The 69,898-nt window shown below is 33.9% G+C and overlaps 8 protein-coding genes and 1 long non-coding RNA gene across 20 annotated transcripts in view; 4 read left to right on the top strand and 5 right to left on the bottom strand.

Annotated features, from left to right (window-relative positions):
- The window catches only part of LOC118056640 (uncharacterized), a 3,374-nt gene extending 1,609 nt beyond the window's left edge, over positions 1-1,765 (top strand). Inside the window, exons 4-7 of the mRNA XM_035068907.2 lie at positions 492-675; positions 788-869; positions 1,056-1,125; positions 1,223-1,765. Of these exons, the coding sequence (XP_034924798.1) occupies positions 492-675; positions 788-869; positions 1,056-1,125; positions 1,223-1,294 (408 nt within the window). The 3' untranslated portion in view covers positions 1,295-1,765. The remainder of the gene's footprint in view (positions 1-491; positions 676-787; positions 870-1,055; positions 1,126-1,222) is intronic.
- Positions 1,766-7,011: 5,246 nt separating this feature from the next.
- On the top strand, positions 7,012-8,175 carry LOC118056639 (signaling peptide TAXIMIN 1). The gene is made up of 2 exons (XM_035068906.2): positions 7,012-7,357; positions 7,884-8,175. The coding sequence occupies exons 1-2, from the start codon at positions 7,248-7,250 to the stop codon at positions 8,005-8,007; spliced, it is 234 nt and encodes a 77-aa protein (XP_034924797.1). The 5' UTR covers positions 7,012-7,247; the 3' UTR covers positions 8,008-8,175.
- Positions 8,176-10,619: 2,444 nt separating this feature from the next.
- On the bottom strand, positions 10,620-12,923 carry LOC118056638 (uncharacterized). 2 transcript variants are annotated; one of them, XM_035068904.2, is made up of 2 exons: positions 11,400-12,923; positions 10,620-11,174 (listed from the first exon to the last, which is right to left on the bottom strand). In XM_035068904.2, exons 1-2 carry the CDS (start codon positions 12,819-12,821, stop codon positions 10,857-10,859), a joined length of 1,740 nt encoding a protein of 579 aa, XP_034924795.1. In that variant the 5' UTR covers positions 12,822-12,923; the 3' UTR covers positions 10,620-10,856. The 2 variants fall into 2 exon arrangements, with proteins under 2 accessions (XP_034924795.1, XP_034924796.1); XM_035068905.2 differs by having other exon boundaries at positions 10,620-11,162.
- A 1,276-nt stretch (positions 12,924-14,199) lies between these two features.
- Positions 14,200-17,759, bottom strand: LOC118056637 (protein trichome birefringence-like 39). The gene is made up of 5 exons (XM_035068903.2): positions 17,255-17,759; positions 16,993-17,164; positions 15,490-15,665; positions 15,263-15,421; positions 14,200-14,727 (listed from the first exon to the last, which is right to left on the bottom strand). The coding sequence occupies exons 1-5, from the start codon at positions 17,569-17,571 to the stop codon at positions 14,436-14,438; spliced, it is 1,116 nt and encodes a 371-aa protein (XP_034924794.1). The 5' UTR covers positions 17,572-17,759; the 3' UTR covers positions 14,200-14,435.
- A 13,368-nt stretch (positions 17,760-31,127) lies between these two features.
- On the top strand, positions 31,128-33,210 carry LOC118056634 (protein trichome birefringence-like 42). The gene is made up of 5 exons (XM_035068895.2): positions 31,128-31,687; positions 31,874-32,048; positions 32,162-32,340; positions 32,429-32,936; positions 33,080-33,210. Exons 1-4 carry the CDS (start codon positions 31,215-31,217, stop codon positions 32,928-32,930), a joined length of 1,329 nt encoding a protein of 442 aa, XP_034924786.1. The 5' UTR covers positions 31,128-31,214; the 3' UTR covers positions 32,931-32,936; positions 33,080-33,210.
- Positions 32,403-38,206, bottom strand: LOC118056636 (uncharacterized). Of its 10 annotated transcripts, none has more exons than XM_073407006.1 (9): positions 38,044-38,206; positions 37,089-37,269; positions 35,977-36,665; positions 35,786-35,890; positions 34,145-34,302; positions 33,823-34,049; positions 33,077-33,185; positions 32,712-32,918; positions 32,403-32,576 (listed from the first exon to the last, which is right to left on the bottom strand). In XM_073407006.1, the coding sequence occupies exons 2-4, from the start codon at positions 37,182-37,184 to the stop codon at positions 35,872-35,874; spliced, it is 804 nt and encodes a 267-aa protein (XP_073263107.1). In that variant the 5' UTR covers positions 37,185-37,269; positions 38,044-38,206; the 3' UTR covers positions 32,403-32,576; positions 32,712-32,918; positions 33,077-33,185; positions 33,823-34,049; positions 34,145-34,302; positions 35,786-35,871. The 10 variants fall into 10 exon arrangements, with proteins under 10 accessions (XP_073263107.1, XP_073263108.1, XP_073263105.1 ...); XM_073407007.1 differs by having other exon boundaries at positions 33,077-33,181; XM_073407004.1 differs by having other exon boundaries at positions 32,712-33,195.
- A 1,843-nt stretch (positions 38,207-40,049) lies between these two features.
- On the bottom strand, positions 40,050-55,913 carry LOC118056633 (uncharacterized). The gene is made up of 15 exons (XM_035068893.2): positions 55,501-55,913; positions 55,185-55,297; positions 54,756-54,805; positions 54,188-54,421; positions 53,896-54,048; positions 53,440-53,535; positions 53,325-53,345; positions 48,128-48,229; positions 46,556-46,587; positions 45,861-45,961; positions 45,699-45,771; positions 45,483-45,514; positions 40,918-41,008; positions 40,636-40,747; positions 40,050-40,541 (listed from the first exon to the last, which is right to left on the bottom strand). The coding sequence occupies exons 1-15, from the start codon at positions 55,896-55,898 to the stop codon at positions 40,227-40,229; spliced, it is 1,923 nt and encodes a 640-aa protein (XP_034924784.1). The 5' UTR covers positions 55,899-55,913; the 3' UTR covers positions 40,050-40,226.
- Positions 55,914-58,232: 2,319 nt separating this feature from the next.
- On the bottom strand, positions 58,233-61,058 carry LOC118056596 (uncharacterized). 2 transcript variants are annotated; one of them, XR_012168825.1, is made up of 2 exons: positions 60,473-61,058; positions 58,233-59,859 (listed from the first exon to the last, which is right to left on the bottom strand). It is a non-coding gene; the product is annotated as an uncharacterized lncRNA (long non-coding RNA). The 2 variants fall into 2 exon arrangements; XR_004688825.2 differs by having other exon boundaries at positions 58,233-59,235.
- A 309-nt stretch (positions 61,059-61,367) lies between these two features.
- On the top strand, positions 61,368-64,372 carry LOC118056563 (ketol-acid reductoisomerase, chloroplastic). Its single transcript, XM_035068804.2, has 6 exons — positions 61,368-62,198; positions 62,417-62,509; positions 62,801-62,866; positions 62,949-63,089; positions 63,777-64,004; positions 64,107-64,372. Exons 1-6 carry the CDS (start codon positions 61,368-61,370, stop codon positions 64,191-64,193), a joined length of 1,446 nt encoding a protein of 481 aa, XP_034924695.1. The 3' UTR covers positions 64,194-64,372.
- The last annotated feature ends 5,526 nt before the right edge of the window (positions 64,373-69,898 follow it).

The raw sequence follows: 69,898 nt of genomic DNA, 5'->3' as shown, positions 1-69,898 counted from the left end.
TTCAATTTTCCTTTGGTTTCTCATTCAAGGTTTGCTATCCAAGAAGCTACTAACATGTTCATGACAAGCAAACATGCATACTGGCATATGAGTAGTAAGATAATATGTTCAATGAAATAAGAATATGAAATCTTTGTGTTTAGATGAATGGTAGAGATTTCTGCAGTCACCTCACTATATATTTCAATTTTCCATAAAATATATTTAGATATTTGTTGCCAGATAGGTAAGTTATAGAATTTTTACCCTCAGGCAAGTGGTATGTGTCTTGTGAAGTCCTTGTTATTTCTGCCTGCCATTTCAGTTCACTCAGCGAAGTTATGATGTGTGCAAGTGCTGATTAAAGGATGGTTCTTACTTTTCATATGCCCATAGAACTCTTAAACGTAATGAAACTTCAATCACAGATAGATTGTACATAACACATTTTTTCATTTCTATTTAAAGAGGAATTTTTTTTTTTCTTTGTTCTTCTAATGCCATGGATTTAGGAGGCTAGAGGACTTGATGCTGGGCCAAGGCTAGTGCAAAAACTAGTTGGCTTTGGAGACAATAAGACATCTAAAATAGTGGCTAGAATTGCTGATGAGGAAGTTGCTCATGTAGCCGTTGGGGTCTACTGGTTTGTCTCAGTCTGTCAGAAAATGGGTCGTGCCCCTTGCTCCACTTTTAAAGGTTTAGCAGACCTTTTAATGTTTAACCTTAGATAGTCACTTGTTCATATGTCTTTAGTTCCATATATGCCATGCAAGTATTTATTTGCAAATATTTTTGCCACGTTGAGTAGATTTGTTAAGGGAGTACAACGTGGAGTTGAAAGGGCCCTTTAATTATTCAGCTAGAGATGAAGCTGGGATTCCCCGTGACTGGTGAGAAAAAACTGTATCTCAGTTATTGTTTGCATGGAATTCAAAGTGTGATGTATTTTAATAGTTAATGTATGATCCATTGACCTATCTTCCTTGACAATCTAACAGAAAATCAATGTTCTTTTAACTCTGCACCCAAAGAAAAGCTGTTTTTAATTTGATTCTTGCATTACCTCTGCTGTGCAGGTACGACAAATCATCCACAAATAAACAAAACGAGGTTACAAAACCAGATACCACCGAGAAGCTTTCTGTGGTATGAGATTTAGTTTCTTTCTCTCCCTCCCCAGGAGAGTTAACATACATGTGTACAATGTAGTAGCAAATATACTAAGTGGTGGTTCACATTACAGGTTTACGAAAGACTTGCTTCTATCATTGCCATGGAGACTGAAAATGCAAGTTTGAACAAGCCAGCTGGATAACACCCACGGCGTAGGCAGCTTAGGTTGAAAATCCTAAAATTCTTAGCATATGGTTGGGTGACAAGTTGATTTGAAGTTTCATATACGACTCAGCCAGTAGCTATAGTGATATAGCTCAAAGACAGGTCACTCTGAATTAGTAGTTCAGAGTCATCTTGTCTTGCTTTTTGGAAGCTGGCAACTCCGGGTAACTGCCAATGCTGGCCCTTTCTGGAGCTTATTAGAAGTGCTCATTTCATCATATTGTCTGTCTTTCTATCATGTATATATGTGAATTTGTATAGATTAGAACTTCTGTAGTTTCTTTCTTGATCAGCTCTAAGAAAATAACTGTAACAATTGAAATCCCTCTTGATGACATTTGGATTGGGTGGCTGGGGAGCATAATAGGCTATGATATCAGTATTTCTGATTCTGCTGGATCCATGGATGATTTTTATATAATTATATAGAATAAGCTTTCTGAAAGCATCTTTCAGGTTTAGTTAACAAACACTAGTTGTTTTATTATTCATAAAGGATTTTATTTTGGAATCAAGCTGGGGAGACCAAACTAGAAGAGTACAAATGACTAGCCACAAGGCCTGCAACAGGGTGATTTGACTGTTGTTCCAATTATGTTTATATCATCATCAAAAGAAGGAAAAAAGGTGTTGAGAGTGGCTGGCCGAACATTGGGCATCTCGAAAGAAGTCATTAAACATTGTTTTTGTTGTTGGATCACATGCAATCCTCATTCGTTCGTGAAAGGGCTTCAGCTAGTGGGGGACACATTAAAATGGGGCTTATTTTGAAGATGAAAGGCATTAAAGCACTTCCACTGGGATGCCAACGGTATCCACGAGATAGGTTTTAATTAAATCTATATAAGGTATATATTCATTTGAATATTTATAGTCTATTTTTTTATTATTATTATCATTATTTATTATTAAAAAATATAATGTTATATATATATATATATATATATATAAAGAGTCAGGTTTTGTGTTTGATAATATTCATATCTTGTCTATTACTAACTTGGATTCATATCTATGAAGTTTGGATGAAATTATCATTCATATCTACAACATCTACAGCAGAGAAAATAAACTCAATTTTATTCCTAGAAATTTAAAGATATAATTGTTGATTGCAAAACTAAGAATTTACGGGGATGATGGAAAAATAATAAAAAAAACCAGGATTTCATAAACTCTAAAATTATAGATTAGTTATAAAAAAGAATTGATTTAATAAACTTTGAATGTAATAATTATATCTCAATAACATAAAAAAAAAAATTGTTTTAAATTGTATGTTATATTGATGACTAATAAAATTTGAATTAAATAAATATCTAAAATATAATTAGGAAAGAATTTGAAATAACAAGAAAAATAAGAAAAAAAATTTGAAATAGTAACATTCAAGCTCAGGCCTCAACAACCCCTCTTATCTTTTTCTGTTTTCCATATATTTTTCATTCTCTTACCCATACATTTTCTCTCACTCGCACGCTTTCTTGCCTCCCCCTCTTTTTCCTCACACGTATTCTTTCCCCTTCTCACTTTTTCTCACTACTTACTTAAAAATAAACCTCAATGTATTTTTGAGTTTTGCTAAGTTAGAATGTGACATCGTGTACCATTCACACACATAAAATTTTATATACAAAGCAAACATATCCTCTCTCACCAATGCTTACTCCGTGTCTGTTTGTTACCTCACATGACACCGACAATAATTACTCTCTCCACCAATGACCGTCAGACATTACAACCAATGGTGAACATTAACCTCTTCACTAATCAATTGCACTACAACTTCACTCACCCCAAGATAATTGCAACACCAATTTCCATGTCCTACAGGATATGTTGATATAATCAAGATTTATAAATACCTATATTCAGACTAGTTATAAGCCCAAGACACAACTATGAAAAGCCTATATCAAGTTTGAGGTATTTTCATAATCTTTTCAGTGGCGCCGTATATGATGACATTTTATTTCTCTCTTCATCAAAACTCTTTTCATGGTTGACAAAACTATAAAATATAGGAGAATAATTGATCTTTCCACTCCAATAACTTTCTCATATAGTGTTGATACTTAATTATGTTGTCATATTTATGCAACTGCATCTTTGCACCCCTTCTCATACACAATAGACTCACTACTAAAGGTATTGAGACAACTCTAGTTTCTAAAGAGACAATGTAGAATGACATGCAAGCAAGTAGACATGAAGAAACTTGCACTCCAACACTTAAAAGGAGCTACATCTATTAAGAAAAGTGTTCTTATAATACACATTTAAACGAGGATCTAACTATCTCCATCGATCCCTACATAAATCTAACTCATGCACTCCACCTAGAAAAGGAATAAGATATAAAGCAAGATCAACAACTTTATGAGTTTATGATAATAAACCTATTAAGTAGAAGAATCTTCACTTTATCATAGAATGTTACACATTCATCTCTCCAAAGATTACACATTTGCAAAGGCCAGCCTATATAATTATGATGGACTTTTAGACCTTAGAGAGCATATATAGAATGTGAAAAGCATTCCAAAGCTTGTCATATAAGAAGACAATGATGTTATGTGCAAGGTTCTTTCAACAATGTTTCATGAATTTGCTCTTGCATAGTACCATAGCTTAGAGCCTGGCTTAATCATCAACTTTCATCATCTAAATGCCAAAATTATTTTGCGTTTTAGTACAAGCATCCTAGCTAAAAAGAAAAGCACCACTAAGCTTGTTGTTATAACACAATGAGAAAATCGAGTACTAAAACATATCTCTAAAGGTTCAACAAGAAAATGTTCAACGTAAAAAGACTACTTGAACCCATTTCTATAAATTAAGGTGAAGTTTTTCCTAAAAGTTAAATCAAAAAATATTTATGCAATTACGTATCAAGCATTGTAAAATAATATCAATGATCAAGTAACTACTTAAAACAACATTGAAGCAAAGAGTATTAATATTTTTTGTAAATTTTGAAAAATTACTCGCCCTCTTTTTTATTTAAGGGTCGGTTGGATTATATATAAAAATGAGAGAGATTTCATCATTATACTTCAATTTCTTCTCATTTTTTTCTTAAAAAAAAAAACTAGTGGTGAAATTTGATTTGGGATTGAATTAAGTAATATCAGTGAGGGAAATCATACATAAACTTGTTTGGGTTAGGGAAATGAAGAGATAAAATCTTAAGAGAGAAGAACAAGAGATTTAAAGAAGGAAGAAAGGAAGGAGAAGAAAGTTTGCAAAAAATCCCTAACATTGTTCCAAAATAGTTGGAAAAGTGTTCTAATAACCTAATTTCTTATTATTGTGTGTTGCCATGTTTAGGGGAAGAAATCTTCAATTTACAAATTATAGGGTTCTAGGGTACATTTAGAGAAAATGAGTATTTTATTGTTAAATGCTCAAGTTGTCATGAATTAATTGCCAGATAGAGGAAAATAATAAAGAGTATTTAAAGAAAAACCATGGTTGGCTCTAGGCCTTAGGGTTGGTCATATAATTAGGGGCTACTAATAAAAAAAAAATTGTTAAGTCAACCATATAAGTGAAGCTATTGATAAAGAATTATTAAGATGACAACGTGAGCAAGGGCTACAAATCAAGAATTACTAAGCTGGCTATATGAGTAGAGGCTATTGATCAAGTATTGTTAAGCCATCTATATTTGTGAGGGCTACTAATCAGAAATTATTAAGTCGACCATATGAGTGAGGATATTAATCAAATATTTATGAGTCGACCATATAAATAGAGGCCTATGAATTAGATGTCTTTTAAATGTTTGGTGTAAAAAGAATTAGAACTGAAGAGTTAATGAAATAGGTAGTATGGTAAATGAGAGGACAAAATCAAGAAAAAAAAAAGTGCTTTAAGGATAGTATTTATGGAAACTAATTATTATGACTCTCTTATATTAAGTTTAAATGCATATTTTGATTGATATTCTAACCTTATGAATATATGTTTCAACTCCATCACACCTACTTCCACAATAATAGTAGTGTGCTATATTATTTTCTTTTAATATTTAGGTAGACTTTAGTACTATCATCTTTGTTATGTATTTAAAGTGTTATCTTACCTTTATTATGCCTTTTGGATTGTATTTCTGAACTTATAATTGTAATAAATTAGAATTATTTGTGCACACATCATACTTTATTTAAATTAGTATATAATTCATTATTGTAATGGGTAGAATAAAAAGATTGCATTTGTATAGATATGATGAAGTTTGGACTAAGGTATGTTTGAAGCTACCTATGAAATGATAAATGGATTGTGTTACATGGTGATATGTGATTGTGGTTGTGATATTGATTTTCATGCACGGCTATAATATGAAATCTAATAGATAAAAAAGAGTATAATCTCATAAAAAGATGTATTGTCAATAATTGTCATTCAATGAATCTCTTTTATAAATATTCAAAATTATTATTGACTCAAGGCTATTAGAACATGTGATTTCACTTGAAAAATTAAACGAATAAACTTTAGAGTTTATGTCATCAATATCTTTGTATGAAGGAGGATTCTCCTAATTATAGAGATCAAGGAGGTGGTAGCAATGATCTTGATACTCGATAGAATAAATTAAGCTTTGCCAATTATCAAGATTTGTTGTTTACTAAGTTTTTTTTATGAAATCATGTGATAAACTACATGATTTGGAGTTTATGTCATCAATATCTTGGTATGGAGAAGGATTCTCCTAATTGTAGAGATCAAGGAGGTGATAGCAATGATCTTGTTGATACTCAGTAGAATAAATTAAGCTTTGCCAATTATTAGAATTTGTTGTTTGCTAAGTTTTTCTTTATGAAATTATGTGACAAACTGCATGATTTCATCGCTGATATGATATTTATGATATCAAAGAATAAAGATTAATATTAAGATTTGTTGTTTACTAAGTTTTTTTTTTATATAAAATCATGTGATAGACTACATGATTTCATCATTGATATGATATTCATGATATAAAAAAATAAAAAATAATATTAAGATCTAAGTTTATTTTATTATTAATATCATAGACGTGATTACAAAGAAGGTTACTTGAGCATTAAATGTCTAGTCAAAGCTTCTAACTTGCAATAAATGTGATCTTTTATACAGAAATATCTATCCAATAACCTTAGATAAGTTTTAAATATATATTTATCATGTCCTCTTATATACCGTAACTCTACTATCACCTTCCCCTTCATTTTTTTAACATCTAGCTAAGCCTCTAAACTAAATTATCTTTATGAAGTGTCTTACTGTATCCTCGTTACCTTTGTTAATTCTTACACACACACTCTTTAGTTTCTGTTTTCTAGCTCTACCTTTTTTCTTTTTCTTTTTCTTTTTTCTCTGATGTGCAAAATACGACACTTTGGCCATTAAAAAAAAGAAAAGAAAAGGGGAAAGAAAGGATTGAGAACATGTAAGATTCCGGCACGCACTCATGAGATGTGACATAGAGCCAGAAAGTAAACGTGAATGATGGCAGCTCCATGCATACCGTAAATTAATAAATGATGTTCTTTTTACAGCTACTTTAAGATAAGGTTCTGAGCCTCTTCGTCTACTACACCTTTGGAGTTTAGTGATTGGTTGCTGAGAACTTGATTGGTAAACTTTGAATTTTTTTTAATTAAAAACCAACAGCTATGACGACCCCGAACAGTCAACTGCACCAAACCTGTCTGTCTATCCCTCTCTCTCTCCTCGTTAACACGCAACGTGGACACGAAGGACGCAAAGAAATCCAAACATTTTTTAAAGAAAAGAAATTATTTATAGTAATTAAAGGATACTATCAGCGTTAACGTAACATAATCTCTGCTTCTCTGTCAGATTCACTCAGCGCTCTGACTTTAAGCGAGAGAAGAAAATACAAGTAGATTCAGAGCAAGAGAAGCAAAGCAGAGAATATGTGCTGTGGAGACGGTGACTGTAGGCCTCTTGGCTTTCTTATAGGCCTTCCCTTTGCCTTTCTTTCTCTAATTATCTCCGTTGTCGGCGTTGTCATTTGGATTGTCGGGTTTGTTCTCTCTTCCTTTATAATAATTCTTGCTGTATCTTAGTTTCTTGATGTCTTTGATTTCTTGATTTTTCACAGTCTTCAATTTCTGGACGATCTTCTCTGAGATTTCTTGAATCTGTGATAGTCTTTGTCTCCTTTTTGACAAATATTGGCTGTTCTTTTCTTCTATGTTGGTTTCCGGGCATCATAGTTTTGTTATCTGACAGTTTTTTTCCCATTTTGCACAGGGTTTGGCTTATTGCATTTCAAATTTGCAGTATTTGAGAATTTCTTTTTGATAGTTTTTCTTGTACTTTAAATCCTGATGAACATACTTAATTTTAACATTTATTTATGGCTTTAAATTTTTAATTGCATCTCAATCTCTGCTTATTTGAGATTTCTTGATTCTATTTCAGAATTTGGCAGTTTTGATACAGTATGTGATCTGGGTTTGGTCTAAATTATTTTATATAATGATGTTACATTTGTACTTGAGAATTTATACCTCCTGACTGATTTTCCAATCTTGGGGGTTGTGCAGGTTGTTATTATCCTGTATTTGTCCTTGTTGTTTATGCGTGACAGTGATAGTAGAACTGGCTCTGGAGTTGATCAAGGCCCCCATTCATGTCATGGAGTGGTTCACTTCTCAGATACCTTGTTGATTTTCATGATTCTACTGAACATACCTTAGTTATGTAGTAGTTTTCTGTTTGTTGATTTGGATTCTTCCTCTTTCTACTGAATATACCTATTTATGTGTTTTCTTGTTTGTTATTGAGGGGAGCGTGAGTAAAATTTTATGGAATTACTTATGAGATGATTCATCTGCAGATATGATTTCTGACCATTTGTGAATTGGGTTCCAAGAATGAGTTTGATGTTACTTTTTTTGGATGTCCCATAATCGTCAGAACTTGTGTTCTTATCATCTGTGTCTAACAATTATTGTAATAGAAATGGACTCAGAAACAAAAGGGATTACAAACAGAGTAGTTTTCTTGATAGATTGAAAGCAGAAACTTGTTATGTTCACTGCAAAAGCTATAGGGAGCTAAGAACACACCCATCTGTGAGTCTGACTGTCTAACAAGGTCTGTTGTTCTAGCAGAGCATCAAGGCATTATTTAAAGCCTGTCTCATGATCATCAAGCCTCCTCCAAGAATCCTCTTTCCGTTTAACCACCCCCCCATGTTCTTCCCACCGCCATGAACTATGCATCACAATTTTCATCCTCCAAAGATTTGTTCGACTTCTCCAACTTCTGAGTTTCCTTGTAGTGGATTTAGGGGGTACAGAATCAGGTAGGTAGCTGAGTCGGACCAAAAGAGTTAATTAAGTGAAAGATGATAAGAGGAAATTAACATTTTTGTTTTCTTTTAAAAGAACATGAGACAGAATCAAGGTATTTATTGAACTTCAACATTAGGGAAACTCAAACTCGAAATTACTTCTTGGTTCTGAAGAGTTACCATATTTTAGTATTGAACACTACATCTGACAAAGCAATAATATAATTATCCAAAGAGATCCAGTTGGGTCCAATGGCTTTGTTTGCGAGTTGTTGAAGTGACCTTATGTTCTCCCTCATTTTCTCCCCCGTCTTGTGATATAACTTTATCCAAGCTATTTAACACTCCATGCATTGTAAAGACTCCACTCTCAACCTGGAGACCAATCTCCCACACATTCTCTAACATGCGCCCGTTGAGCGTTTAACGGCCAAAAAATGGCCTGCCAATCATAGGCACCCCTCCCGCTATACCCTCAAATTCAATCAATGAGTTCCATCCACAATGAGTTGTAAACACCCCAATTGCTGTGTGCGCCAAAACGGCGAACTGAGGAGTCCATGGTATCACAAGTCCCTGTGATGTGGTTCTGTCCAAGAATCCGTTAGGGAAATGTACCTTTGAGCTGTCCTTGAGTGAGCAGGATCAGAGGTGGTCTCTATATTGATTTGCATGCTTCCACAAAACACAAATAGGATCAGAGGATCTCCCCATTTAATCTGTTTGTCTTTAAAGGATGATCTGTCGAGGATGATCAGCCATGATGTGAAGCTGTGTTTAGGAATATGTAAGGGATTCCATAATAATTTAAACCTCTCCACCCTAACACTTTTGGCCCTTCAAGCTTCCCATACACTTTTGATGGAAAACTTACCATTTGGTGTCAGGTTCAAGGATATGCTATCCTTTCTCTTCTCATTAGGGAACGGTGTACCACAGAAAGCTGATTGGATGTTAACAAGTTCATCTGAGCCAATGCCAACAATTGTTGTTGATGACTGCCACTGCTTTTGCATTTCAAGGAATACCATTTTCTAACATTACCCAACCATTATATTTCTCCATTAAACGATCATCAGGTGCCTTGAGTCTCATCACAGAAAGGTGATTTTTCCAATCCCCTGTAGCATGAATTATCCATTCCCGGATGATAGGCCTGAATCCCAGATATTGACTATATATAATTTTGGTTTGATGAAAAACTCATAATTTTTAATTTAATTATTCAATCATGCACACTCAAATTTAATTAAGAATATAAATCTAGTTCTATAGAAGCAAGCTCACCACAACGCTAAGTTTCGAAAAGGACTGAGGTTCGAAAAGCTTTGTAATTAAATCTAGAAAGTGTTGTTTAGGTTAATTTTTTTTTTTTTGTATTATACCTTTTTTTTTCCTTTTTAATTAGAACTTGATTTTTGATTTATTCATAAAGTTAAAAAATAAGTTATTTATTGGAAAAAAATTGGTAATAAAATTTTTTTTATAATGATTTTGTTCAGTATTATTGCGTTATTTTTCTAGCTGTTGTTTTTATGTTATTTTTCTAGCTGTTGTTTTTATATTATTTTCTGACTCCATCACTAATACAGTGAAAGCTTATTAAATATATAGGTTTCATAATGACCTTATGTTACAAGCAATATCACTCTCTTTAGTCTTTCTCAAGCCAAATCCCTCTTCTTACATCCTCATCATCACCTTTCTTAAAAAGGAGCTACCTTTTTTATCACCTTGCTTCAAAAACATATATATAAACTCTCTTTAGTTTTTCATTAATAAATAAATAAATAAATAAAAGGGTTAACCATTGTTTCGATAAATTTTAAAAACAAAATTTATATTATATTATATACGATTATAACTCAATTAACATACGATTAAAAATGGCTCAACGTTTTTGGACCATGAGTGTCAACCTTGGATGATCATCTGCCACAGTGTACCTGCGTTCTCCAAGTAATGGCCACCCAAAATCTGCTGCAACAAACCAGTTTCCTACCTCAAAAGAGAAAAGCATGGTCATCAAGTCAAGTGTATTATTGAAACATGGCTGCACTGAATGCAGAGCGATGTTCAAAATTATTCAACACTCCCAATAGCAAAAAAACAAACTATAGATTTAGACACAACATCAACCAGTCGACAAAAGCCCATGAGACATCTATCTTCATCTTTCACTCGATTTCAGCAGAGTTAAGAACTTCTCTTATTTTCTTCTTTAATGTTCTTCTTGCTTCCCATACTCCAAATGGCTTGCCTCGTAGCCACCCTTCTTCCCAGCTCCAGGTGGATCTTGCCCAATAACTAGATCTTTGGTTGCTTGAGCAATCTCCACTATAGTTTCGCCAATGGCGCCCAGTATGCTGCTTCCTTCTTGTCGCTGCTGCCGCCGCCAATATTGTTCTTCTTCTTGTTCGTCGCCTTCTGGGGCGACTTTCTCGCTGAATTTGTTTGTGACGCTCGCTTCCTCTGCTTCTTGACCTCCTGTTGCATGAACTTGTGATTCTTCCCTGTATTCTCCTCCCTGGAAACTCCTCTAATCATCCTCAATAGGCAACACAAATTCAATTTCTATTGCAAGTACAAATGCAATCATGTAGTCTACATTTTTTTACATGTTCAATTGGAAAGACAAGCTTCAAGCATCAATCTTTTCTCTTCTTCTTTTTTTAACCTATAGTGGAATCAGTTCACTTCAATTCAATTCAGTTCAAATCATAAACTTAAAGAACTTATACATACACATTTCTGTGAATTATACCTGTCCTTCTGCAGCTTTTCGAGCCTCAAGTTCTCTCTCGGCCTCCTCTTTCTTCCTAGCCGTATACTCCTTGATACTTTCACCAGTAGACGCAGCAGTCTCTTTAGCAGCACCCAGTGGCTTCCCTGCAAGCTCGGTGGTCTTCTGACCAGCATACTCTACTGCCCTCGCGGCTGCCTTAGTCCCCTCCACAGCTTTTTCAGTTGTGTAATGAGCAGCAGTCCATCCAGCTGCAGCGGCCTTGTCTTTCACATCCACAGCCACTTTCTCTACATAATAAGCGGCCTCTTTGCCACTTTCCACAGTCACATCTTTAGCAGCTACTGCCTTCTCTACTGTATAATCCATGGCCCCTTTGCTCTTCTCTACAACATACTCTGAAGTTTTCTTAGCACCTTCAATAATCGTGTCTTTTGCTTGTGCTCCCTTCTCTGCGACATAATGGGTAGTTTTTTGAGCCCCTTCAACTAGAGTGTCCTTTGCTTGTACGGCCTTCTGTGCAGCAATGTCCTGTGTCTGTGCAGCCTTCTGTGCAGCAATGTCTCTAGCTTGTGCGACCTTCTGTGCACTAATGTCCTTTGTCTGTGCTCCCTTCTCTGCGATATAATGGGTAGTCTTTTGAGCCCCTCCAATTAGAGTGTCCTTTGCTTGTGCGGCCTTCTGTGCAGTAATGTCCTTTGTCTGTGCTCCCTTCTCTGCGATATAATGGGTAGTTTTTTGAGCCCCTTCAACTAGAGTGTCCTTTGCTTGTGCGGCCTTCTGTGCAGTAATGTCCTTTGTCTGTGCGGCCTTCTGTGCAGCAATGTCTCTGGCTTGTGCGGCCTTCTCCGCAGCAATGTCTTTGGGTTGTGCAGCCTTCTCAGCAACAGTGTTTTTTGCTTGAGGAAATTTCTCTTTCACAGTAATAGTTGCAGAACCCACAACTCGGCTTGCCTTCTCTTTTGCTTTCTCATATTTTTTTTCAGCTGCATTTAAAGCCTCGAACGAATTTTTTTGCGCCGTTTCTCTTAACTTCGTTATTTCATCGAGAGAAAGTTGTTGATCTTTGTTAAATCGATCACTGCCATTCTTCTCTTGTTTGCCTTCGGTTTCTTTTCCAACCCCTTCCACTTTACATTTTCCAACAGAATAACCCTCTCTTGCTTTCCTTTCTTGTTCTTCTAATTCTTCTCTTCTTTCCCTTTCTTTATCACCAGAAACATCCGTCCTGGCTCCCCTCATTTTGTCAGCAAGAGACTCAAAGTACTGGGCTCCCGTTTCATTGCCACCTTCACCGATGTTTTCCTCGACGACAACTGATTCTTTTGGTTTCTCTATCAAAGACTCAAAATGGCTAGCCATTTTTGGGACTCTTTCTCTCTCCACATAAATCTCTCTCTCACTTGTTGCGCTCTGATCTCTCCTGGATTGCTGAGATGCCATTGCTGCTAATGTTTCAAGAAGGTAACAAAGTCAACTAGATCTCCTTGTGTTTTCTTTCTTTTCCTTGCGGGTAATGTATGAGAACTGTATGTATGATGATTTGATTTGGTGTTGGGATAGGAATGAAGAGGAGAGGAGAAGATTGGCGTTAAAAAGGGAGAGGTGATGGCCTATGGCGGCCTGAGGAAATGGAGGTGGGGTGTGCATGGAGTTGACATGTGTTGGTGCATGGAGCAACGTGTTGGTACTGTACAGAGAAGAAGGTGACTCAGCTATACAAAAGATGGATGGCACACGTAAGAGGATAGGGCTTCCCGGCTTAGGTTAGCCATTTGAGGAGATGACACATGGATGCATATCTGTTTGCCACGTGTGTAAGCAGAGACTATCAAGACCCACTTCCGTTTTACAAGCTAATCAGTTCCCCTCCTATCGCATATTGGGTTTAAGTTTTGTTTTTCTATTTTTTAAGTTTTTTATTAGGGGGTTGAGTAAATTTAGATTCATCTTAATTAAAACAATATCTTCTTTAATAATAAAAAATAAAAAAATAAATTAACATGATCAAATTTTAATAGAATTTAGTCCATTCATTTTATTTTAATTAGATTAATATTTAAAATAGTTAAAAAAAACCTGATATAAATTAGATTTTGAATTGTTGAGTCATCATGTCCATTTATTATTCAAATTGGGTTTGATAACTAAAAAAAAAAAAATTTGTTTAAGTTTAGTTTAGATTATGTTTTTTTTTTAATATTTATCTAATTAAACTCGAGTGATTTTATAGAATAACTCATAATTTTATTGAATAAAACAAACATGAGTGAAATTAAATTGATCAATTTTAAATAATATATTTTTAATTTTTTTAAAAAATCTAATATAATATCATTTTATTTTTTTTATTAGAAACTTTGTCAAAAACATCATCTCGGTGATTCAAATCTTCAACCAGATCGAATTCCGAATTGTATCTAACATCTATGTGCTATTACATGAAGAAAAACGCAAATAAATTTGTTGACAAAAATTACACAAGCGAACCCTACTAATTTCAACCATCGAATTCTCTTAAAGGCCCCTAGATCTTATGATATTAGGACTTTGGACAGTGGGCTTGTCTGTCAGTCTACAAGTTCAAGCTCTCCAGAATTGGGCTTTTCCGAATCTTCTATTTAACTAAGCCCAAACGATAGAAAGAGTGCAGTCCTACTGTGGAGATATGTTGATGAGAGATTTAACCTTGTGAAAAAAAAATCTCAAAAAAATATTGTGCCTCCTCCTTAGCTACCACAAGTTTTGATCCAAGAAAACTTTATAGGACATGGCCATTAGTGTTTTCATTCAAGTTAATGAACACTTTTGAAAGATCATCTCCAATCTCAATAATAGGCCTTTTGATTTGGAGCGTATTTCTTTCATTTCATGGCAATCTCATTGCCAAAAGGATCTAAATTTACAATTGAAGAATCACATCTCTCATTATTGCCAGCAGGCACTCTAAGAACAAGAATAAACTCCTATGCGTACCATCATTGAAACAATGATCGATCATCTAAAAACAATGACTAAATTACAGTACCATATATAGTTAATGCCATTTGAGCACAATCAACCGAAGAGGGCTGCGTATAGAAGCTGGTTCCAAGTATCAGGCAATCCAGGTAGACACCAGTGGCTACAATCTGTGCCGCCATTGTCGCCGCCGTAATGCGAAGGATGTGCATCTTTTCGGTACTGAGAAAGTGTGGTCACGTCTAATAAGTAGACTGGTTTCTTAATCCTGCTCAAAACCTTGTTAACTACAGCCCAAGCTAACGGTGTTCCTGCTGGGTACCTTGTTCCAAAGAACGGTTGTGTCTCAGCAGCACATGACTTTGATGGCTCATTCCAGTCCCCGCCCCTGTTTTTGCAACAACAATAAAGTAGGATTATTTGCTGAGGTACTAAAATGCTATAATATTGATGAAAGACACGCTAAAATGCTCGCGTCAATTAATCTATTAACATGAACATTATCACATCAACATGGTTTCGAGCCTCTAGCATGGTAGTTGTGCTAGTCTCCAAAGAGTGTAGCGTGGTGGTAAAGGGTTTGAGATCTGTACAACAGATCTCGAGTTCGAGTCAGAACATGCACCTCTTGTAAGAGTCTAGGACAACCTATATTTTACTCAAGTATCTGAGCCCACAAAATACGTTTTTCAGGAGGTAGGATTTTCTCAAATCCAAAAAAAAAAAATGATAGTTGTGCTCGCTAAACATCGCATACTCAAGCCACGCTAAGGATTAGTCTCCTGACTCGGAAGGAGCCGAAGAAAACCTTGTTCATCAAATATAAAAAAAAAACATAGTTTCTTCATGTTGACGCACAGGAACCATGCCATTCACCGCCATGAAAACTAAGAACTAGGAAGGCAGAGGGGAGAGAGGCTTACACATAATGTGTAGGAGAAACGTCCTGGAAGAAGACTTTGGTTTTAGAAGGATCAACATTTCGGTTGACCCATCTAGCCCAGGTGGTTAGTCCCTTGTAAAATGCAATTAGCCGGTTCATATCTTTGTACAATTTACCCCCTTCTTGGATATAATCCCATCTGTAAAACATAGAAACGCATTAGCCATGAAGATCAAAATGAAAACATCACAAGTAAGGTTGACCTACGGCTGAGAACTTCCAGTATGGGTCCACCAATGCCAGGTGTTGAAGATCAACATGTCCATGCCTAGCCATGCCTTGCCATTGTTTATCGAATCAAGCTTCAATACTCGTCCTGCCTTGTCATTGACGAGATCTACCAGGAACGTCGTTCGATATAGCAGTATCTTGACTCCGTAGTCCTGCTCAAAAAAACGCACAGGATCAGGATGCGACCATGCACATGCACGTTTGGTGAAACTAATACTGCGAACTATTTTATTTATTTAATTACTTTTAGAATATGAATTATTGGAAGATGTGGTTGTGTTTTCCTTTTTTGCTTCTTAAGACAAAGAGGTATACATATGATTAGAGCTACACTAAACAGTGGTTAATAACAATTACTATAAGTTAAGAAATTATATTTTAAAATGGGTTTGGAAAGTCTTGGCAATTCGGTTATGCATTGACTTGCCAGTTCAGCCAAGTCAAGCTAGATTCAATTAAAATTATTTAAAAAAAAAAAACACGATCTAGACTAGGCTCGAGTCAAACTATAATAATAAACCAGGTTTGATAATTGGTGTGGATACAGAGAATCATATGCCTATCACATGTTTGTATCAATTTAGTTAAAGTGATGTGCAATAAAAGAAAAGGTGGTCCAGTATTTGTCACATTGCAGAATTATAACTTGGAAGAAAAGCCATATAAGCAGAGAGCTATACAGAGATGCTTGATTAATACATCAAGTGGTCCTTAAATTGAAAGTGTCAATTCCAAGCAAACACATATCAAAGTGTACTATGCTAACCCTTCTAATTCAGGCCACCATTTAGATTTTAAAATAAGGTCGGTCCACATTAATTAATTAGTATATATGAACTCCAAACGATATTTCCAGAAGAAAATAACAGGTCAAGACAGACGCCCATGCCAGAGATTATGACCGTAATTGTCGCAAATTGAAACATAAACAGATTCATTGGAGTAATAATTGATTAGTGAGCTTTACTCAACTCAAAAGACAGATAATTGTTGATTAGTTAGGGGATGTTTAGCATGTCTTTTGTTTTTTAAATTAATTATTTAAATTTATTTTCAAGCCAAATACTATTTTAAAAAGTAATCATATCATAATCTCAAACAATCCTTGTCTCGTATGCAACTATGTTTCTCTCTACCTTGAGCAAAAACACAAACTCTAGGAAAGGTTTAAGGGCATTTCTATGTGGAGTAGGAAACAACCTTTGATTCCAAAAAATTCTTTTGATTGGTTTTTGTTGCCATATATACAGGAATAAAAGAATCGTTCTAATGCTCAAAACTCCACACACTAACAGCCCAGAACACAAAAGAAAGACAGGAAGAGAGGGAGACCAGAGCTTAGCATCTAGCACGACAACTTTACCTTCAAAAAAGGAGTAGAGAAAAGGACAGGACGTGCATGGAGTGGTTAAATGTAATGATTGTTGAGAAATATTCAAAGTAGCCAACAACTGGAAAGTCTGGAATTCAAATTCTTACCTCAAATGTAAGAGAAGATAGCACATCTGTCCTAAACACTGTATACTTTGAATTTGGCACCCATGAATGAATCAAACACGCTAAAGATATCCACTGGTTCAAACTCAACGAGTCACCTACAAACATAATCTTCTTCCCTCTCCATTTCTCCAAGAAATATAGCCCATTAAACCTGCAAATTGTTAACATGATGTATATTTATATATACCAAGAAAAAACAGAAACACTTTTTCCTGAACATGAGGGCAAAAAACAAGGGTACCTGGGCAAGCCACATGCAAAAGGTTGCCACCGATACTTGAGATAATAGCTATCAGGTCTGCCATACTTTTGACAATTGAACTGTGGATCTATGAAGGGACAATTTGAGTCGTAGAGAGGGTATTTAGGATCAAAAACCCATTTTCCTCTGAACCAGTTGCACTTGCCGGCAAGTTCTCTAGCATTACTGGCACCATTGTTGAAGGTACTGTTGAAGTTGAGGCTCTGGGCGACTTTTGAAGCTTCTGTTGCTGTATGGTAAGAAGATAACAACAAAAACAGCGAGAGAAACAGGCCGGGTTTGAACAAGATAGCCATCCTGGTTTGTCTTTTGCGATATTTAGGAATTTGTCTAGAGAAATTATAGACGAGGAGTGAAGAAAAAGTTGTCCCGGACAAGTTTTTTTTATAATGTATGAGAAGGCGAGAGAGAGTGGCATGGAGGGGGTTTCACATGGAATGCATCACAGTTTAATATAAACTTTTAATTTATTTGGCTTCTGATAAGAAAAATAAGAAATCTTGAATTGATTCTTTTTACGGTGGCATGTGGGGATGATTACAACCTTTTCACGGTGGCATGTGGGGATGATTACAACCCCCTTAGCTTTGAAAAATAGGAATCATCATGAGTTTGGTTCTGAAATAATATGATAAAAGAGCACGTTTGCCTTTGCTGGTGAATTTAAAAAAAAAATAATTTTTTTTGAAATTAAACAACTAATGCAGTATAAAACACTACTAAGAAAAAGTAACTGTAATAAGTAATTAAAGTTTCTTTTCTTGGAGGTGACTCAAAAGAACTTTTTCATTGTCTTCTTTCTTGTACGCATTTTGAGAGCTGAAGATAGGTATAAAACATTCGTATACGTCACATTTCATGGAGGCTGGCCTTGCAGGAATTATAAAGCTGTTCTTTAAATTATAATGCCAGATCTGTCGAGCTTTTGTCCTAATTAAGACATCACTGATGATCTCACGGTATCCAATACTACTTGATAGCCCAACGATTTTGTAACTACTACTGGATTTCGTAGTTCTATCATCTTTCTGTTCCTCTTGGTAAAAACAAGGAAGTGACTGTCTGAAATGACCCGGCCTGGAAAAATGAGTTGACTTACGGAATGTTTTTTATACTGTTGTTTTTAAAATATATTTTTATGTTAAAATATATATAAAATATTTTTTATTTTTTTAAAATTATTTTTAAGATAATACATTAAAACAATACAAAATATATTAAAAAATTAAATTTTTATAAAACGTTGTTTGCACGTGTTCCTAGACAGTATCTTAATTATATTTTTCATTTTTTTAATTTTAAATTAATTTTGTAATGTTTTTTTTTTAATTTTGATATAAAAAATTACCCTTAATAAATAGTATTTATAATCATATATCGTGAGTATTCATAATAATCATCATATCAACAGCATATATGTTAATGTCCCTTGGTAATTTTCTGCAATAATACAAATCATGGGTAAGAATCGAATTACAAATTGAGCAAACTTCTTTAATCTTTTGGACAAATTCTATAAAAATGTCAACAATTTCGTATAAACATTTCCTCTACTATATTAATAATGACAAGCAAAGATTTTTTTTTTTTTTTCCACTCAATTGCACTCCATTAGAAAAAGGTGCGTCTCCGCCGTAAAACTAAGCAAAATTATGATGCCGGTGCCTTTAAGATTGTATTTCACGGCTATGATCTAAATCTGGCTTGCCAAAAACTTCATGAGCAAAGTAAAAATTGGCTTAACAACTGATTTTAGGCCAAGTTTCAGAATTTTTATTATTTTTCTGAAAGTTTTTACTATACATTATTTATGGTTTCCAATTTTCCAAGTCAAGAAACCCCCACAAAAGCAAGTGACCTTACGATCAAGTGGTAAAAATTTGATTAGAAAAAACTACTTAAATTTTTATTTATCAATTCATGTATAAATATACAATTGATAAAGTTTTACTTTATTAATATAGGTATTCAAACCAGCTTGAATGCATATCAACTAATATCATAAATTTTAAAATTAATGATTATATCTTGAAAAAACTTAAATTTATTATTATTATTAAAAAATAAATTTAATAACTTATCAGTTAAAGTGTTTATTGCACTAAAGATTTTATATTTGACAGATTCTCCCTCTAATTTTACTTTTAGAAATTACCATCCACATGTGGATAGCAAAGAACGGCAAAAGTTTTTAGCACTGTTCATCGTTGCCTTCGTCAACATACCCTAACAAAGTAGGATAAGGATTGCTTTTCGCAGCTTTTGGAATCTTACTCAAGCTCTCAATAAACTAGCACTGCCCACTCAAATTTGCCAATCAGCGCATATATCTATATAGCAAGTGGGCAGATGGAAAAGCGGAACCTTTTTTTAGAAACTATATAGTAAAAATATTCTTCAAAAATAATATTGTTTTTTCATATTTGTATAGGAAGAGCTCATAATTGAGTGGATGAAGGAATTTAAATAAAAGAACACGTACGTGTAAAACGGGGGAAGGGACCAAACAGCCTTTAATGGACTGGTGACCTGCTGCTCTTGTTTGATTTTTATTTATTTATTTTTATCGAACCAGTTCGTTTTGGACTCTTTATCCCCACGAGTTTTGAAAAATAGTTTTGTAGGGTCATTGAATAAGTTGTAATCCACGAGTTGCCTTCCTTTAATTTTCTTGAATTATTCCTTATAAAAAGCAAGGGTATGCATGCTTGGATTATATAATATTGATGTATGGAGATTAAATCCCTCTCTACTTGGATATTAAAAAAGGTTATTTGAGTCAAAGTATTAATTATAATAATTTTTCTAACGTGAAAAACACATCTATTTACTAAGTTCATCCTCTGCCTTCTTCTTATATAAAGTTTTTTTTTCCCCCTTGGAACAAGGATTTGGATGAAATATATAGTTCCACACGACTTCTGTTTACTAAGGTATGCATTGAGAACAAAAAACATCCAAGTTTCCTAGGTAAAATCATATCAAATCCTCATATTTGAAGATAAAATTACCACTATAATAAAGTACGTAGTTCTTGCCTAAACATATTCCATGGATTATTGCTAGGAATAAATTAATAATGAGTTGTTTGGTACGTATCATTTTGTTTATTATTTTAAGAAAAAACAATAGAAAAAGAAATTAACATATGAAAACTTGTTAATTTATTTTCATTTTTTAATAAAATAAAAACTAGCAACAAGTTTCAATTAAAAATAAATTGTCTTATGAAGTTTCCGAAACAAGTTTTTATATTATGAGCTTATGATTTGGGAGTTATGTTTGGTTCGAGACTCAAACAAATGAGTATGTATCAAGTACATGTTAGACTCGTTAATGTACATGGGCAATCCAATCTGGAGCTCAAGAAACAAACCAGAACCAAGTCAAGAACACTTGGGATCTAGCCAAGATCTAGTCTGGGGCATCCATGGATCAAGCTAGAATCTGGTTCAAGACGCTTGGGGTTAAGCCACGTTAGGGTGCTTGAAGGTCAAGCTAGAAATTAACAAGTCTGTGACCTGAAGGTGAAGTTGAGATCGGTTCTTGTGTCTGTCTATGATTGTGGTTATTTTTTAAAATATTTTTATTTAAAAATATATTAAATTATATTTAAAAAAAAAAATTTATTTTTGATATCAGTATATCAACATAATCTAAAAATACAAAAAACAAAATTATTTGAAGTAAAGAAAAAAATTAAAAAATTAATTTAAAAAAAAACACTTTTAAAATACAAAAAAAAAAAACCTCTAGTGGTTAGTTGGGCCACACTTGTGTCATTTAGAGTTTGGACGAGATTTAAATATTTAGAAGTATATCAAAACTATCTAAAAAATAAAATAAAAATAATTTGAACCAAAATAAATTTTCAAGATTTTTTAAAACTTTAGTTGTTGTTGAAACGTTGTCTCAAACTTACACTAAATCTAGAACATTTAAAGTGGGTTTATTTTTGCAATTCAATTTGTTTTTTTTTTTTAATACTTTCCGCATGAAATAACATTGATTTAATATTTTTAGATCTTTAATGATTTTAATGTATTAATATTAAAAATAAAAATAAAATCTAAAAGATATATTTTTAACTAAAAAATATTTTTATAAAAATACTATATATCTCATTACCACACACGTAATACAGTCAGGCACATGTAATAGGTTTATTTCGGTTTGACACAAGTAGAGATTTGGATAAGGGATAGGAGCATATTCCCCCAACACTAAACAGCACGATCTCTTAATAATTCGAGTATTCTATTGAGTATTTTATAAGAAAAAAATAATGAAAGAAGATATCCAATCAAACAAGTATTTTATAATTCTAAAAATATAACTAAATTGGTGAAATTTTAAATTTATTTTCTAGAGATTGTCAGTTCGAGTTTTATATATCTTAAAGTCATTGGAAACTTACATGGTTATTAACTTCAGAACTTGTAAAATTAGTAGAGGTATACACAAGTTAATCCAGATATCCATATTAAAAACAAAAAAAGTTTTTTTTCGTTAAAATCAAAAGTTGAACAAAATGAGAAAAAAAGAAACAAAAAGACAGACATGAAATACAAAGATGATAACAATTAACAAACTATCCTGACTGGTTGGTAATTTCTAATTTCAATTTACACGATTGATTTTATTTTTGTATTTTAAATGTATTTTAAATTTTTAAATTTTAAATTAATTTTTTTATGATTTTGAATTATTTTAATGTGCAAATATCAAAAATAAAAATAATTATTTTAATATATTTCTAGACAAAAACACTTTAAAAATCATTTATTATCATAATTTCAATCGATCACTATTATACTGCAGTTCAACCGTTCAACCAAAGATAAGATGAATTTAATATCTAGGTTTCTTTTTTTAATACAAGACAATAAATGATGACAGAGAACAAAGGGAGTAGCTAGCAAACATGGTGTCGATAGATTAAGTCCATTTTTAAGACATGGTTAGGTAATTAAGTTGTGTTTATTATTATTATTATTATTATTAACAAAGCCATGATGCCAACTATATTATTTTCATCTGTTTTGGAGTTTATCGGCATGCATATGCCTTAGAAAAAGATAGAGACGTACCAGAAAGCGAGAGGGAATTAAATGCAAAGGCTAAAATATCATGAATGGATCGGGGACAAGTGACAACTCGTGAGCCATTGTGTTCAACAAGCTTGCTTTATTTATAATTAACTGATATTTATGTTTGAATACATTATAAAAAGATAGATATATAGTCCCACCATTTGATACTCTTTAGTGGACTCATTTGGTTTGATTGGATTAGTCGGGATTCAGTAAACTTCTGGATATAAGGGTTTAGAAGAAAAAAAAGTCTCATCATTTAAAATAATAATCAAAAGCAATCATGGAGATTTTTTATTTATTAACTTAGATGTTCAGGCCAGTTTGCGTGTACCTCGACTAATCTCACGGACTCTGAAGTTAACGATCATGTAAGCTTCCAGTGATCATCATATTAACAACTATATAACTCGAACCTAAGATTATGGAAAGAACAAATTTTTTAATCCTAAATTCTTACCACTAAATTACCTACTGAATGGTTAATTATGGAGATTTTTAACATTGTTGCATGAAGAATTACCTTAACATTCAAGCTTTAATCGTTTTCTTATGGGAGTTAATTAATTATGAATCATGGGTGTGCTAGCTCAAATAAAAATACTACTTTTCAACTTGTTGAAATCAAGTAATAGCGTTTTAATTTCGGGCAATATGTGTTTTTATTTTAACTGTTAAAAATAACTTTGAGTTAATTTACCTATTGATTAAGACTATTTGTTTTCTAAAATTATTAAAAAAATAATATAAAATTTATATCATGTTGATCCATTAAAAAAACAACTAAATGATACGGGGTTGGTTTCATTGTTCATATAAATAATGAATTATGAATTAGTTCATTTTAAAAAAAAAAAATTTCTATTTAATCTTTTCATAACCTAATTAAATTAATAGAATTAGATTTCAGATTATCACAAACATAAAAACTTAAAAGAAAGATAATTGAAAAGTAAATTTTAAGAAAATTACATATCTCATACTAAATTCATGATAATTTTTATTTTAAATCAAAATTTTATTTCATTTATTCTTCCGTCCTTAACTTTGAAAAAAGAGATAAAAAGTCACTTGTAAAAGGTGAGGAAAGAGAAATCATCAGTTGAATCACTTTTCTACCATGAAACCTATCATTCTTGGTGTACACATGTTTATTGAGGGGTCAAATTAGAAAACGTTTCTTATGAAGGCTAAAATTTAGAATAACTTATATTTTTCCAGATCTAAAACTATTAATTATTATTAGAGGGATGGAAAAAAGTATTTTGCAGGATCGGGCCCTGTTTGTCCTCACTGTGTAGACTAGGAGAATGTGCACTTCTGTGACCCTCGATCTCCTTGCTGTTCACGTGAATATGGGTCACAGTCAATTTGGAGTTTTTTTTTTTTTTTTTTTTTAATTCCGAAAACACTCTTATAATTTTTTTTTTATTTAACAAATTTTATTATAGTTCCTACGGTTATAATTGTGTGTACTGCTTTCATTGTCAAATTTTAAAAATTGTTAGATTTATTGCGTTGTGTTTATTGATATAAATACACTTATATTTTGTTAATAAAGTCCTTAACTTAGATTTAGTGCTTTAATGTTTCTAATTTCAGGTTGTAAACTTTTGTTAATATTATTTTTAATGCTTTGATGTTTGTTAATATAAAATGTATAATTTGGATATATATAGAAGTTTAAGAGTAATACAGAATGTTAAATATGCTTGTATGAGGCTATTTTAACCTTTTTGGTATTTATCGATATTCAAAATCATATAAGTTTACATGGTGGAAAAGGAAAGATGATAAGGAATATATGTTTTTTAAAAAAGTTGAGTTATTGATTGATGTGTTATTTTATTATTGGTTGATAGGTTGGTGTTTGAGAGTAAATTATTGGTGAGAAGAGTGGTTAAACTAAGAAAGTTAATGCAAAATTAGGTCTAGGAAAAACAATCAAGGGAAAGGGTCGTTAGAACAAACAAGTTGGTGCAAAGTAAAGCTTAGGGATGACTGCTAGTGGAAAGATTAGCCTTGAACAATTTAAAAGAGGTTGTTTATTGGAGAGAGAGAGGTTTAGATACTGGGTTTGGTTGGACCAAAATCTTCTCTTCTTCTTTTTTTCTTACCTTTGGTTGGGTTTAAATTTAGGGTTAATTTGATCAAAACTATAGTGTTAGAATACAAAGATCAAGAAGCCTAGAATAGCATAAAAAAAATCTAGTTCATGTAATTTTTTTATACTAGTACAGAAAATAATTTCTCTAAACTAGTTCAAGAGCACTCCTTTAGATTGAAATCATTGTAGATCACATTTATTAAACCTCATATGACCTATTGGGTCAGCATGAGATTGGTTAGCTTAGTCCAAGTTATAGTCATGTTTAAAAAAAATTAATTTTTAGTTGATTTAATTAACATGGCGAGTTAATTAACTTACGATACATTTAATCTAATTAAAATTTGGTTTAATTTTAAAAAATATCTTTCTAAACAACATCGTTTTAATAATTAATTGGATCAATTCAGATTAACCTATTCAAATTATAACCCGTGTTTTATATCAAATCATATGACAAGCCGGTTTAATAATTTTGTTCTGGATGATAGAGTATCTCAATAATTAAATCAATCAGCATCAATTTAGTTTTCAATTATTTCCACGAATCATACGCCACAAATCATATGTTTTAGTCCCCTTGTAAAGTCTTGCTCACAAGGTGATAGCCACTAGTCACCTGTGCCCCGTGAACTCAACCAATATGGATCTCGCAAATGGTTTTTTCCTCTTATCTACATCTAATTTATATAAATTAATTATGATCAATTATCCACCAGGTCAATTAAGCAGTTCCGAATGCCACAAGGAGGCTAAAGTCACATGGAAGTACATATTATATTTTATTACAGAATAATATAAATTATATCTTAAAATTTTATTTAATAAAATTAAGTTTTTGGATTAAATTAATTCTTTGACATGATATTAAAGTTTTGATGATTAAGCAATTACGAGTTTAAATATTACCATTTTTATTTATATGATAAAAATTAAATATAAGATAATATAAGTTTATCTAAATTTTAATTTCAAAGAATTTTAACTTGAAAAGATATATTAAAAAAATAATATAAATTATATTTTAAAATTTTACTTAATAACTTAAATTAAAATTTTTAATTAAATTAATTATTTCACGTAATACGACAGTCAACATTATGATGATGTTGCCTAATCAACTATCCCCATGTGCTCTCTATTTCACCACACTCACTCTTTCTTTTCTTTCATGTCTACTAGCTAGTACACAGCAAGCTCGAGTTTGAGGTTCAGATCCAAGTCGGTCGGAAGTGGACAAGTTGTTGGAACTGAGAGTGACCTGACATTTTTTATATTTAGATGTGATCATGTTCTAAAATCCTAAACATAACTTGAAATATTAATATGTGCCTGGCCTAGATTTGATGTTATTACACTCACAAGAGGCCACGGTCCGAATTTAATAAATACCTCCTTAAAAAAAATCAGAGCAACTTTTTATTTTTATAGTAATTATTATTCATTCAGTCTTTATCATAATAATAATAATAATAATACTCTTCCCGATAACACCTAACAAGAAAAAAGAAAGGAAAAGAAAAGCAACTAGTGATTAGTAAAAGTTTTGGCAAAACGAATATGTCATCATCCGCTTTATGTGGAGGCACCAAAGAGGCCATTTGGCTGGCGTTGCTGATACGAATGTGCTGGATCCTCTTTGTATTTAGTTATGGTTTGAGTTTTTATTTTAAAAATATTTTAATATATTGATATTAAAAATAATTTTAAAAAATAAAAAAATTATTTTAATATATTTATGAGTAAAAAGTACTTTGATAAATAATTACAACTATATTTTTAAACAAGTTCTTATAACTTGAAAAATTATTGCGTAATAGTGGTTACCAACTCGATAGTAATCTAAAGCTCATTTGATAATAACATGATTCAATTATTTTTAGATAAATCAATGTTTTATTAAAATATTTTTATGGATTTTATATGATGATATTAAAAAACACTCTTATAAAAACATACTGAAATACAAGAAGCCTAGAGATAAAATGACTACTCCTTCTAGGAAGGATAATGTTCTTCTTTTCCCCCTCTTTCAACTCCTTCGAAAATGTCGACGTTTGATGATAAGAAGACAATGTTTTAGAGGCTAAATACATTGTTTTCTGTTTTTTTTTTTTTTTTGAAAATCTAGTGGCGAGCAAGGGCACATGTAGCTAGGAAAAACATGGAAGCTTCGGTCGGAAGGTATCATCCCTGCCCTTGCATATCGTGCTAGAGGTGGGTCATAAGCAGCAAATTAATGGCAGGGCCACTTAGTCGAACTAATTGCTTATAAAATGAGTTTCCTTGTGTTTTTTCTTTCCTTTATAAAGTATGATTTAACCATGAAACTTGTTTTATTGTGTTGTCCTCTTACAAAACTTAATTATAGCAGCAGCCCACGTAGTCATGTGTTCTTGCTTCAAATATATTTCTTTAAATATTCAACGGTTTTGAGAAGCCAAACCGACTCTTCATTTGTTTGGTGATTAAATTGTTGTTAAACTGTATTTTTTTTATAAAAAAAAAAGCTTTAAATTGTATTTATATCAAAAATAAATTTTAAAAATTAAAAAATAATATTATTTTAATATATTTTCAAACAAAAAATATTTAAAAATAACTTCTAGCTCACTCTAAATATTATTTAATTATTGATTAGTTGGTAACTTGGTGGAGTACTTGTCTTATGATTGCCAAAAACGAAAGCAATAGCTTAAAGATAATTTACTTTGCTTCACATAAATAAGAACCTGAATCTGGGGATTGTCTCTCATGCATGACAGCAAAGAGTTCAAGCCGTGTGTTATGCTACCACTTCAAACATGCATAATTTAACTATTTAAATTATACTATTTAAAATAATATTACCTGATTTAGGGAGCATTGCAGAGAGATTATTAGTTATTATTATATTATTTAGTTAATGTGCAACACCTAAAATACTATTCATTTCAATAATTATTATTTTTTTGCTTCTTTTTTTTTTTGTAAATCTATATATTTTTTTCTAATTTTATGCTTCACTGTTTAATTTATTAAAAATTAAATTTCATAATTTATTATAGTTTGCTTTATATATAGTTAGGTTAGTTTAATAACCCATATTATGAGTTTAATGGATTGACTCGAGTTTGTTTTTTATTTTTTTAATTGATTTTTTTTTTTTTTTCATCATCCAACATTGAATTAATTAGAAATTAGATTTTTATATTTGTTTTAGTTTGTTTTCTATGAGATTATTTTGATCTCATGACTCGTGATGTGAGTTTAATAGATTAATCTAATTGACTTGAGTTCTTTTTCTTGTCTTTTTTTATTTTGAGTTTTTTAATTTTATCTTTTCAATAAATCAGCTTCATGATTTATTTTAATCTGCTTTCTATGAGATTATTTTAGTCTTATTTCTCGGATAACTTATTTTACAGGTTAACCTATGTAGACTCAGATTGTTTATTGTGTTCTATTTCTATATTGATTTTTTTTTTCATTTTTAACCTTTAACAATATGTTTATTAAAAATTAGAATTCATAATTTGTTTTAATTTATTTTTTATATGATTATGACGGTCTCATAACCTTGGCCGCGGGTTTGTTAGATTAATCTAAGTTGGCTCGGGTTATTTTTTTTTTTTAACTTTTTATGAGATTATCCTGATCTCATGACCCAGATCACAAGTTTAACAAGTTAACTCAAGTCAATTTTTTTTTTTAAAAAAACTTTTTATGATGTTATCTTTATCTCATAACCCGAATCACAATTTTGACAAGTTGACTCAAGTCAATTATTTTTTTATTATTTTAATTAAAAATTTTCAATTTTCCATTATTTAATATTGGATTTATTAAGAACTGAGCTTGATAATTTGTTTTAATTTATTTTATATAGGGTTATTATAGTCTCATGATTCGAGTCGTGAATTTGACCAGTAAACCAAAGTAGACCCAGATCAATCCAATATATTATTATTTTAATGTTATTAAAAAATATATTATTTTTAAATTTTTGTGAATTAAACCGTGTTTTTACTAGTTATCTTGGTTGTTTTTAAATCTATTAAGTTGATCAATCAAATCAAATTCAATTTTAACATGATTTAAATTTATTTTACTAAAAAAAATATTAATAATATCTACATATTTCTTTTGTATGTTTTAAAAAAAATTTAATCTAGCTCGGATCAGTAAGAACTAAGTTCTTACAGATTATATATATTTTTTTAAAAAAGATTCGTTATGATTTCATGTCGAACACCATGACGTCAATGGGCTTTAGCCCACCTTATAATTTAGAGGTCAGTTTTTATTTGGATCTTTGTGAGGGAATATTAAGTTTCAACAACGAAATGATGGGGGCATCAAAGTCAACAGCTTTACGAGACAAAAAGACAGAGCCCACTGACTCGGCTGGGGTGGAAAAGTAAGTCTGGGTCCAGAAGATGAACATGCCGTGAAATGTTACGAGACCTGAACCGGGTCTACGCCCGGGTCATGGATAGGGTGTTATCTTTATTTATTTTGGTAAAAAAAAAAAGATGGGGGTTTCTTGCCACCAGATTGGAGCTAGAGTTCGGATCAATGGGTCCTCGAGCGATTCAAATAAAAAGCACCGTGGCCGGAGCGTTAGTACACGCGCTTCTTCTGGGTTCATTTGAATTAGTGGGCTTGCTTGACCCACTCGCCCTCCGACAGAGAGCACATAATCATGTTCGGCTGAAGCTCTTTTTATAAGCCCTAAGCTCATGTAGTGGGCTGACATGAATTGGACAGAGTCCATCTTTGCTTTGTAATATAATACGAGGAATTGTTCAGTATATATATGCTAGTCTTTTTGCCTCTGCAAACCACTCTCAAGACAAATTGTTTTTTTTTTTTTTTTTTTTTTTTTTTTAATTTTTAATTTTATAACTACTGAAAGAATTTTAATTATTTTGATTGTATAATTCTGAATTCAAAATTCTTCTTCTTAATTATGCATTTTTTTTATTTATTTAACAAAGACATGGTTTTTTCTTCAACATTTTTTTTAGAAAAATTAAAGATTAAAATAAAAATTCATAAGAATTTCGATGATTTAAACGCATGAAAAAACGTGTTTTTCATATGATGCCATGGTTCTTGATTATGAATTCAAATCCATCTTCCATGAGACTACCCTCACAGCCTTGATCCTCCCCTTTAGTGTCACCCTCTACAAGCTCTTGCTCCGATAAGGAAACCAATTTACCTCAGTAGCTACCACAGTGGAAAAGGCCCAGCAGCTGCCTGATTTTGTCACAAACCAGGCATTATGACATCAATACATACGCATGCGAGAGATAGTCTGTAGCATAAAAGCAGTGGTAAGGGGGCATTGCTTGGTGCAATGGTAGAACTTACCACACTAGCCTTGATCCTTGATAGGAGTAACAGCACCTTTCTTTCTCCAGTCCATGGTAGCAGGAACAGCAGTAACATTTTCAGTGTTCTAATTTATTTCAGTCTTCAAATGAAAAATAGCACTGCAGTATCGTTTCTAAACATTCGTGAAAAAATTGTGATGGATTAAAGTTTAAAATACCAGATGGATCGAATGGTTAATTAATAGAATGAACTATGAACAGACTTTTTATGATCGTCAGTGAACCAGAGCAGAATTGGAGGCCTGCAAGTCTTACAAACCACTTATTAGGGATCCTCCAGGGTGGATTTACTGATGTTCAATATCTGAAAACAATTTTGAAACATTATCAGTTAGGAAGGAAGGAAATGAGAGTCTTAATACACTTCATTGCAAGAAATAACAGTGTAATGATGCTGGTTTGCTGTCCCAGCAACCATGCAGGACGAAGTAATAAGAGAGCAGTGGAAATACTGTAGCCTTTCAAGTAGAGATTTACAGTAGCTAGCTCCCTTGACCACAGCTTGACCAAAAGTTATTGAGTAACTGTGTGTCGAAGGCAAAGATATCTGATTGAGGAAGCTGGAGGGGTTTACTCACGAGAAATTATTCAGTATTTATGTGGAAACAACCTGTGCTCATGTGATCCATTAATGAAGGTTTGAAAAAATCGACAGAAATGGAAGTCCAGTGTTGCAGTCGGTCAAGAAGCTCTTGCTTAATCAGAATGTGTTTCCTCTGTTCATCTGCTACACGTTAGATTCTTTTTTTGTATCATCACTTCCTGCTCAACGTTGATACATGCCACAGTGCTGATGTTTTCAGAGCTTCAAAGGAAAAACAACATTAATTAACGAAATTTAATTTTTGAACAAAAAAATAATCAGTGTTTATTTATTTAGTGTCATATATAAATTTATTTGTAATCTTGATATATTTCTTTTTTTTTTTTATATGAAAAAAAATCTTATTTGTTTTATGCACTGTGATTGATTCCTCAAGATCAACAACACATCCAAATGATGAACTCAAACACTAATTAATCTTTTTAATATGGTTTATAACACTGGACTTTAGAAATGAAAACCGATTGACTTTTCTGTATGGTATCTACGTGATAGTCCACTTCATATAATAATAATTTTTTAAAAAAGTTACTATTGATTCTTGTTCATCTACCCTCCACCAAATTTGGAAATTAAGAGAGTAAGCATACCTAAACCATTGTTTAGACGTGCTGCTGCTGCTGCTGCTGCGTTAAAGACCAGTTACCATATCTATTAATTCATGTGCGTGCATTGACAAGGATTCATTAAGCTTTGCACATTATAGAATAATAAACTTAGTTAAGTTGTGGTTGGCCGCCCTTGTGCACAAAACATGGACCTCTCTACAAACTTGAAGAAGCACAAACACACAGAAGGCATGGAAGCTGGTAGCTCCACCATTGGTAAAAATTGGAGGCTTTGCATATTTGCAAGCTTCATGAGTTTCATTGTACTGATGTTTTTTCTAAAACAATGTCAGAACAGCCCGAAATTTTCATCACTTCTAAATGTTGGTGTATCGATGCCAATGTCCAGTCTCACGTCTAGTGAACTGTTGGAGTCCACAAACTTGGTCAAGAATGGGAGCACAAACTTGGTCGAGAATGACTTGAACCCTATGAAAGAGGAGGAAGTGAAGTGCAATATATTTGATGGGAAATGGGTTTATGAACCAGAGGGAGGCCCTCGACATACTGCAGCTGAATGTCCGTTTCTTAGTGAACAGGTAAGCTGCCAGAGGAATGGAAGGCCAGACTTTGAATATGAGAAATGGAGCTGGGAAGCCAAAGACTGTGATGTTCCAAGGTAAGATTTCTTACCATAAGTGCATTTTGTTTTGTTTATGCCCATGTTTTGTGGGGGTATTAGCCTATGCCCATGTTTTTTTAGCTTATTGCATTATAGGTCTTTTAAGCCAAGATTTTAACTTGTAAAAAGAAGAAGAAAAAGGTGCATGTTTTGTGTTCTTCTTAACAAAGATTGGTGTTCAAGGTTTAATGGAATAGACATGTTGGAGAGACTCAGAGGAAAGAGGGTGATAATAGTTGGAGATTCCCTCAACAGAAACCAATGGGAATCTCTAGCTTGCCTTCTTTATTCAGCCATACCTTCTTCTCAAGCTCATGTTGATGCTCGTAGCGGTGTCTATAAGGTCTTCAAAGCAAAGGTAAGATTATTCTTTGTTATGCTATCATCGTCCTCCAGTGATTCTTAGTAGTTGAATTATAACCCTCTAGCAATTTAAAAAACCTTGAAACGTAGAGTTTATTCCTCTTACAGGACTATAATTGTTCTGTGGAGTTTTATTGGAGCCCATTTTTGGTGCAACTTAAGCAAGAAAATGGGAGCAGGATTCTAAGGCTTGACAAACTGTCACCCTTAGCCGAGAAGTGGCGTGGAGCTGATGTCATGGTATTCAACACTGCTCATTGGTGGGTTCACAGTGGGAAAATGAAGTCGTAAGTTTCCTGTTGAGCTATAATGGCAGGTAATCAACTTGTGGATTTTGAACGAGAAATCATGTCAAAATGGGTGATGATTTTGCAGGTGGGATTTGTTTCAATACAAAGGAAAATTAGTTGAGGAGATGGAGATCGAGTCTGCTCTAAGGAAAGGCATGAGGACTTGGGCTCGTTGGATCGATCACCATGTTGATGCGTCCAAAACAACCGTCTTTTTCCGCAGCATATCGCCACTACACCAAGGGAAGCAATGGTGTTACAACACAACCCAACCCAATATGGATGAATCGTATGTGCCTGCATTTCCTAAACCAATCAAAGAAATTATTGAGAAAACAATTCGAGGCATGATGATACCAGTGAGATACCTGAACATTACAAAGCTATCCGAGTATAGAAGAGATGCACATCCAGCTTTGTATGCAAGAAAGCAGGAAAAGCTTTTGAAAACTGTGCAGCAACTGCAAGAAAAATCTCAACCTGATTGCAGCCATTGGTGTTTACCTGGGCTACCTGATACATGGAACAGGCTCTTGTATGCATCCTTGGTCGTGGACACTTCAAATTCCAAGCATCTGGTTGTTTGATCATCAGTAAGAGTTGTGCTGTCTTAGTTTAGAGTAATTTTACTAAACTCGAGTTGTAACCAAGTGAAAAAAACAATTAAAATTGAGTTTTTCTGTTTCTTGGTTTAGAATTATCAGATCATTTAACTTGCTATTTCATTTTGTACCAGCTTGATCAGTTGCCGACCATCCAAGTATCCTTCACAGAGAGTTGTCACGTGCCTTGGTTTTAGTATTATCTTAGTTGCCAGTCATCATGGTAGCAGCACCTTCTGCCTTCAAGTAACTTCGAAAATGTAAGAACAAATTAAAAGAAATCCAAATATAGCAACTCTTGCAGCTCTCGAGAGAATCCAAACTTCATGGATTTGCAACTGTGAGGAAGGAGGGAAACAATTCCTTCAACCATCTGAGGTTTAGCTTGGAATTCAAGGCACAAAGGCCATGCATGTAAATAGAACTTGCGTCCCCATAATTTGAGGACAGCATAAAATAACTCGATTTAAATTCACAACTTTCATAATTATATGAGGCTATTTATCAGTATTTCTTCTCTGTCGTTTCCCAACTTCAACAGTCAACGAAAAGAGAACAAACAAAGAAAGGGAATAAGGTTTGGGCGAAACCCAGCTGCCATTATTAACATCTGGCACTTCTTAGCCACCCCATTCAGCAATTGTATACATGTGTGTGTGAATGCATCACTAAGAGCGTGTTTCTTACTGTGATTCAAGGTGTTTTTAAAACATATTTTTTGCTTTGAACATATATCAAAATTATTTATTTATTTTTTAGATTTTTTATATCGCCACATCAAAACTAATAAAAAAAAAAACATTAAAAAAAAACATCATTTTGAAGTTTTTGTTTAAGAAAAAAGCACTTTTAAAAAGCATCTAAAAGCAAAAGCAACCTCACTCCCAAACACGAGTACTGTACTGCTGTTATCTAGACAAGCTCCCACTCTGGTTCTGAAGGATCATGAGATAAGGATCTGTTTGCTTCCTTTATAGAAAGAGTTGGCATTAAACTTGTTATACTCTCTTCTTGTTTGGATTTTGAATCACTGCTGCACTGTACAGCAAGCTGCTCATATTCCTTAATCACTGACCTCTTTCTTGAACAAAAAACATCCCGAATCTTCTAAATAAGAACATTAAAAAAAACAATTAATGGGGAGAGAGGCACAGAAATTTGATGATGGATCAAGTAAACGGAGTGGTGGGACAGATTACCTTGTAAGGCCTGTTTTTGCCTTCACGGGGAACATGATGAAATTCATCTACATTCACCAAAACACATACTTCCTCAAGCCTAGCCTTGTCCACTTGAATGATTTCCATACCCTCGTCAATGATTGTATCATCTTCATCCGATTCTGTTCTCCATTCATCTGAACTTCCAGCAAAATTAGGCTAACATCAGTGGCTATAAAAATTAATAACATGAAAACAGAAAATATCAGCATTTATAGATCATAAACACAGATTGAAAATTTGATGGAGAAAAATGGGCTTTGGAAGATATGGATGCCTAAACAGGACTGAATTGAGAAGCTGTTGTTAGGCTAACTTTCATATCCCAAGATGCATCTTCCATGCTTTAGAATTTAAGCAAACTTCGTTGTCATAAATTTTGGATTTGCATGTTCATAATGAATTTGATACTTTCAATGAAGCATCAGCATTCACCACAAATAGTGAGGATAACATGAACATTTTTCTTTCTTATCGTTCGTGTTTCTTTGAAACATCTGGAATTTAATTACAAAGAGAGACAAAATAAAGACAGGAGCAAGCTACTTTTAAAGTTAATCATAAACTGTAGTTTAGCAAAGACATTCAACTCATGCCATTGTGCTTGCAAGCCCGGGACATTACTCTTGAACTAAAGCAATGTAGCTTAACCTATGGAATTAATTTCTCTTAAAACTCACTGCTGTTGGACATGAAAGGTTAATAAAAATCAATGGTGTAGCAAAGAAAACAAGAGCTTTATGCAGTCTGGGTGGGAAGGAAAAAAGTCTATATATTTTCAGATGTAAGATCATAAAGTTAAAAAACCTTGGACATGATAGGCCAAAGAGCAAGAGAGTTAGAAACAAGCTATATCAGCAATTAAGCTTTGTCAGACAGATATACAATCCATGGAATAACACTCAACCATCCAGCACATGCACACAAATTGCAAAACTAAATTAATCAAAATACAGTTTATATCAATTAATCCATCGAGTTTGAAAATACGAGTGATATAATGTGAAGAAACTTTATGCTATGATTGCCATTAAATAATAACCGATGTCTTGTTTAGGGTTATACACAACTTATTCAATGTTAAAAACTAGGTATAGTTATCTGTATGCCTAATCCAAAACTTCAGGAAACATAGAACATGATCAACTGCGGATACCAGAAGATTTATGTACCCTTGCCACAGCATTCTGTTTACACAACTCTACTGTAGTAATCAAGGTACAAATTGAAACAATTTTAAATTGTTCTAACAGCTAAGCTGACAAATCCTTCCATGAAAATACAACGGCCATGACTCAAAACCAATAGAGTGGCTTTGGTGCTACAGAAACAAGATACCAGAAAGAAAGCTGAAGAATATACACTATTTATTTAGCAGTCTAGAGAGTGCACAGATTGATAAGTTGATTGAAAAAAATTCCAAATTGAACAACATTTTGCCAGGCGCCATTTTCTGATATAATGAAATCCTCTCTTTTCTCATCAAGTCAGTTCCTCATTTGACTTTTTTAGCAGTGAATTATATTGCAAAACCTAATGACCACAAATACATGTATTTTTTTTTTTCCTGATTTCAATATCAAGATGATTTTTAAGTGCATAAATGCAACATGTGCATACCTGAATTAGACACAAAATCCTCCTCATAAGCAAATTTGTTAGTCTGCATATTCCCATTTGCAGCAGATTCTATCATAGAAACAAACTCATTGCTTATGCAAACACCTGAAGAAATAGAAGTCAAAATAGATCACTCTAAAAGTACAAAAAAAGAAAAAAAAATCAGAAAGAACTGTGCAAAAAACACTCACCATTTGATTCTTCTAATAGGTTTTCTGCTGGAAGGTCTACTGTCTGTTCCTTCATGCCTGCCAGTTTCAGTGATTTTAACCATATCCAATGATGGTTTATTGAATGAGATCTCTGGCACGTGTTTGCTTGCATTTTCTATCTCATTGTTACTTTCTTCCATGGAGAAATGATCTGTAACTTCAACACACCCTGGAGTTGCAAGTCTTGCTGTCTGATCACAAGATGCTTCCAGATTTTGATCAGAAAGTTCAACATTTGATGAAAATTTACTCGAAAGAGTGGTAGTTCCTGATATCTCATTTGGAGACACATTATTGCAGTTAGAGTTTTTATCAGTATCCAGGTTTGATTTACTGGACAAACTTCCTTTACTATGCTGCCTTGTAATTCTTCTCACAGTAATCCTTCTACGCAGTGGGAGACAATCAGAACCAGAATCAGTAGTCATCTTCGGATCCTCAGTCAATTGCTCAGAATCATCAGCCTTTCCACATTTTTCTTCCATACCATCTTCTGGCTTCATATAGATCCCAACATCAGCTCCCGAATCTACAGGAAATTTGGAGACTGCCCCATTTGCAGGATCCTCTGAATCTGGAGAGCACAAATCTTGCATGACATCTGAGTAGAATTTCCTCACATTATTACTAACAGTCTGCATCTGGTTTTCGACATATTTTACTGCTTCCTGTCCGAAACAACAACCACAACAACCAAGCCTAAATCCAAAATCAGAAAAGTAGCAAGGGGCAATTAGCTTTAGACAGTAAATTACTCAATTCCCAATAAAATATCAATCAAGCCATCAATAATTGGATGGGGACCATAAATAGGTAATGCACGGAGTGGAACGCACACCGGATAAGAGCTCAAAGGAGATCATCATGAATCTCTTTCCATGGAAATAATTGAAACAGAAAAATGATAAAGGCCAATCTCATAAAAAAGCCACAACAGTACATTTGCAACTTGGGAGGAAACTGCACTGCTCTTGCAGGCCATTCAAATTCAGCTGCCTCCAAATCTGGGCAGCAGAGAGATACAGCCCTTAGACTGGCCTTTTGAGATATATAGGTATTAGTTTCAGGTGACATTACAAAAAAGAACGTACCTCACACATAATTTCTTCCACTTCCAGCAACCTAGCTTCGAATTTCAGATAAATGTCACCAACCCATGCTACACCTTTCAGGTCCATAGTGGTCATAAATTAGCCTCACAGCAACAGGTGATATTCTTCCACTTTGTAATTTAATAGTTAGTGTGACAGCAATCCTCGCAGCTTCAATTCTCTACAGGAATTGAAACCAACATTCAGTAAATGAAAAATAATTAAAATTTCTCCATGCTCTTTTGCTGGACCATATCCTTCAGATAACCTTAATTTTCATGTATAAAGGAAACAGAAACATAAAAAGAAACCACAGAAACAAATATCACCAGTAAATATAAAACTGTAGGAGCAACTTTACATCAATAATTTAAGATAACTTTTTTTTTTTTTTAATTTAAGCTCAAAATCAAAACTTTACATCAATAATTCATTGGACCAGCATAAAAATTATATTAAATTATTGCACCCACTTGAATAAACATAACACAAAAACCACAACTAAAAGTCTATAAATTTAAAATTCAGTAAAAAACTTTCCGGCAATTCATTGCATAGGAAGACAACTCAAAACATGGAGTATCAATTTAAGACTTATCCTTACGAGGTTCAAATTTTCCTAAGAAGAAAGGCAGTAAATTTAGAAAAAGAACCACCAAAATCCTGTCAATTCTGATTTTCTCTTAGCTATCTCTGCGTATGGTAAATTGGTGATAAAAAAAAAAAAAAATCACAGTGCAAAATACATACCTAAAAAACCAGGCTTAAAAATAATGCAAAAGAGAGAAAGAACTAAACTTAACAGCAAAAACAGAGATTGATAAAAGTTGATGATCAAAGAAAAAGAAAACCCTTCTGAAGAATAGCTTTTTTTGAGCAACCCTTATGGCAAACGGCAAGGAGAAGCAGATAAAGACTGGAAATTCTGGAAATTAAAGCTATAGAGAGAACTTACGTGGTGTAAAAGGGCAAGTTAGTGGTGCCCAAAAGCCCTATCATCCAAAGAAATACTTGAATAAATAGAACTCCATATCGACAGAGACTTTAGAGTTCAGACTTAAACAGAGTTTCATGCGGACCCAAATAAAATTCTTTTTTCTATCTTTTTATCTGCAAAAGATAAACAAAAAAAAACAACTATAATTCTTGTTTGAAACATACTACGAGATTAAAAAAAAAAAAAAACCGAAAAAAAAAAAAAAAAAGGGTCCCACAGTTGCTTCTTGGTTTGGTGGGTCCCGTAATAATGCCAGCAACATGTAACTTTGTCCGACAAGATAAGAGTTGGTTGGTACTTTGAATCCAGTTTGGGCGGGTAGAAAATCTTCTGTCAAGCCCACTTCAATATTAACAAACAATAACAATAAAAAATCAATTGAGTTGTTAATTTCATTGAGAAGTCATAAGATTTTTTTGTTGTTATTATTTTTGTATGTATGTGAAACAATCTATTATAATATTGCATTAAGTTTATTAATGTATTTAAAAATAAATTTATTATAATACTAATCTTGGTATTTGAATTAAAAAAAAGAATAATTATAAAAAATCTCTTATATTTTGATTCCTTTTCATTTTTCATTTAAAATTTAAGAAATTATAGTTTTTCATTTTAGAAACAAATCAAATTAAACAAAAAAAATATTTATTCTCGTACATAATAAATATAAATTTGCATAATTTTCTCACAAACCTCATTTCTTTTTCTTAAACAAGATTTTTCTATCAAATCTCTTTCATTCTAATAACATAATATACTCACATAAAACACTAAATCGAAAGCAATATCTTTTTTTAAAAAAAGTTGGTATCAAAATGATTTTTTTTACATCAAAAATCATGAAAAAGCACTAGAAAAACATTAATTTAATGTTTTTTCCTCCCTGACGAGTTCTTAATCTCTTTGAACGATCCTAGCAGGGCATGATATAAAATAAATGGGTAATGAAAGGAGAAAAAAACATGTTTGAAAGTGAAGATGTTGATGCTAGGCTAGAGCATGAAGTATTATTTGATTGTGCAAGTAAATGTCTGGATTTGAGATATAGACGAGATGTCGGTGGTGGATACAAAGCATGGGCGAAACTCGAAAGGGAAGGTTAGTTGAAGATGTGTACAAGGAGGTCTCTGAATGGAGCAGGATGGAGGGTTGTATGGTAGATGAGCTTGTAGACAAGGACATGAGCAGACAACATAGAAGATGGTTGGACATTGAAGTAGATGCATATGCACTTGGAGTAGAGCTTGAAAGCCAAATATTTGATTCTTTGGTTAAAGAAGTTGTTGCTGAAATCTTGTTATTTTAGGCTCCATTCAGGGGGTTTTAGTTATTATGATGAATATAATAAAAAAAACCTATAAATAATCAAATGTATTTTATGGTTTTTTTTTAGATATTAAGTATTAGCACTTGTGTAAAATTTAGGAAAAAAACTATAATATCTCAAACCTAAAAATAAAAACCGACAAGATTTTTTTGTAATTACCCCTTCAAGAAATTAAGAGAGAAAACACAGCTTCTTGACCATGAGTTATGTAATTGATTATATAAATATGAAGAATGGAGTTGTAAGGAATTTGGAATATTAGAGCCTAAAATCTTAAAGAAGTTTTGGTAATTTTGATCTAATAAAAATACAATAATATATTTTTTATTTAAAAATATATTAAAATATTTTTTTTATAATATTATTTTTATATCAAAACACTAAAATAATTCAAAAACATTAAAATATTTATAAATTTTTTTTTCTAGAAAATACAATTTCAAAAAAAATCCCAAACAGCCCAAGAACCACAATTTCAAATAGTTTCCCAAACAGCCCCAATAACAACATAGAGCTGGAGGGGTTAGCTTTAAGAAATAAAGTACATTGCAATTGGAGCAGTTGTTTGATTGCACATTAGCCTCTTGTAATTTGACGTAGTGCTGGCGAATAAGGTAAATCAATCTAAGCAGCGTAATGCGGTCGGAAGGGTAAATCCACTTGTCGTAATATTTACTGAATATTTCACAGAACATGGTAATCAAAATGTCGTAGTTGGATCTCAATCTAAACCCTTAAGAACTCCAATCCCACAAAGGCAAGAAAGGAGGCCGAGGAATTTGATTATAAATATATCAATTTCTAATCCTCATCACCCAGCTGCTTGAAACTCTCCGAAATCATCATCTTGTATGTCTTGTGAGCTTTCATTGTCAGGAAAATGCGTGTGTTCTGCTTCATCCTTTGCCAAGTTGGGGGATTTTTCAGTAGAATTTCCATCAAGAGTAATTTTTGGTGGCAAGTTTGATGGAGAAATCTGTACACTTGTAGCCGGTGAAGGCGGTGCAGGGGGAGGTGGAGGCGGTCTGATACTAAGCGAGGGTTCTTTTCCATCGCTCTTCCCCTCCAATGACAGATTGTTCAGACCCTGCTCGAAAAACTTGGACTTCACACTACCTCTAGGTTTCTGTCATACAAGAAGAGCAAATTTCAATAGATATTAGGATGCTTAACGTATCCATACAAACATAGTTGGGAAATGTAGATGCACATGAGCTTACGTTTTTCATTTGTAGTACAAGTGTTTCCCCTTCTTTTAAACTGTAATCAACCGAGGAAGTTTCCTGAAAATGCTGTTCCATCTCTTCCGCAGTTTTCTTCTTGTCCAGATATCTTTAAGAGACAACATGAGAGAATGCCTGTATTAATCAACATTTTGCTAGTGGGAATTTCATCTCTACGGGAGAACCCGTATAAAACATCAACTACACAATACAAAGGATACGTGGAGTATGAACTATGTAAAGAAAAGGTAAATGATACATTTATGGGTTTGAACATACTTCATGTGATCATGCAGCGCCGCCTGGAAATCATAAGCTTCTGTTCTTTCTCTAAATCCTATGCCAATAAATGCATGCCTAAGACGACCACCTGTATAATTCCAGACAGCTGATTTAGTAACGAAATTGAAAATAAATGTCGCACGTCAACAAATCCGCACGGCATCGGGCTAACGACTTTTTCTCTTGTTACGTTCGTCGTATTCGTTGCTTGAATTGGTTCGTTAGAGTCACCACCTAGTAATTTATTGAAGGCTACTAGAAAACCAGATGTACTGGTCTTGTCAGAGATTCGCGGGTAAGGGACTGATTGTGGTTAGGGAAAGTATTTGCACCCCTAACGCACCCTACCTGAGGTAAGCTGCTTCGCGAATTTGATGTGTTAAAGAAGTTTTAATAATTATCTTTTCAACGGAAATTAGAAATATCACTTACGTATAAGTTAATAATTCTTAACTGATCCGATCAAAATATTAAATTCTTCTTTAATATATTTGCAATTTTATCATTAAAAAATATATACAAATAAATAAAACAAAATACAAACACACACATACACTTTCACTATTTTTGTTTCTTTTCTTTTTCTTTTACATCCACAATACAAATAAAAAATTCAAAAACTAAACAAAACTTACATCACATAATTGAAAAAACTACAAAATAGTCCCTATGATTCAGGAAAAAAAACAATTCGGGGTCGCCTGAATAGTGCTGGCACGTTGGCGGCGTGTTGCTCCACGTGCCACCGCCACTTGCGGCGCGTGGGTTCACGCGCCACCGTGAGGAGCTTGCAAACAGTCGATCCAGAACAGCTTCTTCTTCTCCTGTCTTCCTAAACCATCGGTGATCTGCAAAACAAGGAAATAAACACACACAGCAGTCGATTTTAATTTTTCTTTGATTTCAAATCTGTTTTTGTTCTTTTTTCAGATCTGCATCGTTTTCCTTTTCTTTTTTTTGATCTGCCCCGTTGCTCTACCTCCTCCCTTCTCTGTCTCTGGCGACCGAGTAGTCTTCTTCTCCTCTGTTTCGGGTTGTAGATCGAGTGGCACTAATGGCTGATGGTGAATCGGTGGACGCCGCTGCTGCTGGAGGAAGAAAGCGAACCGGTTTGGGATCTGTGGGTGCCGTTGTCGGGCTGCTATCGGGCGGCTCTGATCCGACCTTGGTGAGCTGGTCAGCTGGCAGTGAAGGAGATCACCTGCGGCTGCGTGGCTTAGGGGAGGCCGTTTCTGTGGTGCTGCTTGCGGTCGGCTGAGAAAGGAGAGGACGATGGAGAGGTCTGGCCGGCGGCTGGCTGGCTTGGAGTTGAGGCTGGTGCAGGGGAGTCGGTTTGTTGCCGACCGAAGGAGATGATGAAGGGGGGACTTGCGTTGTGTGGCCGGCAGGGTCTGCTTGTCCGGTGCTGGAGGATCGCCGTGAGTGAGAGAGAGGGGTTGTCTTCTATGAGGTGAGGGTGGAGAGAGGAGAGGCTGCTGGCTTTTGGTTTCAAAGGGAGAAGGAGATGGTTCGACGGGCGGCTGTTTGGAGAAGAAGAAAAATGGTCAGCAGCGGCTTGAGATCAAAAAATTTAAAACCGGAGGGGGGCGGCTGGTTCAATGGTAGAGATAAGTTTAGGTTTAGGTTTTTTTTTGATTTTTCTGATATTTCAAAATTGCCCCCCTCCTCTCAAATGTGTTGAGAAGACTGGTATTTATAGGTGAAATATTGCTAGGTTTTTCAACTTGGTCCCTCAACTTCTTTCTTTTTGTAAATTTTGATTTTTCTTATTTTTTTGTATTTTTTTGAAAACGAGCAATATCAACGTCGATTTAATGAGGAAAATCGATGATTTTAAAAATGACAGGTGAAAAGTCGAACACGTTTGAAAATCTTTTGAAAATTTAAATTCTTTTTTAGACGACGCTGAAAATGATAAAATGACAAGAATATATTAAAAAGCATATTTTTTGGGATTTTCATTGTTTTTCTCTATTTTTGGATTTTTTGAAAATATATTTTCAAATTTTTGCTACCCGATTTTCACCCCTAAAAAAATATATTAAAATTTTTTGTCGTCCGTGAGCCACAACATCGCCACCGACCTCCGCTTGCGATTGCCTCCTCCGCTCCATTTTGTCGCACGTCGGAAAATCCGCGCGCGGCATCGGCTGGCAATTTTTCTCGTTGTGTGGAATTGATTGGTTCGTTAGAGTCGCCACCTAGTAATTGATTGCGGGCTACTAGGAAACTGGATGCACTGGCCTTGTCAGAGATCGCGGTTAAGGGACTGGTTGTGGTTAAGGAAGGTATTAGCACCCGTAACACACCTTACCCTAGCAACAGATCATCTGTTGCTACCCAATTTTTGACCTATGTTTTTTATATATTTTCAAAAAATCCAAAAATAGAGAAAAACAATGAAAATCCCAAAAAATATGCTTTTTAATATATCCTCGTCATTTTAGCATTTTCAGCGTCGTCTAAAAAAGAATTTAAATTTTCAAAAGATTTTCAAACGCGTTCGACTTTTCACGCGTCATTTTTAAAATCATTGATTTTCCTCATTGAGTCGACGTTGATATTGCTCGTTTTCAAAAAAATACAAAAAAATATGAAAAATCAAAATTTACAAAAAGAAAGAAGTTGAGGGACCAAGTTGAAAAACCTAGCAATATTTCACCTATAAATACCAGTCTTCTCAACACATTTGAGAGGAGGGGGGCAATTTTGAAATATCAGAAAAATCACAAAAAAACCTAAACCTAAACTTATCTCTACCATTGAACCAGCCGCCCCTCTTCGGTTTTAAATTTTTTGATCTCAAGCCGCTGCTGACCATTTTTCTTCTTCTTCAAACAGCCGTCCGTCGAACCATCTCCTTCTCCCTTTGAAACCAAAAGCCAGCAGTCTCTCCTCTCTCCACCCTCACCTCACAGAAAACAACCCCTCTCTCTCACTCACGGCGATCCTCCAACACCGGACAAGCAGACCCCGCCGGCCACACAACGCAAGTCCCCCCCTTCATCATCTCCTTCAGTCGGCAACAGACCGACTCCCCTGCACACCGGCCTCAACTCTAAGCCAGCCAGCCGCCGGCCAGACCTCTCCATCGCCCTCTCCTTTCTCAGCCGACCGCAAGCAGCACCATAGAAACGGCCTCCCCCAAGCCACGCAGCCGTAGGTGATCTCCTTCACTGCCAGCCGACCAGCTCACCAAGGCCGAATCAGAGCCGCCCGATAGCAGCCCGGCAACGGCACCCACAGATCCCAAACCGGTCTGCTTTCTTCCTCCAGCAGCAGCGGTGTCCATCGATTCACCATCAGCCATCAGTGCCGCTCGATCTACAACCCGAAACAAAGGAGAAGAAGACTAATCGGTCGCCGGAGACAGAGAAGGGAGGAGGCAGAGCAACGGGGCAGATCAAAAAAAAAGAAGGAAAATGATGCAGATCTGAAAAAAGAACAAAAACAGATTTGAAATCAAAGAAAATTTAAAATCGACTGATGCGTGTTTATTTCCTTGTTCTGTAGATCACCGATGGTTTAGGAAGACAGGAGAAGAAGAAGCTGTTCTGGATCAGCTGTTTGCAAGCTCCTTCTCACAGTGGCGCGTGAACCCACGCGCCGCCAGTGGCGGTGACGCGTGGAGCAACGCGCCGCCACTGTGCCAGCACTGTTCAGGCGACCCCGAATTGTTTTTTTTCCTGAATCTTAGGGACTATTTTGTAGTTTTTTCAATTATGTGATGTAAGTTTTGTTTAGTTTTTGAATTTTTTATTTGTATTTTGTATTGTGGATGTAAAAGAAAAAGAAAAGAAACAAAAATAGTGAAAGTGTATGTGTGTGTTTGTATTTTGTTTTATTTATTTGTATATATTTTTTAATGATAAAATTGCAAATATATTAAAGAAGAATTTAATATTTTGATCGGATCACAGTTAAGAATTATTAACTTGTACGTAAGTGATATTTCTAATTTCCGATAAAAAGACAATTATTAAAACTTCTTTAACACATCAAATTCGTGAAGCAGCTTACCTCAGGTAGGGTGCGTTAGGGGTGCTAATACCTTCCCTAACCACAATCAGTCCCTTACCCGCGAATCTCTGACAAGACCAGTACATCCGGTTTCCTAGTAGCCTTCAATAAATTACTAGGTGGCGACTCCAACGAACCAATTCAAGCAACGAATACGACGAACGCAACAAGAGAAAAGGTCGCCAGCCCGATGTCGTGCGGATTTTTCGACGTGCGACAATAAATCTAAGGGAAAGGGGATAAAAAAAAATGGGAGCAGATCATTCAAAGGGGTTTAATAGTTTTCATTGAGGCAGTCACATTCAAAAAAAAAAAAAAAAGCTGGAATGATATCCAAGCAACATGAAACTGCATCAGCAGGATTAGAGATTGAAGATCAAAGGGATTACGCATCATTAAAAAATCCTAAATAAGTTATAATCTGAAAAATTAACTGCAATAATATAGGATGGAATTTGGTAATCCATTACGATAAAGCTAAGAGTAATTCAGTTGAATATAGAAGTAAAATCTTCTGTTGAATAATGACCTTGGTAGCTCACCTATATTTTCCTCTATCCGCAGAACAAAATATCTGCAAAAGAAAAGATGTTTGTTTATACACCCTCAAGTCAAGACACTATTTTATGGGAATTCAGTTAGAACCAACCTCCAGTTAAGCTTAATGTATTAAGTTTATGCCTATAGGGCATATATCATTACTCTTATCAATAAAACAAATGGTACAAGCTTAAGATTCTGAGAGAAATAGGCTTAACCTGCTGCTATCAATTACAGGTTCAACTGGATGTTGCTCCCCCTTTCTCAAAAATGCCCGTGCATATAATTCACCTATACAAATTAAATCAAAGCATGCAAAGTCCATCAGAGAAACACACTTTACCATTTTCTGCATCATAACAATCCAAAGATAATATAACCTGTGGTTTTATCTTCAAGTCTGATAATGCACTCTTCACCCTTGCTAATGACTTTCAAAGTCCCTTCCCAGGCCCATTTGTTGACATCCCATTCATCAGCCCTGAAATACCCTTCTAGAGATATAAATATCCATATCCAATAGGTGAAAACACGTTTAAGCAGTAATATAGTCCATAGATTCAAATATTCAATGGCATTATATGCCTGGCTGCATTTGATTGCAGAAAAAAAAAACAAAGAAGGGGTATGGAGAGACTGGATTTCATAACAGGTTGTATTTAAGAAAGTAAATTTAGATTTTAAGTTTCTTTTAGAAATCAAACTGGTTAATTGAATATAATTTTCCAAACCTATAATTCCCAAGCATATTGTAAAAAAAAAATACAAGATTACTTCTGGTATTTTGAGATGCCTTGTTGTTCTTCTGTCTATCTCCTGATTCGCAAAAGAAGGAAAAAACCTTTTGTCAACAATTCCTATTACAAAAGCTCTTTGTGCCTCTACATCCTTGTTAGATTGATGAACCCTGTTTCCATAATTTTCCATAATCAAGAGAATCTGAGCAACACTACAAATTGAATGAATCAACTTCTGCATATTTCAAAATAGCAATAATATTGTATGAAAGACATCATTTATAAAATGTCTCATCAATATCACTAATCAGGCATTAGATGACAAGTTGAGCAAGAACCTGTAAGAAGCAGCACTTTTCCTGGGTGGTATCTGCAGAAAGAATAAATGAATTAGCTTAGCAACTATTATCTTGTTTGAATTGTCTTAATCAGCAAAAAGCTACCTAGTGCATTTAGATAACAAAGAAAATAAGAGGAAAATTATGAGATGCAGCTGGTATGTAAGAAGCATGTAATCATTTGCCAAAATGGCATAAATCTATACTCTGGGTGGTTTTTGATACAGCATAATTTGTTTTTAAAAAAATCAAATTTTGATGGGTTTGCCGCTGACTAGCTATGTAAACAGGTGAGAGCAGAAAGTTAAGCATAAATGTTAATCTATAAGATATTCAAGTTTAATGAAAAGCCTAAAAGATATCAAACAGCTTAGATTTGCGTAGACATATCTGAACATGTGAGCTTTCAAACATCTGCAACGGATACACAGACCATAAACAGATTTATATTAACGAGAAATTGGGAAAACAAATATCAATAACATAAAGGCAAGCATGAAAAAATGAACTTTTTACTAGCAGAAAAAAGACGGAAGTCATACACCTGTGCTTTTAGAGGATAAAATGATCGAAAACTTTCAGATCGAAACAAATTAAGGGAAAAAAAGTAATTACTGTCGGTTAGTATGGCTATATATGGACCTTAAGTGACCATAATTAATGCATGTCTATCAAACTTGCTTTTAGAGCATTGCCTTCCATTATTACAAAAATGCGACCAACAGGGAAAGGACGGCAGTCAATAGCAAAGGCAGTACACTGGAAAAGGGAGAAAACAGCTCTTTCCTTGGCCCTTAATTTGACATAATCCACAAACTTGATATAAAACTAGAAATGAAGGTGTTTGAGGTGCCCACATAAAACTGAATTCTTTCCAAAAATTTAAAATTTCCTATGCCAATATCTCTCGGAATCAGCCTTGTTTCTTTAAGTAGCAGCCAGTAATCACTTCTCGATGCAAGATCAGCAGTTTCTGACTTTTAAATACCGCATCTTGTTTGACCATGATGAGATCTCTCAAGGTAATATAACTACTTCTATTACATATCTTTAATTTCAAACGTCAAAGTCAATCGTAAGTCGGTCCCTTCATCAATTTTACCCAATCAATGATTAACACCATCAGTACTCAGTCCACAAGTACAAAAAAACAAGAACCCTTAATCAATGACGTTTCTTTTAGAACAACAAAGCAACACCTAAAAACCCACCTCAGAACTTCTAAAACACAATTCACATACATTTTTATTATATTTTCATTTCCTTTGAACTAATCAAAAGAAAAGGAGGGAACAGGGCTGATTGCCACTTTTTCTGATGTTCAATTCAGTTAACTACAACAATTCAAATCTAAGTTCTGGTCTCCAATCCATACAACTGAAAATCCAATTTTCTTTTGAGGACTTCTTTTTTTTGGAAAAGGAACATATTTTCAAAGCTGGTTATATACAAAAAACTCAAAAGATCATTGATCATTACAAATCTCAAAAACCCAATTGCAAAATCACAAGAAACATCCACAAAACATAAATTTAAAGACAGTACAACACAGATAAAGAGAGAGAAAGTTACCAGATAAACATAGCATTCAGAGACTTGATAGAGAATAAGCTCAATGGCTTCAGTTTCTTCACTCTCTGGATCGTTTGGTGCCTTCTCTACTTTCTCCATGATCTCTAGAGAGAGAAAGATTAAATCTTGACACGGAAATTTGGATCAGAGAACAATGGAAGTGTGAATTCACAGAGAGGAAGTTTGGGAATTTAGGGGCAAAAAAACAAGTGGGTTTTTAAGAAACAGGGACATAGAGTTTGCAGAGGGAATTGTCTCTCTCATTGTTTTCCTTTGCTTATACAAGGACGAAATGCAACGAGTTAGATGGATTAACCCGAACTAACTAGTTCCTTCTAAACTTTTCACAAATTATTATAGATTTAAACAATGATTTTTCTCATTTTTTCTATTTTAATCCCCAAACTTTTTGTCTTTGATTAATTCCCTTTTTTTTTTGGCAAAATTGATGGTAAATTGCTTCTAAATTGTTAACAAAAGGCAAGATTAAAATACAAATAATCAAAGTGAAAAGGTGAGAAAATAAGTGGTTGTTTCAAAATTAAAGGAAAACACTCTTTGGTCCTCATACTTTCTAAATATTCACTTTTCGGTCCCCTTAGTTTTAAAAAAATTAATTTTGATCCAAGTATTCACTTCTTTATTTTTTTAATCTCTAATTTAAAAAATAAGAGAAAAAGTAGTGGTAAAGAGTGAAAATGTCAGCTGGCACTGATTTTGCACATGAAACAAATTAAATGAAAAATGATTTTAAAAGAAAAAAGTTATCAAATTTAGTGGAATTTAGATTGCAGATTTAATAAATTGACTTGAATTTATTTAGGTTTTTTTTTTAATTTTTTTAATTAAATATTTTTATTTTTATTTTTAACATTAAATTAATTGATAATTAAATATTATTATTTTTTTATTGAATTATTATAGTTTGATAACTCGAATTGCGAGTTTGACTAGTTAATATAGATCGAACCAGATTAATATAATATATTTTTATTTTAATATTAAAAAAAATTCAACATGTCATTCGTTATTATTTTTTTTAAGAAAACACAATATTAATGTCTAGATATTTTTTTATATTAAAAAAAAAAACCCACAATGCTAGTAATCTATTTACTTCGATGCATTGTGATGTTCACATGAAATGGGAACTTATTTAATATATTTTTTGTCTTTACAGTTTTGCTCAAACTCATACTTTGCCACTGGATAAGAAATTATAGTATATTATAAATATCAATGATAATGGATATCCACCTATCATATTTTATAGTATATTCACACCCTTACCTATATTCAAAAAATAAAATTATATTTTATTAAGTATTTATTGAATAAAAAATTTAAAATTTATATTCTATTTATTATATGTAATGCTAATATTAGTGTGTGTAGTATATATTAGATTTATTGTTTGCGTTTCACTGCGTGCTAGACAAAAACATTTTCAACATAAAAAATATTTAAGAAAAAAAATTCAAGACATGAATTATTGGTTCAATTAGTAATTTAAATAATATAATTTAAAAAATACAACAAAAAAAAAATTAATGAACAACAAAAATATTAAGATAAAAATTGAGTTAACCCGCAAACCTTGTGATTATGAACACAAGATCAAGATAACCATGTATAAAAAAAAAAAGTACAAAAACCACTTTCCAATTAATTAATATATTGAAGGTTAAAATTGAAATAAATTAATTTAATTAGAACAAAAAAAAATCAATTTGCATCAACCTTTGAAAGTAGTGAATTTAGTCATGTAGACAGACTAACCTCAAGCAACGAAAAAAAATATGAGGCAATTTGGATTGATCCGCAAACCCAATAACTATAAGCATATGATCATAATAACTCAATAAAAAAAAATAACAAATAAGTATGAAGATAAATTTCAAATAAATTAAATGTTGAAGGAAGAAAGTAAAATAAATCAATATAAAAAAAAGGATAAGGAAAAAAAATAACTCATGTCAAGCTTTTGAAAATCAGTAACTTCAGTTATGAATCCGAGACTAATCCTATAAAAAGCAATCTGTAAAAAATAATAAAGCAAAACTCTAAAAAAAACTAAAAAAAACATTAGCTTTAAAAAGGAAAAACAAAAAGAAGTCATCCCGAGCAAACGTCTTAAACCTAGTTTAACCTCTAAAATTTACAACTCGTGAAATCCTTAATCCAAGTTTAATCAAGAAATTTAATTTCTAATTAATTTAATTTTAAAAGATGAAATTATGAAAAAAAATATCAATTTTTAAAAACTTTCAAAAAGAAGAAAAGATAACAAAAAAAATGAGGATCAGATTTGATAGAAAAAAAACTCATGAATGATAAAATTGGCAAAAAGAAAAAAATATATATAAAAAATTGATTCCGAACAAAATAAATTGCAATAAAAAGAATAGATAAATTTTTTTGAAAGATTAAAAAAATGAAAGGGGGACAAATTGAAAAAAAAAAGTAATTTTATAGTTCATTAAAAAAAATAGTAATAAAAATAATTGGGACCAGTTCTGAAAGATTAAAAAGTAAAAAAGGGTAAAATTAAAAAAAATTATAATTTCATTGCTTATCTAAAATTAAAATAATAATAATAATCAAAAGAACAAGAAACATATGTGAAGGAAATATAAATTGAAGGGGTTGGTTTAAATTCTTGAAAGTGATGCCACTGATTTCAAGGAGTAGAAAGATAGAATGAAAGAAAGGGAGGGAGGAAAAACAATTATCCCTGACATCAAACCAGAGACACTTCTAGTCCACGCACCTCCCATCATGTAGGAGGCATCAAGACCTTTTAAAAGCCACCCTTAAAGGCTGCGTTTGGTGGTCCGATAGTTCCATACGCGCTGTCTAAACAATATAAGGGTTATCCATATGCAAGCGCGTGCTACGCATGCCTTATTATTTTTTCAATAATATTTAATATATATCAATTACAATAATGCTCTTGAATAACCTTAAAAATTATAATAAAATTAATATAAAATGAAAAAAAACATTTTTATGAGAAAATTATATTGATTTTGTGTTTAAAGACATGAATATAATTATACTATTTAGAAAAAACTAAGAAGATCAAAACGATGTATTAATATTTTTTTATTTTAGAATTAAATTAGTAATTTTACTATGTAATAAAAAAATTAAATGATCAATCTAATCTTATACAATTTGTAAAATATAATAGTGTCACAGTGGAAAAATCACCAAACCTGTAATCCCTAGTTCAAAAGTTTAATGGCTCAATATCAATTTTATAATTATATTATTATAATGAATAATGTTTGTCTAGGGTGCAATAATTTCAAATAATGTTTTGTGTGCTAGGTGCAATAATTTCCCTCCCGCCTTTCATTTTTTTTTAATGTTATATTTTAAAACTATAAATATTTTACATCAATATGTATACAATATTAACGTGTATGTTTTGAGTTTGGATTAAGTTTAATAATATTTATATTCTAAACTATTATATATTAGATAAGAATTTTAGATCTTCACTAGATAATTCCCGTGCTATGTTATGGTCAGAAAAAAAAATTAACATGTAAAAAACATAATAAATTAAAAACAATTATGTAATAGTATCATTCAACCCAACTCAACAAGTTAAATCTAAAATCCCTCAATCATATTTATTTAACTCGAGTTTCAAATTAAACTATATAAAAATTATCTTAACATGATTTAATTGACTTAGCAAGTTAAAGAAAACTCAGACGACTGGTAAAAACATGGTTTATCTTTAAAAATATTTTTAAGATAACATCTTTTCTTAAAAAAATATATTAAGAAGATAAATATATTGGATCAACTCGAGTAAAACTTTAATTAATCTGTCAAACCCGCAACCTAGATTATGAACTCTATTGAATTTAATAACTTTTTTCTAAGACTATTTTTATTTAATAATATGATAAAAAATAGACACTTGCAAAATCAAACACTAACTCAATACTGAATTTTTTTCTAAGATCATGATAATCCTATAAAAAATAAATCAAAATAATTTTTTGAAAACCTAATTCTCATTAAATATTTTTTTTCTAGAATATTTTTTATTTAATAATATGATAAAAAAAATAGATGCTCAAAAAAATAAGTACCAACCCAATACCGATGTGTTTTTTTAAGATCACCTTATAAAAAATAAATCATTAACCCTAATTCATAAAATTAGATTTTTTTTCAAAACTATTTTTTATTTAATAATGTAATAAAAAAATAGATAGAGTATTAATCCAATTCTAACATGTTTTTTTGGAGATTATTATAACCAAAAAACCGAAATGAATAACAAATAAATCCAATGTTTAAATATAAAAATAAAAATAAAAAGTTATTGTTCCAATGAACATTAACACCTGAGGAGAGGCCCTCCTCAACTAATTCTTTTTAATTAATGTTAATATCCACTCCAAAATAATAATTATCCAAAACAAAATCCACTCTACTCTTTCAGGTCGATTTAGGTGAGCATACATGGGCTCAGATTAAATTCTCATCCCCATATACCATCATGAATTTAATACCATGAAGTTGCTTGATCGCATCATAACAGCACTTGTGAAGTTTTATACATCCCAATCAAAACAAGCAGTCACAAAATTTCTGTAAAGTTTATTGACAATTGGCATCAAAGAAACAAATATATTTCATGTCTCCAATGAGCTAGCTGGTTAGAAGCATATAGAGCAAAAAGATGACCGACTTTCTACTGATCAATCCATTCCGAGAAGTGCTTGGAGCTAATGCAGTGATCAGGTTAGTGAGTATACAAGTTAACAAGGCACGGTTGCAGTCAAGGTCCTGTGTCTTGGATCTGTGAGACCTGTTTGTACATTTATGAAGCCAGATTCCTCCATTCTTCCTTCTAGGTCAGTCAGATGGTATTCGTCGAGAAATGGTTCGGTGCTCTTCAATAATGTAAACAGAACTGGAGACATTTCCTACAACGCATGAACAGGCAAGGGCTTCAATTTGCCTATAGCATGTTTGTGAAAATTCATGTACAATTTTATATTTGCAAAACCCTGACAGAAAGAAATCTCAGATGCCTGCCAATTCTCACCATATGTCCAAACCAAATCGATTTTCTCAAATTTTTTATTAAGACTGATATATCCATAACATTATGCAACACAATTAACAGATAAATCTATGGTGTGTTATGGTAGAATTGGAACTATACCTGTAGGATCTTTGACTTTGGCTGCATAAGAGAGCAGAAATATCACATTAATAATGATACAGCAGTAGGAGAATTATTATGTTTTTTTCAAAGTTATATAGGCATGGATGCTTACTGATTGATCCGACACAACAATTGTGCCTCCAGGACGAAGTAGCCTGAATGCTTCCTTCAGTATGTTAACTATTGCTCTTTCAGGACATTCATGAAACTGCATATATTTCAGGGGGTTGAAAGCATAAGTATCTGAAATTATTACACACCAGAAGCTTTCAAAATACAATTTATTCAATGCTTGAATCTTGGTCAATGCTTGAGTTATCACACAGATCTCTCTGACGGTTAAACATGACGTGGGGCTTTTTTTTATATATAATAAATTACCAAATCTTATACTTCAACAGTTTTATTTGCTTCCTTCTAAAGCTAATTGTAATCCTGCTACTATGTTAGGGAAGTGAACACTCTGTACTAATATTAGAAATGGATGGCCGCTAAAGAAAAGGCATCATGTTTAATCAAAACATTCCAGAATATCAAGAAGCATACTGCTTTAGAGAATAGCACATACCACATATGAAACTGAAACAAGATCGAATGATTGGGGTGGAAAGCCTGTGTCTTCTGCATTAGCATGTATCCATTTAATAGGATTCTTTCTAGGACCTATCTTCTTTTCCTTGAATTGAGCTACGGAAAGAAAGTGAGGTGACAGATCTAGCCCCTGCAGGTTGGGATCAACATATAGAAAATAATAAACTAGTTTCAGCCATTAAAACTTGTGAGAATATTATTTTCATTGTATTGTATCATCTGTAAAGGACTGTTGAAATGATCTCACAAAATTTGAGGATCGGACTTACAGTGACATTAGCAGAAGGAAACTTGTCAGCCAGAAATCTTGTGCTAACACCTACAGAACATCCAATATCTAGAATGTCTCTAATCATGGTAGTCCCAGAGTACTGTAGATGATGCTGTTCAATTGCCTGAAGCCAATTTCCACGCACTACTTGATTTGCTTCATCTACTGTAGAAGCATTAGGTATTGCTCGCCTCACCATTGACATGGTTGCAGCTTCAGCTTCAGCTGCAGCCTGACAGTAGACATATGGTTACCATAGGATCATCTTCTCTTTCATATTATTGTACTTACGAAACTAACAAGACTATAACGTTTAACTTCATCCTGTACGTATGCTTTATAGCATGTGATTCATGCTTGATAAATACGAGCAGGAAGACAACCAGAATCTACAAGCACTACTTGAGCTTGCAGAACAGAAAAGAATATAGGCTGTATTTTTTGCTCATTTGGGGGCAAGAATTTGAAATTCAAAAGAAAAACATTAAATAGTAAGCACTAAATAAAGTAATCAAGAATACATTCAGCAGAACTGTTAAATCACAGACTGGGTAATAAATACTTACCAGCCATGAAAGATTTCCCTCGTCGTAAGCATGGAAAGGATTTAGGTAATCTGACAATAGAACCAGCTTGTTTTAATTAGATTACTTGACCACTGAAGTATGAAGAGCATAATAAAGTGAGAAAATAGCAAGTAGTAACCCACCAAGAAAAGGGACAGACCTCCAAAATTTTAAAATTTAACCTCATTAGTTCAATTTAAATTTCTTGAAACATGCAAGTGTTCCAATAGAGGTTGCAAGCGACTATAGATCAAGATAGGGATGTTAGCAGCGAAGATTAAACGTAAATGTCATAAAAAGGTTTAGCCCAAATTGAAATATGAACAAATCTAACCAGTCAAACATAATTACAAGCACAAAGAAAACTGACTACAGAGTGTGAGAAAGAGAATCATTATGTAAAGGAATTCAATAGGTTAAGATACCCACAATCTGGATAAACAAGTGAGGGATTTTGAATGCTCTCCAGCTCCTTATACACATCTGATTCCAGAATCTCCTTTGTCATTTCTCTCCATGGAATGTTCCCCTTCTCTGCTGTTCTGTTCCACACATTCAGAATTCCATATTCAAGTCAATGAGAAAGCCATTCAATTAGAAAAATTAGGAAATTATGCATAGCCAATGCCAACCTGCTAATTTCAACACCAGCAGTATTGAGCAGCACAAAAAATTAACGTATGTAAACAAAGGGAAATGCATGCACATTTAGTCTTGTAAATAAAGGGGAATTAAGTAATGGGACCTGATAAGGACTTGTCTGGCACCAAGTTTGAGAACAGAGGAGAGAGGCTTAAAAGCAATAAGAGCTCCAACAAGACGAGAGAGAGGCGTCTGTCCTGACCACTTAGGCCTTTCTAGCTTTCCCTCTTCAAAGGCAGCTGCCATATCTGATGTTGATGCTGCCATCTTAACAACCATTCTTGCTCTCCTTCTTCCATTGCCATTCTCTATAGTTTTGCTTACTGAGAGAACAGAGAAGTTGTGGATATGTGAAGACAATGCCATTGAAGCAGAGAAAGAGAGGTGGGGGTGGGGGATCCCGTGCAGTGTAGAAACTGGAAAGACAATAACTGGCTTGGAACTTGAAGAGCAGAAAAACTTGGTTGCAGGAGCCAGGATTAATGTTGTCCCTCTCGCCATGTCATAAGCTCCGAATCTACGTTCTTGAATGATGTTCATACACGTGGAAGTAGGATGGAGCTTATCTTCTTATGCTTGCTTTCCCTTTTCTTTTCTTTTAATAATTCTTCTTGAGAAATTTGAATTTTAATATCCAATAAGATGTTATGACTTTTTTTAAATTAATTTAGATTATTTCTAAAAACAAAATAACTCATAAAAAAAAAACGTTAGGTTAGAAATAACTTTTAACTTAAATGAAGATTTGTTATAAAATTCAGTCAAAATTTTAATTAATTAAAAGTTAAGATTTTAAACTTTTAATTTATAAATTCTAACTTATATTATATATTTTTCTTTGTTAAGAAAATGATTTTAAATTATTTTATCAAAATAGTACTAACTTAAATTTATTTTTACCACAAATTATTTATAAAAAATAAATTATGAATCAAAATCAATATTCACTTTTCATAAAACCCTAAACAGATTCTGATTTTTTTTTAAAGCCCTTCACTTCTTCAAAAATCTTTTTTCATAATCCAAATTCGCAATTGAACAAAATTCTTAAGATGTAACACAATTTCTTTTCTTTTTTTCGAGACGAATATAGTATTGGGGACACCAATAAAAATTTTAAAATGTAATTATACAATTAAAAAATATGGACCATACGAAATTTCCTAGGTCCTATAATGGCAATGGCTTGGCTTGAAGTTTGTCCATTCAGTTTTTTATATATATAAAAAAATCAAACTGATTTAAAAAAAAAATATCAAAATTAATTCAAAACAATTTATTTTTGATTTGATTTAGTTTTTTAAAACAAAAACTAGTTTGGCTCGGTTTTGGCTCATGTTTTTTTCTGGTTTTTTTAATTTGGATTTAGTTTGATTTTTTTTAGTTTCAAACTTATAAAATCAAAACTAAACCGAACCGGTTGGTTTTTTTAAAATTTTAAGATCTTTGCGCATTGAATTAACTCGAGCCAATTATGATTAAATTATGAAACCCACGATACGAGGTCCGAGAACATAATAACTCCATGGAATTTATACTGAATAAACCATAAAGTTTAATCCTAATGAATCAAATATTAAAGGTGAAAAATTAAAAAAAATATATTAATAATAATAAAAAACCTTAAAAACCCGTGCACCTTCATCCATCAAATTTGGATCTGGTACAGTTTCAGACTTATGGCTCTTGGTCTAGTACTATCATGAGAACAGAAGTCTCTTTTAAAAATATTTTTAAAATATAAAATATTTTTTTAATATATATTTTTAATTATTATTTACCTGCCAATACATATTTATATGACTATCAGGCAAGGTAAAACAATCGTTTGAACCATCCAACAACCTGGTTTCCAAATTCTTGACCTGTTCGATCAGATTCTGTTGGTATCAAATGGAACTGTTATGCATCATGGTTCCTTGCATCTCCTTGCGCAGCGGATTAGATTCGCCGGTTATTCCATTCCCAGGCATGTTAATGTGCTTGAGTTTGCTATCGAAATGACAGAAGCTCTGGCCATGGAAGATACTGAAGAAGGTGAAATAGAAGACAGTGATACAGCACAAGATTATAAGCATATCAGAAGGAATGCGAACCAATAGAGCAATCCTGAAGAACCTATTTACCCCAACAGTCTGTTCAACGAGGTTTTAATACAGAGCCAGAGATTCTCCAACATCATTTGCAGAACCAATCAGCTCTTCGCATCAAGAATACTCCAAGCACTACTTGCTTGAGTTGTGCTTGGAAATATATTCATGAATGCAACAAATGGTCCGAAGAGACAGAAACTTCAGACTCAAATTGGGTTCTTTGCCTTCAGCCTCACCTTCTTGTTGTCATCCACAGCAGAAGCCCAGCCCATTTTCTTGCAAGAAAGAAGAATTTAATGAGAGAAACCTCAAAAGGAGCTTATAGAGTTCTTCTTATGTTGTATCAAACACTCTGGTTTTCCTTCCATTCCTTTTAGTTTTGCACTCTGGATTGAGAAGGGAAATGGGTCGGTTTCTCTACTTCTCAGTGGTTGTCTGGATGGTGGTTTGATGGCGAGTTCTCTTGTCGCATGTTTTAGTGTTCTTGTGTCAAATTTCATCATGGGGACATCTTTGATTGCTGGTCTGATGGGCTCCTTTTTCCTTTTCTCTGGGTATTTCATAGCAAAGGATGGCATACCCAAGTATTGGATCTTCATGCATTGCTTGAGGTTGTTTAAGTACCCATTTGAGTGTTTTATGATAAACGAATACGGAGGAGAGAAGGGAAAGAGGAAATGCTTGGAGATCATAGAAGGAAACTGCTATCTGTATGGAGAGGGGTTTCTGAAGCAACAAGGTGTGGAAGAATCAAATAAATGGAGTAATTTAGCAGTAATGATGGGTTTCATTCTTGGATACAGACTTCTTTGCTTTTTGATTCAGTTGTACAGATCACACAGAACCAGAATTTAAAATATTTTCAGCAGTCATATAAGAAATACATTAAAATGATATACAGATAAAGTATGCTTGTGTCTGCTCTTCTTTCTTCACCATCATCAAACTGGGTTGCAGCTATTAATTAGAACCTGATAGGGCGAACGTTCGATCGATCAATCGTGGATGTTCTGGTTCACCTCTGCCCTAGAACATTTCCTAGCTCATATTTATTGCTCAGTTTCTTCTAACACATTAGATGGGGACTTCAACTTGCTGTGTCAGGAACCAGAATAAAACTGAAGTGCAGCCTCCCCTGCACCACAATCCCAAATACTTGTACAGGTGATAAAACTATAGTTATCTACTATATCTTGGTTTCTACTTTCATGCCTTTAACTTGATTTATTTTCAATATTTTAATTCTAAATAGCTCTCTTAAAGTTCATGATTCAGATTTGAGCTTATAAGCTACTTCTCCGTCTTTTTTTTTTAATGACAAGCATGCAGAAACTAATCTATTTTTCCCTTCTGTTAGAGAGGTACCCATCCTTTCAATCATCCTTTATTCATTGAAGAAACCTGCTCTCTTCGGCACCACTATCTTCTATTATTTCCCTCTACTTGCAAATCAGGTCTGTTGCAATTTGTATTTCAGTTCCATTAACTCGAGGAATTTTATTGAACATTTTATGATAAGCAACATGCAACCAATCAAGATGGAAGTAGTTTAAGCACACACATTCACCAACAACCAGCAGTTTATACCCTTCAATGTATACTTCAATTAATTCAGATCTGATTATCAATCTCTTTTAGTCCAAGAAAAAATGGTGAGAACAGAGGAAATGATGATTCGTCATTCAATTCCAAACCAAATTGCTAAGGAACCTCTGACTCTCAATACGAATACTAGTCTGCAGAAGCTGAATCTAAGGCAGATTTAACAGCAAAACTAGACTCTTAATGCAGACAAAATAACTTGTTAAATAACACTGCACTACAGTTAAATATGCAGAACTCTATACAAACATCCATAAAAATCGTACTAACTGAAGTGGCAAGTGATTATCAGGGTTATATAATCGATTTACTTTCCATATAAATGATCTATAAAACCATTGCATTAAATGTTATCCTACTTCCGTTCAGGTCGAATGGGATAAGCAGAGATGATATGACCCTGTTTCTTACAGTAGTTACAAAACTTTTTGGGACAATCCCGATCCCCGAGCAATATAATCAAAAGCTTTACAACTAAAGCACCGGACAACACACATGTCTCTACCCTTATTCCTCCTCTGTGTTGCATAAGCCACAAAAACAAGTGCACTAACATTAGTCTGATGTTCCATGACAGCCTGAGTTACAATACACTGCTCCTCACGAAGAAATTCACTCAAACAGGTATTTAGAGATGATACAAGATGATGATTCATCAGATGAGAACATGCAGTTTCAAAATCAGAACAGAGCTTTATTAAGAATTGATCTCTCTTACTTGTTTCATGCACTTTTTTATGGAAATGAGAATCCACAAAGAACCTCTCCTGAGAAAGAATAAAATTCGTTAAAGACAGGCAATCTAGTAGCCTACTCTTAATAAAGAGAATCTAAAACAAAGAGCTTTGTTTCTCCAAGAACACATCCCTTGTCAGTTCCTCTCTTTCCTTGTATATTAATTCCATTTATACACGGAAGTATAATTGATTCCTAATAATTAGCCTTTATACATGGAAAGATAATCTTATAGCTATGTCCTAAATTTTATAGTTTCCTAAAATTATTTACGTTAACAATAATAACTTGCTAAATAAAACTGCACTACAGTTAAGTTAAATATGCAAAACTCCATGCAAACATCCATAAAAATCTCACTAACTGAAGTGGCAAGTGATTACGAGGGTAATATAATCGATTTCCTTTCCATATAAATGATCTATAAAACCACTGCAGTATGGTCACAACCCAGAACTCAGCATAAACCCATCATTTAATCTCTCAAAATCAGAGCCTTACACACTTGTTCAGTCAGAAGAACAAAGTCTCATATTCAGTATGGTCACAACCATCACAAAGAAATCATACGGTCATCATAGCTTGAAAATAAGGAGAAGAGAAACATTATATATAAAAGTAACAACCATCACATAGAAATCATACCCTCATCATGGCTTTCTCCTGAATAAAGATGACAAGGAAGGATCCCGGTAGCCAGATCGACAGAGCCTGCAGATGGTCCGTGGAGATCTTCACTGCAAACCATCCAAACCATCATAAAAACATTCTTCATCCAGGCTTGCAATCGCTACATCCAAACATCCATCCTCCGGTAAGTCAACTCTTCACTTCATCAACATCACAGGGTCCGAGGAGATCCTCACTGCCCTCTACCAGCCTCTTCTTCAGCTCCTTCAAATCAGCAACCCACCTCAATAGGCCCTTTAGCAAATAACAAATGCTAATAAAAGTCAACCTCTAATTAAATAATCAACCCAACAATTACCTAATAACAAATTAACATAGTTTATTAGCCAATCATCGCCCAAATTTTCTTGACTCTCTTAACGTATAAAGAGATTAGAGATTTGCAGTGGTGTTTTATTGAGAAAAATTCTATGCTACTCCATCTTTGTTTCTGTTTCGTCAAAGTTCCAAATATTATTACAGTTCAAGTGTTGTAAAATTTATTTTTATTTTCTTGTAATAAAATAAATTATACCCCGAAGGGGAAGCCCTAACCTCAAGGAACCACTAATTAATCACACAAAATATTAAAATGACTACATTGTCCTCCACCTCGTTACGCCACGTCAAAGCCGATAAATTTCATGTCAGGTCGGGTCCATAGATTTTCGGAACTAGTTATTGAGGGTATCCAGGTCGGGATTCGTGCGTTCGCCTTCGTAAGATATCCTTATGTTTCGGACATATTACATGTAAACCAATGAGTTGGTGTCGCCCTTCCTTTTGTAGCCTCAGGCGAACCCAAAAATCCACTCCCACTTTCCATTTCCCGTAAAACTCCGACATCGTCTCCTCCACCTCCGAAACCAAAATGGCTGCTGCTTACTGCTCTTATGCTCTACACAGTCCAAAACCACCACCGCCAAAATCTCTACGTAACACCTTTTCACATAATGGTCTATCTCTCGGACGACGCAAACCCAAGCTGTCAGGCTTAACAGTAGGGTCTAGAATGCCGTTGAAAGCGTTGTCAGCTTCTCTTCATTTCGGGGCCTTCTACAGCAAGAAGAAGAAAATATCCCCTGATGGTGTTCAGGAAGAGGAGTTACTATTTGAAACTCATTTTGATGCCTCTGCCCCTCTCCCTCCAAAACCATCAGAATCCGTCCAATATCCGCAAGAGTTTCTTGAGTTTTTATCACGTGTCATGGCCATGGCAGCTGCTGTCTTAAAAATAAGTGAAGTGTTTAAAAATAGTAATGGTAGCGGCGGCGGCGGAGGAGGAGGAGGAGGCGGCGGCGAAAAGGACTTGGACGGTGACGGCTCAGCTGATGCGGACTCACAACCACAACGTGCTGCAAGTCTTGGTTTTCTCACCCGCTTTGCAAGCAGTGAGAAGATCTCCTTATCTGGTCATGTAAAACATACACAATTTGAATTGCATGGCAACGTCTCTGCTTTTCTTTTCGGTGCAAAATTTTCAAAATTCCTTAAATCGGTCTTCTTCAATCATGTGGTTGTGCAAGCGATCATAGCTACTATTACTAAAATTCGTAGAGGTGACGGTGGTGGCCATGGCGGAAGGGGCTCAGTTGGTGCTGCTGAAAGGGCCAAGCATCCGAGGGTAAAGCTTCCGACCTCTGTTGATTTTGAGACCTTCGTTTTCAAGAAGGAGAAGATCATCATCGCTGGCCATGACAAGGTATGTTTTAAAAATTTTATTTTTTCCATTTCATTCTCTAAATTTAGAGCTCCATTTTGTAAACTTTACAATCAAATATTAGAAACTTTAATTTAGTGTTTCATAATGGAAGATAACTATTTGGTTTCTGTCTAATAGATTGTTTCCCCCTCCAAGTTTTACTTCTTTCTGTTTGTAACATTGGTTACTGATGATGCTTTGTTCCTATTGCATTGCAGAACATTGTGAGAGGAGGCAAGGATGTGTTTCCCTTGCTCCCAGATGCATTCCAGGGCATTAAACAGATTGGTGTCATTGGTTGGGTTTCCCAGGTGAATACTATCAATTTTGTGCTTAAAATATGTACAATTGCCTTTAAATTGTCTTGGTTCTGCTTGAGGACTAAAGCTTGTTAGTATCAAAAGCCCTCTTTCCGACTCTACAAAATCTTTTGGAGTGTGTTTGTGGAAAATGGAAACAGAGTCTATGAATGTGTGCATTTATATCGATAGCTCAATCTGTGTATGATGTTTGCTAGCTTCATTTTATCACAAATCTTTCCTTTAATGCTATTTTTATCATGACTCTGTGTGGATTGCTAACAAGCCCTTATTCATTACCAGGGTTCTGTTCAAGCTCAGAATTTAAGGGATGCACTTGCTGAAGCCATGTCTGATATAAAAGTCAAGGCAACTAATTATTTACACCTCACTCTTATGTTCAGAAATTTTACCTGTTTAGGAAGTTACATGGTTACTCTGTATGATATAGGTCGGTCTCGAGAAGGATTCTTGCTCTTTTGCTGAAGCTCGTGCTGCTGGTTTTACTGAAGAGAGCGATACTTTAGGAGTTATCTGGGAAACTGTTTCAGGCAGTGATCTTGTGCTTCTTTTGATTTCCAATGCTGCACAGGTTTGTTTGTTAATTAATCTTTCAGTGTGAATTCTGAATTTGTTTCTCTATTTGTTGTTCTGTATTTTTCTTTCAGTTTGTGTCTGCTGAGATTTAGGCCAAAAAAAAGACTCTCTAGGATTCTTAACTCGAGTTCGCGCACTGTGGGGTGAAAAACAAAAGAAAATACAAAGTTCTGACATGGAATACAAATGGTGTTGTTCTGCTACTTGTCTTCAATTTGTTTCCTGTGACGTTCTTCAGGGGTTACTTTTCTGTGTGTACTGTTTCATTACCGATTTGCTTCCTCAAGTTTCTTCTATATAGTCTCAACTTTTAAAAAAGACATTTCTGCGAGGTGCTAAGTGTATGCTATTTCTTAGTGACTACACATTTATGATACGTCTGTCTGCAGATGTGTTTGTGCTTGCTTAGTTTTCTTCTGTGAAACCGCGAGGTTGATTTTGGTTCTATCAAATTAGAATAGGAGAGGAAAATGTTTCTGATTTTCTAGCACATCTCCAGTTCATCTGTTTTCAATTCATTTTTCCCCCATAATCCATCAAGCAGAGGTAAAAGTGTTGCGATGCATTCTGTACGATCCAATTCTTAATAGGTCATCTCATAAATTCCATGTGTTTGGTGTTGATGAATGCCTGTTCTGGTCACAGTCTAAACCCGTTCAACTTTAATATCATGATGCATCAGGCTGGTGTTTATGAGAGAGTTTTCTCTCACATGAAGCCAAACAGCATCCTTGGGCTCTCCCATGGATTTCTTATCGAGCATTTGCAGTCAAAGGGGCTTGATTTCCCAAAGCACATCAGTGTGATTGCTGTGTGTCCTGAGGTGGAGGCCCATTCTGCAAGGAGAGACTGTGTTCATGGCCAGAAGATCAATGGAGCCGGAATTAATTCCAGCATTGCAGTCCACCAGGTTCTCTCTCTATCTTTCTATGGACTCTCTTCTCAAGGCATGCTCACACTCTTTTATCATCTCGATTACTCTTAACACATGGTGATTGCTGTTTATACACAGGATATCGATGGCAGAGGCACAGATGTTGCCTTGGGATGGTCAGTTGCCATTGGCTCACCTCTTACATTTGCAACGACATCGTATTAGTAGCATGAATGCGAAGCTTGTGCAATCTGAGCTTTATGTCAATGTGTCTATGTCGAGGGAGAATGTTTTATAGGTTATATTTGTATTTTTATGTCCTAAGTCCAATACTATATCAAGACTAAAACGTTAAATTAGTAATAAGCCATCTGTCATAAGGCTGAACTGCTCTGATACAAATCAAACTATATTGGTCCTTCGAAGACCCAACGGCTCAATAAGATTATCGACACCACGATGTTGTAATTTCATTTCGGAGCAGGGGTGGGAGTTGATATTCAACCTCGCTACATTTTTAAAAGTTCAATTTGTGAAAATGAATAGAATTTTTGGTACTTTATTGGTATAATAAAGTTCTTGTTTAAGGAGTAATTATATGGTAATGTGATTACTAGAAATTCTTATTAATTAAGATAAATTATATAATTCAAGATTAATCACATAAAACAAAAAATATTATCATTTTTTTAAGAACCTATATTAAAAAAGAGATTTGTTTAATGAGATATCAAAACAAAAAAATAATAAAGAGAATTGGGCCCAACCCACTCCAGTTTTTTATTTTTGTTTTTTTAGGTTGATCCATCTCAACTTAAATAAATAGGGCCCAACCGGTCCAACTTGATCCCGAGTTCAAATCAGTGATCTAATTGGTTACTGTTGACTGCATGAATTATTCATGCATGCTTTCGTCTCTTTGTTTTTATTTTTCTTTGTTTTTCCACTGATATTCTCTCTCTCTCTCTCTTCTCTCTCTTTTATTTTTGTATCCTTGTATTCTCTCTATAACTTTGTCCTTCTTGTTTTTTTTTTTTTTTTTCACGTCCTTTTTATTAAGTCTCCAAACTTATCAATTCTACAATTAGCTCTTGATTTGATTAATGAAACCAATTCAAAGTTTAATTAAGTACTCAAACTTTAAATTTATATTGTTTTGATTCAAATTTCAATTTATTCTTTATTTATTTCAATTTTTTTTTTTACTATTTATTTCTTTTAAAAATTCAAAAATTAGGTTATGAGACTTTTACAGGTGCGGGTACTTGTGGGAAGACATTGCAAGCTAAACTCTATTCATCGTGGCAGTAAACTCTTGTTAGCTTGGCAGCCTCCTGACAAGGGCTGGGTTAAGCTTAATACCGATGATGCACGTTTCAAGTGTTCTAACAGTTTTGGGAGGTTTAGTATGGGCATCAGGGTTTCAAATCTCAAGTGGGTTCGCGCAGTGCAGCAAAAGCAGGATTATGGGCTGAGCTTTTGAGATTGGATCGTGTATGGAATGTCCAGTTGCAGTGAGAATTGGCAGCCATCATTCGGGAGCTAGGTTCTAAGATAATAGTATTATTTTTTTTACTGCGATTACACTGAATTGGCAGCCATCCTTGATCAAGTTCCTGAGAGTTTGTATTAATCAGAGGGGCTGATAGATTTTTCTTGCTAACTCTGTTATCGACAGTCGAGGGATTTCAAGCACTATCACATCCTCCTGATGGTATTTTCAGTTAGCTGTATAAGGACAGGACGTTGCAGTGGATGCCATGACTCCAGTGTTTGCTTTGGGTCTTGGAGCACTTCATAGAAAAACATACAAAAAGATAGGCTCTATCAGTACTTGTGCTGCCTCTTTTCTTTGTTTTTTTTTTAATTCTACTTCTAAGCATAGATTGTTTAGGGTGCATTGCGAGAGGAGAAAATTTTGATTTATTTCCAATCCTGGCCTTATTAACGCGTTCAAGTTTTGCAATCATGTGAGAAAAACCCAGGTCACAGGTGTTGAAGAAGATCAACAGGGGGTTGCAGCAAGCAATGATGCTGGTTGCTTGTCCATCCGAGTTCAAACTGCTAATCTGGAAGCCCAGCTCAACATGCCACTTTAAACCAGAAACTTGACAGTGATTCACAAACTGAATTAGTTCATCTAAATATCAAGAATTTATTAATCAAACAGTTACTCAAAAAAGTAGCACAGTAAATTTTCAGGATACTTTTCATTATCTCTGCTAATGCATCCTCGTGCAGCAATAACATCAACCAGAAAAACAAAAATGAATGGTTCACTTCCTAAACATTTTCTTGAAATCTAACTTCTATTGTCATATAATTTATGATTCTTGAAGAGCATCATAAATTCAAAAGTTCGTACAAACCTAATGAGCAATTATCAAACACTCAACAACAAAATTAACCACCTCATGTTGTCAGCAGCAATTTTACTTTCAATTCAATTACCTGATGGTTTACCAAAATCTTATTCTCAAGCTTTAAGAAACAAAATTCGTAGAAAAAAAAGAGGCTTCAAGAACTGTGATTAAACTCAAACCTCAACCTAATCAATCCTGACAAAAAACAGCTAACCTATGAGTACCGGGTACTCGCGTTTCAAGATGCTCATTAATCTTGGCTCTAGGTTTCCACTCTGCCTCACTAACATTCCTCGGAGCTGTAATGTTTCTCTCCGCAGAGACTGTTTTTCTATCTACTCTAGCAGTAACCTCCACAAGCTATAGTTGAGTTCCAAAATAGTAATAACTTTGATGCCAACAGGGAAACTTGTTTAAACATTGTGCGATTTTTGACTTGGAAAGCCAAACTCCCATCAAGTATCAGAACATACTGCCAATAGGGACTAAAACCCAAACCCCCATCAATTATCAAACAACTGCCAGAAAAATTTGCTTCAATATAATAAACATCAATTATGCTATCAGTAATGCACATTCCAGGAAATTCATTATGCTGGAACATTAAAGCATTTTTTATCTAATCAACTCTCAATTCCTCACAGAACAAGACAATTAAATATGCTATAAATCAACCACCTCCAGTGCACAGTGAGGAGAAAATAGACATTATTAAAAGTCGCAACCATATCTAAGAAACATGTGCTCACCAGGGATTCTGAAAAAGAGAAGAAAAGGAAGAATCGAAAGGGAAACCCTTCTCCACTAGCTTGAAAGTCTGGAGTTTAATAAGAACTCTTGTGAAACAGAAAACTTAATTTGTCAATTGTGGATCTGATAGCCTGGTCGACAGAACCCGCAAGAAAGTAGCCTACTTATGCTCTTCTTTGCAGCTGCTCATCGACATCTAAGTAGTAAGATCTCAACAGCTGCCCTTGGTATTATCAGATGAAGGGCGTCAAATCCCTGTAAAGTCAACCTCTGAAATAATCAACCCAGCAATTAATACCAACAAAAAGGATTTTCTTGATCTCCCGATATTGAAAAATTATGATTGTTGAAAAGAGCCAATAATTCCAAAATCAGCAAGCATTCAACCAAACATAAAAAAACTAAGCAGCCCATATAATCAGAAACACTCAATGCATCTAATTTTCAGGTTTCTAAATTTTATTATCCGCACAATATTTATTAAGGGGCAAGAGAAAGGTCAAACTTTAAAAAATAAAGCCAGCAATGAAGCATTGATATTAATATTTCTCCTACAAAAACCTTAACATTTAGTTTTAAAGAATAGAAAATGACCAGGGGGGTTTACCAGGACGAGAAAGACGAGAGAAGCAAACCATGCTTGTCTCTGTAAGGAGAGAGATTGTAGAAATAATACAACGTAATTTTCAGACAATATTATTTTATAAAAAATAAAGCACAAGACTAAAAACCCAACTGGCCCCTTCAAGCAACTTCTAATTACAGAACATACATTAACTGACTATCTAATGATTGAGGAATTTATTAGCCCATGTCTAGAAAAGGTAACATGAGAACTGGGCCTCCATATTTGTGCCCTACCAATAAATGAAAAAAAAAAAAACAAAGGATGGATAGATTTGAGTCCATTAGATCCTCTCGAGTTAATACATTCTCTCGTCCCCCTATGATGGACTGACGTTATTTACCTGACGCTTGTGTTAGAAACAGACAAGCAACGTCTTTCTTCTGTCCATACTAACCGCTTGTTTCCTAAAACCCTCACACTTGAAAGCCAGACAAGACAGAAATGGCTGCCTTGTACTTCTCGTCTACTCTATCCTGTCCAGAACCCATAAAATCACCACCGAAATCGTTAATCAAACCCCATTTAGCTTGTCTATCTCTCCCAAGATCCAAGCAGATTAACGTTGTTGGGAGAAGCTCAGCTTTCCGTCCTAAAATGTTGTTGACGCCTGGTCCTGGTTCTGATATCAAACCGTTGCGAATCTCTCTTGCTTTCGGAGCTTCTATCAGCAAGAGGGAGAAATTCTCCCCTGCTGGTGGTCAAGAAAAGGAAACAAGATTTGAGATTGACATTTCCACTCCTCTCCTCGCTGCTCCAAAACAATCGAACTCCCTTCAATTGCAAACATTTTGTGAGCCGTTTCCATCAGTTCTCATCCACTGTGCAGCTATCATAAGTTTTATCAAGCTGCTTAGAAATACCATTATTAGTAATAATAGTGATGGTGGTGGTGGTGGTGGTGGTGGTGGTGGGGGCAACATTGGTGGGAGAGGCGGCGAACACTCTGTTAAAACGGAGTCGCCAACGTGTGGTGTAAGTCTTGATCTTCGTATCCGCTCTGTAAGCAGTGGGAAGATATCCTCGGCGGGCTACGAAAAAAAAACAGAATTTTCATTTCGTTGCGTTGTCTCTGTATTTTTGTTCAATCGCGCGATATTATCGAATTTCCTGAAACTATGGGCTGGTTTTCCATCTAGAACCCTCTCCAATTTAATACCTTGGATCTTCTCTGTTCCTACGGGATGGTCCGGTATTGGTAAAATTGGTGGTGGTAGTAATGGTGGTGTGGGTGGCGATGGCGATGGCATCGAGGGCTCAATTGGTGCTGTAGAAACGGTTTTGGCACCTAGTGCAAAGCCTCTGGATTCTCTTGATTTTGAAACCTCAGGTTTCAAGGAGAAGATTATTCCTGGCCACGATGAGGTATTGCATTTCCTACCTCATTGTCGTTTGTTTTAAATTTCTTTTCTTTATTATTTCCTGCTCTAATTTATAGATCAGTTTTGTTAAAGCAAAATCAAATGGAAACCTTAATTTAGTATTGGATAACCAAAGGTAGTGATTTAGGATTTTTAACTCGTTCTAGTGTGGATTTCGTTGCTTGTCTTTCCCCTGTTTGTTTCTTTTAGTCAGATTTTATTTATGTTTTTTTCTATTTCATCACTTAATTTGGAAAGAAAAAATGGGTTATTGATGGTGACATGGTATTGTGGTACATTGTGAAATCTTTTTTGGAGTATGTTCTTCGTAAAGGTGTAGAAAAATAATATAAAATTATATTTGTAAACAAGATTATTTTTTAACAAATTAAAAATCCATGGGTGCATGATGCTTGAAAATCAGCATGTTTGATACCAATTAGCTTCATTATTTTCACTGTTCTTCCATTAATGTGATAATTTCGGAGTTGTTCATTGAAGTTGTCTCTTCCCTGCTTGGGAAATTCCTTTGACATGGGTGATTAATTGACTACATAATATTTCATGGCTCCTTTGTATGATAAAGGAAGGATTCGTGTTCTTTTGCCACTATTTTGTTGAAGAGATTGCTTTAACTTGATGCCTTTGCATGTTCCTTCAAACTGTGTAATGTCAGTCTACGTTCTAGGTTGTAAGAAAGGAGCTTGGTTGCCATTTCTCGGTTGCAATGCACATTTATGATGAACGTGCATGTCTGTGTTCACATACAGGCTTCTGCTCGTTTAAGTTTCTAACATGTGATGAGAATTTTTCTTGTTCCTTAAGTTTCAT

This window comes from Populus alba, chromosome 19 (genome assembly GCF_005239225.2).
Source record: "Populus alba chromosome 19, ASM523922v2, whole genome shotgun sequence".
Classification (NCBI taxonomy): domain Eukaryota; kingdom Viridiplantae; phylum Streptophyta; class Magnoliopsida; order Malpighiales; family Salicaceae; genus Populus; species Populus alba.
Note: the sequence above shows the minus strand (reverse complement) of the source record. Positions and strands in the feature narration are given on the sequence as shown.

Coding starts and splice junctions, on each gene's coding strand:
- LOC118056639 (XM_035068906.2), top strand. CDS start 7,248: ATGTGCTGTGGAGACGGTGACTGTAGGCCTCTTGGCTTTCTTATAGGC. Junction 7,358..7,883: donor GTTGTCATTTGGATTGTCGG/GTTTGTTCTCTC, acceptor GGGGTTGTGCAG/GTTGTTATTATCCTGTATTT.
- LOC118056638 (XM_035068904.2), bottom strand. CDS start 12,821: ATGGCATCTCAGCAATCCAGGAGAGATCAGAGCGCAACAAGTGAGAGA. Junction 11,175..11,399: donor GAAAAGCTGCAGAAGGACAG/GTATAATTCACA, acceptor GAGGATGATTAG/AGGAGTTTCCAGGGAGGAGA.
- LOC118056637 (XM_035068903.2), bottom strand. CDS start 17,571: ATGGCTATCTTGTTCAAACCCGGCCTGTTTCTCTCGCTGTTTTTGTTG. Junction 15,422..15,489: donor CATACTGGAAGTTCTCAGCC/GTAGGTCAACCT, acceptor TATGTTTTACAG/ATGGGATTATATCCAAGAAG. Junction 14,728..15,262: donor GTTTCTCCTACACATTATGT/GTAAGCCTCTCT, acceptor TTGCAAAAACAG/GGGCGGGGACTGGAATGAGC.
- LOC118056634 (XM_035068895.2), top strand. CDS start 31,215: ATGGACCTCTCTACAAACTTGAAGAAGCACAAACACACAGAAGGCATG. Junction 31,688..31,873: donor AAAGACTGTGATGTTCCAAG/GTAAGATTTCTT, acceptor TTGGTGTTCAAG/GTTTAATGGAATAGACATGT. Junction 32,049..32,161: donor ATAAGGTCTTCAAAGCAAAG/GTAAGATTATTC, acceptor TTCCTCTTACAG/GACTATAATTGTTCTGTGGA.
- LOC118056636 (XM_073407004.1), bottom strand. CDS start 37,184: ATGACCACTATGGACCTGAAAGGTGTAGCATGGGTTGGTGACATTTAT. Junction 36,666..37,088: donor TGGAAGAAATTATGTGTGAG/GTACGTTCTTTT, acceptor TGTTTCGGACAG/GAAGCAGTAAAATATGTCGA.
- LOC118056633 (XM_035068893.2), bottom strand. CDS start 55,898: ATGGCGAGAGGGACAACATTAATCCTGGCTCCTGCAACCAAGTTTTTC. Junction 54,422..54,755: donor AGGGAAATCTTTCATGGCTG/GTAAGTATTTAT, acceptor GTCTACTGTCAG/GCTGCAGCTGAAGCTGAAGC. Junction 46,588..48,127: donor CTGAATGCTATGTTTATCTG/GTAACTTTCTCT, acceptor TTCTTTCTGCAG/ATACCACCCAGGAAAAGTGC.
- LOC118056563 (XM_035068804.2), top strand. CDS start 61,368: ATGGCTGCTGCTTACTGCTCTTATGCTCTACACAGTCCAAAACCACCA. Junction 62,867..62,948: donor TGTCTGATATAAAAGTCAAG/GCAACTAATTAT, acceptor TGTATGATATAG/GTCGGTCTCGAGAAGGATTC. Junction 64,005..64,106: donor CCAGCATTGCAGTCCACCAG/GTTCTCTCTCTA, acceptor GTTTATACACAG/GATATCGATGGCAGAGGCAC.